Below are 70,484 nucleotides of genomic sequence, written 5' to 3'. Positions count from 1 at the left end.
AAGAAACAGAGGGCACAGAGGCCAGTTTCAGATGATGAGGAGGAAGCAGCTAAGGAAGGGGATCAAGAATCTCTGATCTCGCAAGACAAGGAATTTGCTCCAGTCACTTCTTCTCCGTCAACTCAATCTCAGGAACCTGTATCTGACAAGGCTAATTCACCTTCTATATCTCTTGTTGATCCAGGCACAAGTGCTGAAATTGATATTCAGAACTTGGTTGTGCCTGAAATACTTTTGTTAGAAGCTCCAACAACAAATAATCCTTCCACAACACCTGTTACTGATGCTGTTCAAACTCCTGAGTTATCACTATCACCTTCTCTGCATCAAGATGATGATCAGTTTTTAGGTGAGCATCAGGATATGGCTGTTGATCAGAACTTAGTATCCGATCAGCAATTAGAGGATGTTGAAGCCTCCATTGCTACTCACACAGTTGTCTTATCAGAAGATACTGATTCTTTAAGTTCTGATGCTGCAAATGTTGGAGATACTGGTGAAGCTGCTACAACTGTAGATGCTGATGCAGCAGGTCCTTCAGGACATACTCCTCCATTGACTCTTCCTAAGTCTGAACTGCTAAAGGAGTTTGTTATCAGGGATGCACCAGTACCTTGGAGTGAAACTCCTGCAGGTCAGGAGTGGACTAAGGAATGGAACTCAGTTTCATGTGTTCCAAATGCTTTACATCTTGCTGAGCACTTGACTAAAGCTGATGAAATGTTAAATTCTGATGATTGTAAAACCCAGCTTAGAGTCACTGCATTGAGTACTAAACATCTACAAGGTCTTCATTCCAATACTCATGCAGAGCTACACAAGATTCAGGAGAACTTTATTAAACAGGAACAAGTTTGGAAACTTGATAAGAAAAAGTTCTTCCAACCTACCATTGACAGGGTTGCTTATATTGAGAAAACTCAAGAGAAGCAACAAGCTCAGATTGATCAAATTCTGACAAATCAAGCTTCTCAGCAATCGCAACTTACTGAAATCCAGACCTCAGTGGAACTACTTATCTCTCTTTTATTACCTGCTGATGCCAAAAAGGGGGAGAAGGTAATTAAGTCCAAATGCAAAACCAACAAGTCACTGCAAGGAAAGGATGATGGAAAAGATGACCAAGGAAACTCTGGAATGGGTAGTGGTCATAGTCAAGGTAGAAGGTTTACATCAAGACAAGCTAGTCACAGAACAATTCTGATACTGGGAAAAGAATAAGTTCTGCTGCTGGTAAAAGGATAAGTTCTGATGAACTTCTAGATCTTGATGAGGAAATGTCAAGACAGTTATTTCTTCAAGAAAATCCAGGGATGGACTTGGAAAGTTTAAAGGAAGAAGAAGCCAGACTTAAATCAGAGAAAGTCACATCTAAATCTGAAGCTTCTGGTAAAAAGTTACTTCCAAAACCTAAAGGCATTGTGATCAAAGAAAGGATACATACTGAAGAAACTTTGGCTAGATCACAACCACAGATAGATCCAAGATCCAAGGGTAAAGAAAAGGTTGGTGAACCTATCAAGCCTTATGTACCTCCTGAGGAAGAAGAAATTACTGATGGAAAAGATAATCTTGCTCTGACTTCAAGAAAAGTTCTTAAAACAACCTCTGACATGGCTCAAGTTGTTCAGAGTCAAGAAATTGTAAGTTCTGATATTCAGAAGAAGCAAGTAACCTCTGACAGTGCTCAAGTTAACTTGATATCAGAAAATAAATCTAAAACACTCCTACCAGGATTCACTAAAGCAAAACAGACTCAATCTTTGAAGACTACTTCAAGTGGTTTTGAAGCAAGAGTAGTTACTGGAAAGGAAGCTAGAGATAAAACTGGATTGGGAAGTGCTGATGAAAGAAGAGTACACAACACTACTGATGATCCAACTTCCTTGTGTGAACCAGGTATTGGAGCAACTCCTGAAAGATTGAATCAACTAGAATCTGTACAGATGGTTTACCATACCTACTTGAAAGAATACATCATGTTGTATTTCATGACAGATGGTAGGGTTTATCATATAAGACAAAATGCCATTCCGTTGAAGTATTTTGAAGAATTGGAGCATGTATTGTTCTTACTTCAAGTGGATGACAGAATGACAGAGACTGCTGCAAACTACTTAAAGGAACAGATTCAGAGACAGAAAAGACTTTATTCTGTTAAGTCTGACAGCAGATATGTTCCAAAGTACAGAAATCACAATGGTGATATTGTTGATATGAAGCCTAATACTGCACAGATCAGAACATATCTTGGTATTAAGGGGCTTGAATTCAATCTAGAGTCTAATAAAGCTTATGTCATAAGACTAGATCGGGAGTTGAGAAAAGCAAAAATTAATGATCTCAGAGCTGCAATATTTCAAACTGGTGAAGATACTGCAGAGCTTAAAGATGTCAAACGGAGAATGATTGATGAACTCAGATATGCTGAGAAATGTTTGTTGAAGAATTATCTCAGAACAACTCCTGACATCAGAGAGATCAGAAAATGATGAAGCCAAGTCGAAGATCTACAACTGCTTAAATTCTGATATTTATACAGATTGAAGTTGTTATCAGAAGTTGAATTGGTAAAAACTTTAAGGACTGTAAGTTGTAGTTATCTTGTCTATTTCTCATGCATTTGTACTTAATGTTTTTGACATCATCAAATATCTGTTAAACTTGTATATTTTGTTAATTTACAAGTTGGGGGAGATTGTTAGATATATTTGATAATGTCATGGCTAATATGTTTTATGTTTAGATTTCAGATCTTATTTGAACAGAACAAATCAGTACTTAACTGATCAGTACTTATACTGGAAGTCAGAACTTAAGGGATATCAGTACTTATGTTATCAGGAGATAGATATCAGAACTTAAGTGCTGAAGGACGATCAGATAAGGACAGTAGCTGATTAAAGTTAAGAAGATCAAGATAAACATGAGAAGAGATATGCATGAAGAAGGAATTCCGTGAAGAATGGAATACTTGGAATAAAAGATATCTGATTGATATATTTTAGGAAGCAGAATTATATTCCATATCAATTAGCGAATATCTTGTAACTGTGTAGTATATAAACACAGAAATAGAGTTTACACTATATGTGTTATCATTATCGAGAATATTATTTAGTATAACTCTAGCAGCTCTCGTGATATTTTGTTCATCACTGAGAGATAACAGTTCCAGATTGTAACAGAGTTTATTGTTTAAATAAAGTTTGTTTTCTGTTACATAAGTTATTGAAGTTTGATTTGATTGTGATAAACACTGTATTCACCCCCTCTACAGTGAAAGTGTGACCTAACAGTGAGCTTGAAGAAGAGGTCTATGTGGAGCAACCCCCTGGTTTCATAGATCCCGAGTTTGAAGGTTTTGTCTATTTTCTCTTCAAGTCTCTTATGGTCTAAAGCAAGCACCAAGAACATGGTTGATGAGTATACTAGGTATACTTGGGTATACTTTTTACCTACAAAAAATGAGATTCCATCTATTCTTCTTGAACATGTGAGGAAACTAGAAAAAAGGATCAAAACACACTGTGAAGATCATCAGAAGTGATAATGAAACTGAGTTAAAGAACAACACTATGAAAGAATTTTATATATACAAGGGGATCAAACAGGAATTATCTGCCCCGGAAACTCCATAATAAAATGGAGCGGTTGAAAGGAAGAACATAACTTTTATAGAAGCTGCAAGGACCATGCTTGAGGAAGAAAAACTGCCAACCTACTTTTGGATTGAAGTTGTGCAAACTGAATGCTTTACACAGAATGCAACTCCGATAAACAAGCATGAAAAGACACCATTTGAGATGGTAAAGGGAAAGAAGCCAAACCTGAAGTTTTTTCACAGTTTTGGCTGCAAATATTTTTTTCTCAAAATTCATCATGAACAACTTAGAAAATTTAATTTAAAAGCTGATGAAGGCATTTTTGTTGGATATCCACTATCAACAAAAGTTTTTAGAGTTTACAATCTGAGAACAAGAGTGGTCATGGAATCTATTCATGTATCTTTTGATGACAAGAAGATCACAGGTCTAGAAGATATCAATGATCATGAACAAGTATGATTTGAAAATGAAGCACGATATGCTGATTAGTTATATCCTGATATACTCTCAAGTATTGATCCTGTAAATGCTGATATTATACTAAACTCTCATGAGCCATTTATTAATGGTGACACTACAAATACTAAAGCACATGTTGAGAGGGAGCAACATGATCAATATCAAGAGTCGATTTCAAGTGATACAACTGAAGAAACATCAGGAGACACTTCATCAGACTCTAATTCCTCAAATGCTGATGAAATAAATCCTGATAATTCTGAAAGCACTGATTCAGAGGGATGTTCAGGATATAATGATGGTACTTATAAAAATTAAAATAGAGACTTCATGAGTCATGGGGGAGGATCTACTTCAAGGAGCCAACTTCATTCTACAAGAAAATGGACTAAGTCACAAACTCTTAACTTAATCAAAGGAAATCTGGACAATGGTGTTAAGAGAAGAAAGGAAACTCAAAATGAATATCTTTATCATTTTTTTCTATCTCAGACTGAACCAAAGAAAGTGGATAAAACTCTTCAAGATGCAGAATGGGTTATAGTAATTAAGATGAGCTCAATGAATTTGAAAGGAACAAAGTTTAGACTCTAGTGCCAAGGCCAAAGAACTAGTCAATGGTTGGTAGAAAATGGATTTTCAGAAACAAAACTAACAGTGAGGACTTGAGGCCATAAGAATATTTTTGGCCTATGTTGCTCACATGAAGTTTAAAGTGTTCCAAATGGATGTGAAGAGTGCATTTTTAAATGGTAAACTTGAAGAGAAAGTTTATGTTGAACAACCTTTAGGGTTCATTGATCGAAAATATCCAATCATGTCAACGAACTGGATAAGACACTCTGTGGACTAAAGCAAGCTCCAAGAGCCTAATATAAAACACTTGCACAGTTTTTACTGGGCAGTGGTTTCAAAAAGGCACCATAGATAAAACTTAATTCTATAAGAATCATGGAAATGACTTGTTATTAGTTCAGATATATTTTGTTGATATCATTTTTGGCTTTATTAATGATAAACTCCGTGAGAGGTTTGCCAAGCTAATGCAGTCTAGATATCAAATGAGCATGATGAGAGAATTAACCTATTTTTTGAGTTTACAAGTTAAGCATACTGAAGAATGGATCTTCATCAATCAAGCTAAATATACCAGAAATTTACTAAAGAGGTTTGGAATGCAAGATAACTCCACTGCTACGACTCTCATGGCCAATGAAACCAAGTTAGACTTAAATATTGGTTCATCAGTAAATATAACTGATTATAAAGGTATGATTGGATCACTTCTATATTTGACTGCTTGTAGGCCTGATACCACGTATGCTACCCGTCTGTGTGCAAGGTTCCTAGATGAACCAAATGAACCACATCTTACAGCTGTGAAAAGAATTTTCAAATATCCCAAAGGAACCATGAATCTTGGTTTGTCGTATACTCAAAATTCAGACTTTAAGCTTATTGGAAATTCAAGTGCTAATTTTGCAAGATGCGAAATAAAGAGGAAAATCACTTCTGGAAGCTGCCAATTTCTAGGAGGCATATTGATTTCTTGGTTTAGAAAGAAATAAAAGTCAATTTCTACTTCAACTGCAGAAGCTGAATGCATTGCTGCAGGAGGCTGTTGTGCACATATTTTTTGGATGAAGAATCAGTTACTGGATTATGGGTAAATATTCTAAGATTTCTATATATTGTGATATTCAAATTGCTATTTCAATGACGGGAAATCCAGTTCAACACTCAATGAAAAAGCATATAAGTATAAGGGATCACTTTAATAGAGAACATGTTATGGAGGGTGTTAGATATAATTGATGATATCTGGACAAAAACTATCAGAAGTTCTTATCAGGACTTATATCAGTATTTACTAGAAGAGTGACGTCATCACTACTTATATCAGTACTTGATGATCAACAGATGATGTCATCATGATTTGTCACTTAAGTAGATATTCGAGAAGGAAAAGGAAAGCAGGAATTTAAGGCGGTGAAAGACTTTATCTTAGTATCAATCATACATGAATAGGTTTCCTTATTCTAATAGAACATGATTCCTTATTTGATTGTGTAACTGTTCTCTATATAAAGCACAAATTAGGTTCATACTATAAGCATTGCGAACATTGGTATATCATTCGTATAACTTAGCAACTCTCAAGTATATTTGTTCATCCTTTTGAGAGAGTACGTTTGTAATCAGTTTTATCTATTAATATAAAAATTGTTGATTTTATTGAGGCTTTGTCAAACTATTTGCATAAACTGTATTCACCCCCTACAGTTAATTATGGACCTAATAATTGTTATCAGAGCTTGCTGTTGACGTACAAACAGTTGATGATCTGAAAATCAATCTTTAATGGCAGACAAAGAAGCACCACATAATCCACAACCACCACCCCTAGCCACATCACAGATTAGCAGAAACATGAGTAGATATAAAGCTATCAAGGTCCCAATCCTGAAGATTCATGAATATCCAATCTGGAAAGTTAGGATGGCCATGTGCTTGGAAGCCACAGAACCTGAATATCTAAGCAGGATTTATGATGGTCCTCATAAACCAATGAAGCTAGTTATTTCTCTTACAGTAGAACCAGAAAAGATGGTTGACAAAGAAAGGAAGGACTACATTACTTGTTATGGATTAAAAACTAGGTCATATTAATTGCTAGGATTCGTGAGCTTCGAGGCTTGATTTGACTGCTCTTGTATTTCGTGACTCAATCTGCCTTAACAAGATGTCTACGTACCTTGTAGTATACCAAGGATTAAGTCAAAAACGTAGTTCTAATTTGCGGGGTGAGAGCCTTTATATAGGCATGGAATGCCTTTGAATTAGGTCCACCAAGTCTCGCATTTAGAGTGGACTTTGAAGCCCTATAATATAGGAGTCAATCTCCAAGGACTCAATCCCTATTTGGACTCCACTTGTCAGCTGATTTTTACTCATATTAATTAATTACAAAATTAATTAATATTAAGGGATTTGGGCCCTTTAAAATGGGCTTTATTGTCATCCCAATCCGGGCGTAATTAATGCGATATTAATACATAACCAGGGTTTATTCTTCTCCCTATCATTTGTCCCCCAACTTACAAGATTTCACAGAAGTTAAGTTCATTTAATCCCTTACAGGATATCGTTTTCTGGCGTAAAGTGTGGAGCGACCTACACATTTACAATGATTTTCCTTGTTCCTGGCTTCAGGGTATTTTTTGAAAATCCCTATTTTTCTTACCTTATTCCCATTTTTAGGAATTTTCTGGTATTTTCCATGAATTTTCCCTTAATTTCTGGAATTTTCCCTTTTTCTGAGATTTTTCCTTATTTTTCTGGTCAGAAATCACACTGGATCGACCAGGATTCCTGATCAAAATTGACCACGATTCCTGATCAAAATCGACCAGGACTCTGGTTGAACTATCTCTAAATCTGTCATCCTAGTCAACTGTGAAATCGACCAGGATTCCTAATCAAAATCGACCAGGATCCTAGTCGACTTATATTAAATTTTGACATTGTGGTCTAACTGGATTTTGACCAGGATTCCTAATCAAAATCGATCAGGATGTTGGTCGACTTCAACTGTATTTTTACACTACGGTCTAAGTGGATTTCAACCAGGATTCCTAATCAAAATTGATCAGGATGCTGGTCGACTTATCCTTTATTTTGACATTATTGTCTATGAGGATTTTGACCAGGATTCTTAATCAAAATCGATTAGGATGCTGGACGACTTATCCTTTATTTTGACACTATGGTCTAACTGGATTTCGACCAGGATTCCTAATCAAAATCGATCAGGATATTAGTCGACTTATCCTTTATTTTGACACCCAAGTCGAATGAAATTTCGATCAAAGCCACTTTTTCTTTGATCAGGACTCTAGTTGAACTAATTGATTTTTTACCACTCTAGTCGAATAAAACTTCGATCAAAGACACTTTTTAGTCGACCAAAGTTCTAGTCGATTATAGACCTTTCAGATTCCTCCCAACCTTCTACATTGTCTTAGAAACGTCCTTTTTATTGGGCTTTCATTTATTGGGCCATGCCTTATTGGGCTTTTATCAATTGACTTTCCCTTAATTCTGCTATATAATTATGGTGAGAGGCAGAGTTTCTCATTTCACCTCTCACTCACAAATCTCTCTCAAATTTCTCTCTAGTTCCTCTCTTAGAAAGGCGATTTCTAGCATTGTTCGCCACCGTTGCTCCACCACTTTCAGCCATTTTCTACCTTTCAAGCCTCCTTCTCAAGAACATCAATGGCGGATTGAGACCTTGCTAGGCTGGCGAAGATGAATACTTCTAAAATAGGTACCGCTATTCAAATACGCTCCCTTTATACTTCTCTTATAGATATGATTAATACTAGAGGGGATGAATATCCATCTCTTTCTGAATTAGATTCTTACAACCATGGTAATACCTTCCATGAGTTAGATGATAGGATAGAATCTTATAACACCCTGTACAAACTCCCTCCTAACCTTAGGATTACTCCGGCCACCCCTGGTGATAGGACCTGTAACTGGGAGGGGGATTACTATTTTCATTTATCGAGGAGCCCTAGTTGCAGGTCTTAGGTTCCTTTTCCATGAATTCATCATGCGTCTCGTTGCAGATGTGAAAATAAACCCTTGTCAACTCCTCCCTAATGCATAGAGGAACATTATTTGTTTTATGGTTTTATGTCTTAGGAATGAATTTCCCCTTTCCGTTTCCGTTTTTAGGAAGATATTCCAATTTTATTATAGTTCTTTAACTCAACCGGGAAGGGTTTTAATACATCAAAGGCCCAAAATTCCTCACATTTTTTATGGTAACTCCATTATTGAGAACAACCCAAAATGGAGAGATGGATTTGTTAGGCTGACTTGGGCCGGAGGTGATTGGGCCACTCTTTTTTGTAGGCCCTTTTGCAACGTAGTCGATGATGTCCCTTCTAGTATTAGACTAACTGATGAAGAGGAGGTCTCTTATCAAACCCTCATCGCGGATAACAGTCAAACAGACACTTGGACCCTTTTAGAGGAGTTTTCCCTGAAGAAAGTTGGTCTTCTCTCAGGCCACTGATAAGGGTAACTTTATCTGTTTTTTTATTTCTTTTTTATTACAATTTAATCATTTACAAACTTTTAATGTTTCTTTTTTTTTATTTCAGCTTGCGAAGGCATTAACAACATCAACAGGCCTAAAGAAGGAGAATCAGGCCGCTAAAAAAGGGCCAAGCTTAACAGGGATCCAAGGAGTAAGCCCGATGGCCCTTCTTTCCTTAAGCCTCATGTCCCATAGGTTACACTGGGGGATGATGTGGATTCTTCACTAAAGGCGCATTCTTTTAGGCCCACCTAGGGATTTAGAAGAAGTGACACAGTGGTAGGGTCCACCAAACATGCTAAGGATTGGTCCTATCACTCCATAACTCCTCAGGATTTTACTGACATTATGACGGGGAGTGACATAGAGACCATTGAGTTTTTGGGTTCTCAAGCTCAAGCTTCGGTAATGTTTCTCTCTTTTCCTTTAATTATAATCTCCATTTTATTTTAAATCCTTATTAAATCCTCCTTCCTTTGTGTAGAGCAATACATACTTCCAGGCGGCACTTCACCAAGCTAGGTCTTGGAAGGGGAACTCAGATGAGTTTGAAAGGGAGATGAAAAAATGGAAAGAGAGAGTCGGGGACCTTGAGAAGAAGCTGAAGAATAAAGATGAAGAGTTATCTAAGGCCCATACCGAGCTGGTTAAACTCCAAAGTGATAAGTAAACACTCATCGATGAGTATATGGACTCCCATAAGTTCAAGGATTTGATGAACATTCATGATGAGGGTCTCTTTCATATCCAGTTTACGTATGGTTGGGATGCTGTAGTGAAGGCTGTGGCTGAGAAGCACCCTGTCTTGATAGAAGCCAAGGACTTTATTAGTCCTGAGCAGCCAGAGACTGATGACAGCTTGGACGCTCTCTTTAACTCACCTATGCAAGAAGATCGCATCCTCGATCCTAGCACTACTTCTCCTCCTTCATCCTCAACAAAGGATGCAGAGACTTCTGCTAATACAGAGGAGGGGCACACTGAAGCTGGGAAGGATAAGGATGATCCTGCTAGGGATGAGTAGATTTTTATCTATTTCTAGATTTATGTATCACTTGTTGTATCTTAAACTTATTACCCTTCGGGGTTTATTTATGTCATTTTCCTTGCCTTATTTAGCTGCTTCCTTTTAATTTTTTAAGTACTTTTGGAGTTTGTACTTTTAAGGAAATAGATTAATAATCCGAACTACACAGTTCTAAGAGTCATGGATTGAATAATGGAAATAAGACTGAAAAACAGATGGATATGACAGACTTGCAAATGCTGCTCATGGCATTCCTATTCTATGGTCATCAAATCACGAATATTTCTATGTAATCAAAGCAATATTATAACTTGGCTCTTCAAAGTTTGAATTAATTTCAACTTAAGAAAATATAATCTATTTTTTCAAGACCTTATATAAAATGGGTTCAACCCTTGATAGTCACAAACTAGAATGTAAATCCTACTAAAACTGAGATATAAAATCATAAGCAAGCAAAGCGTCATGGTGCTTGTGAACCTTGTTAATACATTAATAAGTACGAACTATATATAGTAAATTCTTAGGTTTTGAGAATGCCAAGTCCGAGGTACTTCTTCCCCATCCATGGTCTCCAACTTCTAAGATACTCTTCCTTGAACACTCTTAACCTTGTATGATCCTTCCCAATTTGGGGCGAGCTTTCCTTTCTCCCCTACTCCAGAAGCTTCCACCTTCCTTAAGACCAAATCTCCTTGCTTGAAGAACCTCTCCTTCACCCTCATGTTGTAGTAAAAAAAGGCTTTTTTCTGATATTCCATGATCTTTGCATGCGGTACATCTCGTACTTCATCTATCAAGTCCAGGGCTAACCTTTTCCACTCTTCATTTTCTTCAGCATTATATGCTTGGATTCTTGGAGATGAGTGAGATATATCCGCTGGAATGACCGCTTCTGCCCCATATGCTAGCATGTGAATGATGTTGCTCCTGTAGTAACTCTACATATAGTTTTGTAAGACTAAACTATTGGCAGTATTTCATCCACCCAATTAATTCTGGACTTTTTAATCATCTTCTTTAAACCATCTAGAATGATCCGATTTGAAACCTCGGCTTGCCCATTAGCTTGAGGGTGAACAACAGAAGTAAATCTCAAATTAATTTCGTTTTATTCGCAATACTTCTTGAACTCTTTATTATTGAATTGTGTTCCATTGTCAGTCACCAAGATTCGGGGAATCCCGTATCTGCATATAATCTTCTCCCACGGGAACTGAGTGACTTGCTTAGTCGTAATCTTTGCTAGGGGCTTGGCTTAAACCCACTTGGTAAAATAATCAATCTCTACGATAAAGAACTTCCTTTGAGCGGTGGCCATGGGGAAGGGTCCGAGAATATCCATTCCTCACATAGCAAATGTGATTGAGGAGTTTATGGAAGTTAGTATTTCAGGAGGTTGTCTTACTACAGGGGCATATTTCTGACAACAATCATATTTCTTAACATATTCTTTGGCATCATCCATCATTTCTAGCCAATAGAAGCCTAAGAAAGTAATTTTATGGGCTAAGGCCCTGCCCCCAAGTGTTGGCCACATATACCCTCACGCATTTCCTCTAAAGCAAGTCGAGCCTCATACGGCCTTAGACATCTTAAGTAAGAAACTACAAAAGACCTTTTATAAAGAATCCCATCAATGAGAGAATATCTTGGGCTCGCACAGTCAACTTTCTTGCTTCCATAACATCACTAGGAAGCCATCCGATTTGCAGATGAGCCTTAATAAGATCTATCCATGACCCTTCAAGTCCTATGGGGGCAATTAACTTAACGTCTATGCGCAAAATGCGAAAGTACACGCTCCCAGAGCTTTCTTCTATTTCTAACGAGGCAAATTTGGATAACGCATCAGCCTTAGAATTTTCTTCCCTTGGAATATGTTCAATATGGCATTCATCAAACTGAGTCATTACGGCCCTTACTAGGAGTACATACTTTGCCATGGTTTCATCTTTTGCCTCAAATTCCCCCTTGACCTGGGATACCACTAGCTTTGAGTCCCCACAAACTTTCAAGTTTTTGACTCTCAACGTCCCTGCTAGGCCAAGGCCAGCTATCAGAGCTTCATACTCTGCTTCATTATTGGTGGTTGGGAAATCTAGCTCCATAGCATATTCAATCAAGAATCCATCAGGGCTTTGCAAAACTAACCATGCTCCACTCGAATTTTTTTTATGCTCCATCAAAAAAGAGAACCCATTATTCTTTATCCTTGTCCTTTCTACCTTCCTTATCTTCTTTTTCCTCCATACCCTGAGGTTCTATATCTCCCTGCCCCCCGACTTCTTGGTTAGGGATGGTACATTCAACCACAAAGTCATCCAAGGCCTGGGCTTTTATCAGTGTTCGTGGCTTATACTTTATGTCAAATTCTCCTAGCTCAATGGCCCATTTAATCAACCTTCCACTGGCTTTAGGATTGTGGATAATGTTTCTTAAAGGCTCAATTCATTAGCACCTTAATCTTATGAACCTGGAAGTAAGGACGCAACTTTCTTGAGGCCATCACGGGGGCTAAAGCAAACTTTTCAATAATCGAATAATTCAACTCAACTCCATGCGAGATAGTATATGGGTTTCTCGATTCTAAGTTCCTCCTTAACCAATACAACGCTCAATGCATTTTCTGAAATGGCCAAATATAAGTACAAAGTCTTGTTCAGGTCAAAGTCTTGTTCAGGTCTGGTTCGGCCAACAACAGGGCTTGGACCATGTATTTCTTCAACCCTTCGAACGCTTCTTGACTTTCCTCATTCCATATGAAATCTTTTACTTTCTTCAAGGATTTGAAGAATGGCAAGCACTAGTCTCCAGATTTGAAGATAAATCGCCCTAAGGCAGCAACCCTTATGGTGAGCTTATGAACATCTTTGATAGTCTTTGGAGGTTCCATGTTCAAAATGGCCTTTATCTTATCAGGATTTGCCTCGATTCCCCTTTTTGAGACCATCAATCCCAAGAACTTTCCTGATCTCACTCCGAAAGCACACTTTACGGGATTTAACATCATTTTGTGGTATCTCAGGACCTCATAGGCTTCCCTCAAATAGGTTATGTGGTTAGTCTTCACAAGACTCTTGCCTAACATGTCATCTACATATACTTCCATTGTTTTCCCAATAAGATCTTTAAAAATTTTATTTACCAACCTTTGATAGGTAGCTCTTGCATTCTTGAGACCAAATGCCATAATGAGATAACATAAAATACCAAAATGAGTGATGAATGATACCTTTGGGATGTCATCCTTATGCATCTTGATCTGATTGTATCCACTGAATCCATCCATAAAACTCAGCATCTCATGACCATCGGTCGCATCCATCAACGTATCTATCCTTGGCAGCGGGAAACAATCCCTTGGGCATGTGTCATTCAGATTGGTGAAATCACGCACATTCTCCACTATCCATTAGCCTTCTTTACCATTACATGGTTTGCTCACCATTCCAGAAATTGTATCTCTTCAATGAAACTAGCCTCTAAGAGCTTCTATACTTCTTGCTTGATTGTCTCCTGCCTCTCAGGGAAAACTCATTTTCTTTTGCTTCACGGTCTTTCGATTCAGATCTATATTCAATTTGTGAGTGATTAATTCTGGGTCTATGCCAGGCATATCAGCTGTTGACCATGCAAATACGTCACTATTTTCTTGTAATAATCTCACTAACTTCCCTCTAAAGGGCTCCTCTAGTGATGCTCCAATGAAAGTTACTTTCTCAGGATCCTCGGGAGCCAAAGGGATTGGAATCAAATCTTCTGCTGGCTTCCCTCTTTTCTCATCATTCTCGCGAATATCCAGATCTTCAATAGGCAAAACCTTCCCTTCAACTCCATCAGCCCTAAGGGAGGCTACATTACAACTCCTTGCTATCTTTTGATCTCCTCTCTCTTTTCCAATCCCGTTCCGGGTGGGAAACTTCATCGTTGAATGGGAAGAAGAGGGGACTGCCTTGAAAGCATGTATTCCCGTTCTTCCCATGATTGCATTATAAATTGATCCATCTTTTACCACTACAAAGTCCAACATTTGTGTTGCTTGTCTTGGTTTCTGACCTATAGTCAGAGGCAACTTAATTATCCCTTTCACAGGGCACTCGACTCCATCGAAACCATATATTGGCATATCAGTTGGGGTTAATTGAGAATCATTATAACCCATCCTTATAAAGTATCATGAAGTAAGATGTCCATTGAGGCTCCATTTTCTACAAGGACCCTCTTTACCAGGTTGTTCCCTATTATCGGTGTTATGACCAGAGGATCTTCATGAGGAAATTTGACACCCTCTAAGTCAAAATCATCGAATGTCATTGTTACTTCTGTCCTAGCCCTCTTTGGGGCTTCTCCGACAATATGCATGACTTCTCTAGTATATGCCTTCCTCGAGTTTTTAGATGAACCAGCAGCAGTCGGTCCTCCAAAGATTGTATTTATTACTTGTCCTCTGGGTTGGGGTCCCCCAAAGATTGTGTTTATCACCGGTCCTCGGGGTTGGGGGTTTCGCCCCTGGTCATCTTGATCCTTTCTACGATCATCAAAATTCCGTCTTCCACTATTATTCCTTTCTCCTCCATCTCCAGTATACTTGCTCAGCCTTCCTTTTCGAATGAGGAATTCAATTTCATACTTCAGTTGTCTACATTCATCGGTGGCATGACCAGCATCCTTGTGAAAACTACAATATTTGCTCATATCTAGCTTAGTAGGATCAGCCTTCAGGGGTTTAGGCCAATGAACATCCCTATCTCTTTCGATTTCCATTAAGATCTGACTTCTAGGAGCATTCAGTTTAGCATATTCAGTGAACTTTTGTCCAGGTCCTCCCTTCTTCGGGGTTAAATCAACATTTTGCTCAGTTCTAGGATACTTTTCCTTGGCATTATATTCTAGATCAGTCTTTCGCTTCTTGCCACTAGTGGGCTCGTTATTCACCACCGCCTTCCTCATGCTTTCCTCCACTTTGATATACTTCCCTGCCCTATCTTGGAGCTGTAACATGCTTTCAGGGGGCGCTTGGCCAATGACATCTTGAAGAATTCATCCCTAGTTTCCTGCTGCAGTGCTATCATAGCTACCTTGTCCTCAAGGTCTGGGACCTTCAAAGCTTCTTTGGTGAAACGGTTCAGATAGTCTCTCAAGGACTCCTTTGCTCCCTGCACAATGCTCATGAGGGATGGTAAACTTTTCTTATGCACTCTCCCACTGATGAATTGCTTGATAAAAGCTTGACTTAGATCTCTGAAGAACCCAATAGAATTCAGAGATAAACGGCTGTACCACCTTCAAGCCATTCCTGACAGGGTTTGAGAAAAGGCTCGACACTTAATAGCGTCGTTTATGGGATGTAGCAATAGTGGATTGGAGAATGTTCTGACATTATTAGCGGGATCCCAAGTGCTATCATAAGCTTTGATGGTGGGCATCTTAAACTTTCTTGAGATGTGGGCATTTATTATCTCTTCAGTGAATGGTGGAGTGGATCATCAGGATCTCCCAGGGGTATAAGATCACTTGGACCAGCCCTTGGGACAACAGCATTTCTTGGTATTGGACCATCCAAGTCTATGATTGGAGGAAGATCTCTCCTCCTCGGAGGTAGTGAGGATATCAGGGTCAGGTGCACCTCCAAATCGCGCTTCAGCCTTTGGATCTCAGCTTCATGAGCTCTGATCCTCTCCTGTACTTCTTAGGTATTCATCCCTCGTGTGCTTCTGGGGCATTGGTTAGCATCAGGAATTGGTTCTTTACAGCATGTCTTCTTCTTGGGGCTACATCATCATCCGAAGATTCGGAGTCGCTTTCAGTGTAAGGTCCAGAGAATTCCCGGTCCTCAAGAATAGGAGCCAAACCGTGTATGAAATGGGATGTCTGCCCTTGTGCTTCACTCTAATTAGCATGTCCACTTCCTCCAACCTCGGGATATAAGGGCATCCCGTAAGGGGGGTTAGTGGTTATAATAGTTAAATACTTATATCGAACAGGTTGAGGATGCACATGTACATGTACCTGCTGAAATTGGGAATTCGTCCCTTGAGGAGCCGGGGGATTCGTCCCTTGTCACTGAGGCTCGCTTTCCCTTATCAAGGTTCCTCCTTGGGTGGAGGTGTAGGTTGAGTATAGTGGTATCTCCACCATTGACGAAATTGTTTGGGTCGTCCCAGCCGGTGCCCCTTCAGGGGCGTTATTTCTGCTCCGTGTTCTCACCATGGTTGTTGTTATGCTTTCCCACAAACGGCGCCAAATGTTATGGATTAAAAACTAGGTCGTATTAATTGCTAGGGTTCGTGAGCTTCGAGGCTCGAGTTGACAGCTCTTGTATTTCGTGACTCAATCTGCCTTAACAAGATGCCTATATATGTACCTTGCAGTATACTAAGGATCAAGTCAAAAATGCATTTCTGATTTGCGGGGTGAGACCCCTTATATAGGCATGAAATACCTTTGAATTAGGTTAGGGTTAGGAGACTTGGTGGACAAGTCTCGGATTTAGAGTGGACTTTGGAGTCCTATAATGCAGGAATCAATCTCCAAGGAGTCGTATCCCTATTTAGACTCCACTTGTCAACTGATTTTTACCCATATTAATTAATTATGAAATTAATTAATATTCAGGGATTTGGGCCCTTTAAAATGGGCTTTATTGTCATCCCAATCCGGGCATAATTAAAGTGATATTAATTACGCAACCAGGGTTTATTCCTCTCCCTATCACTCCTGAAGATCCTTCATCTATTATGAAGGATGCAAAAGTTAGACACATCTTACACAGCAGTCTTGATAGTGTTATGTCCAATAGGGTTATTGGATGTAAAACAGCAAAAGAGATATGGGATGCTTTAGAAGTAAAGTGTCAAGGCATAACTGCTATCAAGAAGAATAGGAGGACAGTACTTACTCAAAAATATGAGCACTTTGACTCAATAGATAACGAGTCCTTAACTGAGATCTATGACATATTTAAGAAGCTGTTGACTGACTAGTCTCTTGTCGACAAGGAATATAATTTAGAGGACTGAAACTTGAAGTATTAACTTGCTCTCCCTGAAAGTGGGACTTTAAGGTCACATCAATAAGGGATAATGAAAAGTAGATTTTATATCCATTTAGAACGCTTCATATCGGCTTAAGTTGATGATTTGACCTCAAGTATGTGGTTTTTAAGGCATTTTGTGTTGAGTATGTGCAGGGCTTTAGTTGGAGGTAGGAATGGACTTCTATATGCTTTTATATTGATAAGAGATCAGGAATTAAAGTGTGAGCGCTTGCGAGAAGATCAGAATGAGAAACAAGAAATCTGCATAAATTTTCCAGAAGCCAAGGCGCCCACGCTTGACTTAGGCGTGCCCACACCCTATTTTCTAGAAGCAGAGCATGCCCATGCTAGGCCGAGCAGGCAGAATCCTGATTTTAGTATGTTTTGGATATTCTGAGCGACCATGTCAACCTGGAGCATATAAATAAAGAAAAAGAGACGAATTAAACAATAAGGAAAAAAGAGGAGAACTCTGGGAAACCTAAAGCACACAAGACGGCTAAGAAGAAGAAGATTTAGTTTTACATCATTCTTTTGTATTCTTCTCATTAGGCGATACTTTGGATGCTTGTTTCAGATTTATTTTCTAACCCTTAGTACTTTTATATTCTCTTGTAGTATTCTGAACCTTTTTACTATCATTGTTTCATTGGAACCCATGATGACGAGACGTTCGATTATGAACTAATCATTATCGTGGGATTTTAACGGATTTATTAATGGAGTTTAGTAGTTGATTGACATAAAGTTTTCAGTGTGTGATAAATTATTGATTTCCTAGTATGGTTGTGCTTAGTCTTCTTGGATGCGTATCTAACATCTAAGTTGTATTGTTAATCTCTATTTATTGCGAACGAAAGTGGATATAGGGGTTTAGAACTTGCCATGCTAGCATAGGTTTATGGATGTTTTGTCATGCATGATTCGTAGTGTAATTTTAACCATCTTACGCTGCTCTATGTAATCTCAATGGATAACTTGCTCTTAAACCGTTATGTTTTCAAATCTTATAAACATATAGGGTCTAAGCATAATTGGTTTATGCCCATCTTCTATCTAATTTGTGGATGCTAAGTAGTAGGGTACACGTCTATTGAAAGATAGTGTGTACTATTCTCGTGTTATCTGATTAGTTATCATAACCATCACATACTATAATCAAAGGAATAAACTCTGAACGAAGTATTTAATGAAGTTATAATCCCATATTTTGTTTCATATAAGTAAACTGATTTATAATCTCGTAGTTAATTCATTCTAGCATAATTACTTTAGATAATCACACTCAATTTGATACTTGTCTTAGAAGTGAATAATAATCATACATTATTGCATTAGTGCACATTCTTAATTAAACCAATCTATGTGAGAACGAACTTAACTTAATCTTATACTACTTGTAACCGTGTACGCTTGCGTGATTTTGTGCAAACAAGTTTTTGGCGCCGCTGTCGGGGATCGCTGTTAAATTTAGTTTATGTCCTTGTCATCAGTGGTCTTTAAAGTTTACTGACTCGGATTATTTCTCTTACCAATTTTACTTTGTTTGTGTATTTCAGGTATTCGATCGAGCGAGTATGTGAACACGTTCTCAATCTCGTAAGGACAAACTAGAAGAAGTAGAAAAGGAAGTGATCATTGAAATGGGAGAACCAACAGTAGAAACGGAAGCATTGGAGGATTATTCTCAACTGAAAATTAATGCCATTCATTCTAATTGTCAGACCAGCCATTGCATCTAATACCTTTGAAATCAAGCCTGGCACGATTCAAATGGTACATAATTCAGTCCAGTTTGAGGGTGCTCCAACGACAGATCCCAATATGCACATTAGGGATTTCATCGAGATTTACGACACCTTCAAGTTCAATGGTGTTTCTGAAGATGCTATAAAACTGAGACTTTTCCTATTTTCTCTGAAGGATAAAGCTAAGAGTTGGTTGTACTCTCTACCAGCAGGTTCTATTGCGACATGGGACGATCTAGCGCAAAAATTTCTTACTAAATTTTTCCTTGTGGAAAAAATAGCTTCAATCAGGAATGCTCTTAATCAATTTGCACAGAATCCGGGAGAATCTTTATGTGAAGCTTGGGAGCGCTACAAGGAGATGCTTAGGAAGTGTCTTCATCATGGAATGCCTGATTGGATGGTAATCAATTGCTTCTATAATGGTTTGGGAGCACAGTCAAGACCCACGCTAGATGCAGCATCAATTGAGCTTTATGGGCTAAGAGCTATGAGGAAGCTTATGAGCTAATTGAAATAATGACTGCTAATGAATATCAAAACCCAACTCAGAGACTACCACAAGGCAAGGTAGCAGGAATTCTGAAGGTGGATACAGCTACGGCTATAGCGACTCAGCTAAAGGCGTTGACTATATAAGTTGATTCTCTGGCTAACTATGGAGTTCATCAGATATCAAATGTTTGTGAGCTGTGTGTAGGTACACATGCGACGGATCAATGTGCTATATCTAGTGAGTCGACACAGTTTGTAAGAAATTATCAGAGACCACAGCAACCAGTTCCTGCCACTTATCATCCTAACGACAGAAACCGTCCTAATTTCAGTTTGAGCAATAATCAGAGTGGTATGCAACATCCACAACTGCCTTATCAGCAGTTTGGAGCCAAGCCATTCAACCCTCCTGGTTTTTAACAACAATATGCACCAAGGCAACAATTTCAGCCACCGGTAATGCAACAACAATCTCATAAAAGTGTCGGTCAATCTGTTAATGAAAAAATCTGAATTGGAGGAATTGAGGCTAATGTGTAAAAGCCAAGTGGTTTCGATTAAAACTCTAGAGAGTCAAATAGGACAAATTGTTAATGTGCTGCTAAACAGACCACGAGGAACTCTTCCGACTGATACGGAAGCAAACCCAGGCAAGAGGGAAGTTAAAGAACAGTTAAAAGCAATCACTTTGAGGTCTGGAAAGGTCGCTAACCATCAAAAATTTGAATCTGAAATTTTTTGGAAAGGTCGCCCTATCCAAGCGCGCCCACGCCTGCTCCTATTCCAGAAATTATAAATGTGGATGATACAGCTGATCAGAAAGAAGGAAAAGCGGAAACAAAGAAAAAATCTGCTAAACACACTATGTCTAAGCAGGATACAGGAGATAAACAGGTCTATTCGCCTCCTCCATATCCTAAAAGACTTCAGAAGCAGAAGTTCGACAAGTAATTTCCCAAGTTTCTGGAGGTTTTCAAGAAATTGCATATTAACATACCTTTTGCGGAAGCTCTAGAGCAGATGCCGAGCCATGCTAAGTTCATGAAGGATATTCTATCTCGGAAGTTGAAGCTTGAGGAGTTGGAAATCGTTGCTCTAACGGAAGAGTGCAATGCAGTGCTGCAACAGAAACTGCCTCCTAAACTTAAAGATCCAGGAAGCTTCACGATACCATGCACCATTGGCGAGTTATCTTTTGACAAGTGTTTGTGTGACTTGTATAACACCCTCCAAATCCGGGGTAAAGATTTGGGGCATTATTAACAACAACTACAAACAAAACCCGCACAAGCGGAATATAAATATAATAATTACCCCGAACTAATACTACTCAGGATCTTTTAAGGATCGAGTTGAAAACAAGAACCACTTACTACACTTTATTACAAACCCAGATAAAACAATCTGTCTCAAGAACTCTCTTTGTTACAAAACTTTATTCTATCTACATTCTCACCACACAACTTTTATTCAAACTACACAAAACTTTTATTCAATCCAACAGCACTACTTATCCTGTTACACCTGATCTGGCAATTCAAAGCTCTCTTCGGGAATAGGAAGGAACACTCTTGGCATAAGAGGGTCCCGCTGCTTGACTCGCTTCTTGACTACGCGGGTCCTGATGGGTTTCATTCTCTACCTTAACTGTAAAACAATAGGAATAACAATAAAAAGGGGATGAGCCAAAATTGCTCAACAAGCCTGCAACAATATATATGGTATAAATAGAGAGAAATAAGTGAACCAATAAGCTACTGGTTTGATCAACCATCTGAGTCTGTATAGGATAATAATTTGCCAAATACTGGCGAGTGCCAAATGAACAAGACTGGAAACAAGAACCAACATATGCACTATAACCTGCTGATCAGTCAGGATACAGTGCGGATCTATACCCAACTGCATAGACCCAACCAACATAAAGAGTACTCAGGCAACTATGGCCTATTAAATAATGGTCTGGGTAAAACCCAGCCCGTATAGTAACGATCCAGTCCAAGGTATAGCATCCGGAACAATCAGAATGCTTTTGATATATCCCAACACCAGGATATACCAGAGTATATGTAACAAGGGTAAAAGTATTGGAATATGAATAGGGAATTCAATAAATTGGGAGAAATCAAGAATCGAAATGAAATTGAAACAAGCATTAATAAATGGGTAACAGTGTATATGAACAATGATTATCAAAGGTAACTGATATGATAAAAGGAAATATAATTCACTATTCTGAATTTAGAATAGGGAAAAAACTTGCCTTGCGCGTACTTAACCTGGTTCAACTCACCGCCTTATGTCCCTAGCTTGCTCTGCCTTGATAACACTGAACCAATCATAGAAAGATAGTTGTTTGGATAACTTACTATATACGTGTATCTCAATTGATATCACGTAACCTTATCAGTTTACCCATGCGTTTCTATCTGACTCGCATATATCCACATATAATGATATAGCACGTAAGGTTCACATAATCACGTAAAGCACATAGCCCATAAAGCACATACTTAATTTTTAGACTTATAATTATTTTTAGAATCGATACTAGACTCATATTTATAATAATTAACCCTATCTAATTTTATTACAATTTTTCGGGATTTATTCGACTCGATTCTACCCCTAACAGAGCCTATGAACCATTAATTATCACAAAACCAGTCTCTTCCAAAAGAAATTATAACTTACAACTATTTTTATTGGATTCGTTTCATTTTTCTGAGTCTAGGGGTCTTCGTTTCACTCAAATCGGACTAACGGTTTAATTATTATAAATTAAACAAGATTTAATTAATTAATAATTAATTATAAATAATTAATTATAATTAAATAATCCTTAATTACACTTTTAAATAATTAATTAATAATTATTGTATTTTAAAATAATTAATCCCTAATTATTAGGATTTATTACTATTTATTACACTTATTTATAAATTAATAATACTTACATGATCAGATCGATTATTTACGAATAATCAATCGATTTAATTAACTGATACGCTATTTATTGAATAACTACTAATTACTCGAATTATAATCCAACTCAACGATTAATCACTCGCATAACTACGAGCTACTCGCAATCCTCACATAATTATCGAATCATTACATTATTATTGAAACTTATACGATTCGCTAATCAATTAATTATCGGTATTTAATTATACGATACGAACAATTATTACAACATTCTTCGAATAAGTAACGCTCGAATAATAATTCTCATTATCGAATCATTACTCGTAATATTAACAAATTATTAGATTATTAATCATATTATTTAATGATTTTTAATCCTTATTTATTAATTAATTACCTAATTATTAATTAATTACCTAATTATTAATTAATTAGATAACTAATAAATAATTAGATAAATAATTAAATAATTAATTAAATAATTAAATTCGAATTTATAAATTTATAAAATAATTCAGAATTTATTTACAAAATATTTTAGATTTTTAAATCTAATTTTTATTGGATTTTTAGAATTACTAAAAACTGATTTTAATATACTAAAATATAAATAATTAATTAATTAATCAAAAACACAAAAACAGTAACAGGGTTTGGGTTTTTAGGATCAAACCCGGGTCGTTTCCGGGTTGCAAACCGGGTCGACCTCGGGTCGAGGATGAACAGCCGTCGCCGTCCCAGAATCCGGCGACGGTGACGGTTTCCGGCGAGGCGAAAACATGACCAAATCGTGTGATTCAAGTTCGTTTCTTCCCCGTTTCGGATGCACAGCAACACAGACGATGTCTCCTTCGTGCCCAGGCCTCCCTTCGTCCTCCATCCTCGTCGAACATCACCCGCTTTTCCGACGACCACGAAACTGAAGCCAAACACTACGAAACCGATGTCGTTCGACTCCAAAATCGACGATCTAAACGTCTATACTAACAGAATCATCAAACAACGAAATCACAAAACCCGAATTCAGAAATTAAACCCGAAAATACAATTTTCAATTCAATCAATCAAACATTAAAAACAATTACGTAATCGAAAACTACAGATCATAAGCTTCAAAACGAGTACTCACACGTTCGATTCGGACTCCAGAATCACGATCAAAAGTGGCTTTGATTCTCCTGCTCTGTTCTTCACCAAACCTTAATTCCTTTTCTTTTTCTGAATTTTCTGATTATTTTCTGATTTTTAATTAAAATTAACTGAAAAATTAACAATAAATCAGGTATTTATATTTATCAAAATAATACCCCTAAATAAAATTAAGGGTCTAATAACACTCCTAATAAAAATATTTGGCCCCAATTTTTATAATTTTTGGGTATTAATATTGTATCTTCAAATATTTAATAAATACAAAATAAATGCTAAAAATTCCCAAAAATTGTGAATATTACAAAAATGCAAAGAAAAATGATATATGATAATTTCATGATCATATAAAAATAAAAATGTGATTTTTGTGGGGTTTTTGATACCCGAAGGGATCCGGAAAAGTCGTTTTTCGCGAAAAAGGTAAATTTGTAAAACGTCTAGGGGTTCATAATAGCGATATAGTATTGGGCATTTTTAACAAAATAGGGCCAATGATTTTGTTTGAAATACGGGCTTTTAAAACATAGTTTTGAGCTGTACGGGTTTTGATATAAAATATATAACTTACGATTAAACACTCAATAAATATCCAAAACTCGTTTGGATCAAAACAGACAACACTTAACACATAGCAGTTAGGGTTTAATGACTTAACACATTTAATCACATAATAACACACATAATTTATCTTTATTATAATATAATACAAGCGTAATTTCTCGGTCGTTACAACTTGGGAGCTAGCATCAATCTGATGCCATTGTATGTCTTTTGGAAACTTGGTCTGCCTGATCCAAAACCTACAAACATGTCCTTATAACTGGATGATTGGTCCATCACTTATCCGCGAGGCACAGTGGAGGATGTCTTGGTTAAGGTGGATAAACTCATCTTCCCTGCTGATTTTGTCATCCTAGACTTTGAGGAGGATAAAAAGATTCCTATTATCTTGGGAAGACCATTCTTAACTACAGGCTGAACTTTGATCGATGTGCAAAAGGGAGAACTTACTATGAAGGTTCAGGATCATGATGTCACTTTTAATGTCTTCAACGCAATGAAATTCCCCACAGATGAAGAGGAGTGCTATAAAGTAGAGTTGGTCGACTCTGTAGTGAATTCGGAGCTTGATCAATTGCTAAGGTCAGATACCTTAGAGAGAGCCATAACCGGGGAATCTGATAGTGAAGACAAAGGAGCAGAGCAACTACAGTTTTTGAATGCATCTCCATGGAATAGGAAGTTGGATTTGCCATTCGAGTCTCTTGGATTAGCATAGCTGAAAAATTCTCAAGAGCGTCTTAAACCATCTATTGAAGAAGCTCCCACACTTGAGCTCAAACCACTGTCGGATCACTTAAGGTATGCCTTTTTAGGTGATGCATATAATTTACCTGTTATTATTGCATCTGACCTTTCAGGTAGTGATAAAAACAAGCTCTTGCGAATTCTGAGAGAGTTTAAATTAGCAATCAGGTGGACTATAGCAGATATCAAGGCAATCAACCCTTCCTATTGTATGCATAAAATTCTGCTTGAGGAAGGAAGTAAACCTACCGGTGAACATCAGAGAAGACCCAATCCTATCATGAAAGAAGTGGTAAAGAAAGAAATTCTTAAATAGATGGATGCAGGGATCATTTATCCTATTTCAGACTATTCATGGGTGAGCTCGGTGTAGTGTGTGCCCAAGAAAGGAGGCATTATGGTTGTGGCTAATCAGAAGAATGAGCTCATCCCTACCCGGACGGTCACAGGATGGAGAGTATGCATGGATTATCCGAAGCTAAATAAAGCCATCAGGAAGGATCATTTTCCGCTTCCATTTATCGATTAAATGCTTGACAGGTTGGCTGGTCATGAGTATTATTTTCTTTGGGATGGGTACTCAGGCTATAATCAGATTTTTATTGCCCTAGAAGATCAGGAGAATACCACTTTTACTTGTCCTTTTGGCACTTTCGCTTTCCGTCGAGTTTCTTTCGGGCTTTGTGGAGCACCTACTACTTTTCAGAGATGCATGATGACCATATTCTTTGACATGATTGGTATTAATGTGGAGGTGTTCATGGATTACTTTTCTATTTTTGGGTCTTCTTATGATGAGTGTTTGCATAATCTGAGCTTGGTATTGAAAAGGTGTGTTGAGACCAATCTGGTACTTAACTGGGAAAAATGTCATTTTATGGTGCAACAAGATATCATTCTTGGGCATAAGGTATCTAGCAAGGGGCTGGAAGTGGATAAGGTGAAAGTGGGGGTTACTAAAAATCTTCCTCCACCAATCTCAGTTAAAGGAATCCGCAGTTTTATTGGTCATGCGGGTTTTTATCGGTGATTCACTAAAGACTTCTTTAAAATATCTAAACCCTTGTGCAATTTGTTGGAAAAGGATGTTCCCTTCAAATTTGATGAAAAATGTTTAGCCGCTTTTGAGAGTTTTAAAAGGAGTTTGACTACAACACCTGGTATTACTACACCTGATTGGGATGAGCCCTTTGAGATGATGTGTGATGCTTGCGACTTTGCAGTTGGAGCTGTTCTTGGTCAGAGAAAGAAGAACATTTTCCATGTGGTTTACTATGCCAGTAAAACTCTTAATGGTGCTCATCTGAATTACACTACTACGGAGAAGGAGCTTTTGGAAATTGTCTACGGGTTCGAGAAATTCAGAGATTACTTGTTTGGGACAAAAGTGACGTTTTACACTGATCATGTTGTTATTAGATATATGGTCTCGAAGAAATATTCAAGACCTCGATTGATTCGGTGGATTCTCTTGCTTTCGGAATTTGAGTTAGAAATCAAAGACATGAAAGGTACATAAAACTAGGTAGCGGATCATCTATCATGTTTGGAAGATCAAGGTAAAGCTTCACAAGATAACACGTTAATCAACGAATCTTTTCTTGATGAGCAACTTTTTGGGGTACAAGAAGAAGAACCATAGTTTGCAGATAGTATGAACTATCTTGTGAGTAATGTTATTCCCTCGAAATTTTCTTATGCTCAAAGGAAGAAGTTTTTACATAAAGTGAAGTGGTATCGATGGGACGAGCCATTCTTGTTTGGACAGGGGGCAGATCAGATAATCAGGAGGTGCATTCCTTATAGTAAAACGGAGGGTATTTTGCGAGATTGTCATGCCACTGCGTATGGTGGTCATTATAGAGGAGAGAAGACAGTTGCCCGTATTCTTCAGGCGGGATTTTTCTGGCCAACTTTGTTTAAAGATGCTCATTACTTCGTGTTAAGATGTGATCGCTGTCAATGGGTTGGAAATATGTCCAAGAGAGATGAGATGCCTCTTAATGTGCTTTTGGAAGTTGAGATTTTCGATGTGTGGGGAATAGACTTCATGATACCATTTATCTCGTCCTGTAACAATCAATATACTCTTTTAGCAGTGGATTATGTGTCTAAATGGGTTGAGGTTAAAGCTTTGCCAACTAATAATGCTAAGGTGGTAATAAATTTTCTTCATAAGCATATAGTCACATATTTTGGTACTTCAAGGGTAATAATCAGTGACGAGGGATCGTTTTTCTGCAATCGCATATCTACTGCATTAATGGAAAGGTATCGAGTGTATCATCGTGTTGCCACAGCTTATCATCTTCAAACTAATGGACAGGCTCAAGTCTATAATCGAGAAATCAAGCAAATCTTGGAGAAGGTTGTGAGTCCGTCAAGGATGGATTGGTCATTGAAGCTAGATGAAGTTGTGCGGGCCTATAGAACAACATTCAAGACTTCTCTAGGAATGTCGCCTTTCCAATTGGTGTATGGCAAGGCGTGTCATCTGCCTGCTGAGTTAGAATATAAAGTGTATTAGGCTTTGAAGAAGCTAAATCTTGACATATCAGCGGCTGGAGAAAAGAGAATGCTTCAAATTAATGAACTTGATGAAGCTGTGCGGGCCCTCGCTTGCTCTCTGGAAAAAAAAATTTGTACAGACGGTTGACTCGGCATATGGATGCCATACAAGACATTCACCACCATTTTGCAAAGGACTTGACACAGGATTGACACAGGATCTAGGTACTACTTTTCCAGCCACTGGTGTCGAGGTTGATTGGCCAATTTTTGGAGCTAGCTCAGTGTATCCGCCTCCTGATTCTCCACCCGAAGAGGGAGATCCTATCGACAGTTAGGTATGCCTTTGCAATCTTTATTATTGCCTTCAATGGGGTCATTAAATATTTTAAGTTTGGGGGTGGTAATTTAAGGATTAGTAGTAGTAGAGTCGTGTTCATATAGGAATCATATTGCATGTATAGTGGTAATTCATTCATAATTGTTCATATAGGCCATAATTGTATGTATAATTGTTCATGCTTATTATGTGTGTCCATTTAGTTGCATTTGCATAGCATATAGCATGATCCCGTAGGATAAGCTATTTCTAGTTGGTAGGTTGGTGTTGATTTGGGTGTAGTGATGATGAATAGAGGGATGATTAAGTTCTTATAAATTGACTTGCCTGTCCAGAAGCAAAACCTATTCACAAGTCTCATCGGGTGCTTTTGGGCTAGATCAGGGCCATACTTGTTTGGTTGTTGAAATTTTATCATTTGTTTATATTTAGAATATTTACTATTACCTTGATGATTAAGGAGAATATAAAGTGGGGAATCCAGGGATTTCATTGCTAGTTGTTAATGAAAGTTAGGCGTCAAAGGGCTAGTAGCCGCTCATATTTATGAGTAGTCTAGGGTTGGATGAGATGGAGCGAAACGTACTCATTCCAGAAATGAAAAAAAAAAAGAAAAAAAAGAGAGAGAAAAAAAAGAAGAAAAAAATTGTGTAGTATGTGATTATGCAGAATTGACCACGGGTGAGCTCTTTAATACTCGAGCAATTAAGTTTTAGGGGACTTTGTGCCTAGTGACCTAAGGCTTGTTCAGTCTGGGATCCGCTAACCTAACGCTCACTACATGGGTATTATTGCATAAGTCTTTCGGGCCCTCATCTATTGCATGGTCAAATAAGCATTTGTGTTGATGTGTTCAGTGTTGTAGCATGAATCCTTGTCTAACTTCAGTGATGATGGAGGTGTTTTGGAGTCGTAATGTGTTTAGCATTCATTCTGCTTATAAACTTGTGATTGTTTTGGCGAAGAATAAGATATGGTTTTGATCTAGTGTTGTGAGTATTTCTTATAAGCAAAGCACACACTCACGCTTCTGTGCTTGTAAGTTAGTGCATGGGATTTAGTCGAGCTCTGTTTAGAGTTATTGCATTCTTAGAGACATGGACTTATTGATTTGGTTATGGTTATTCCGGGTGAATCTTTGCATTGTCATTTATATGTATTCATTCATTTAGTTGCATTCATGCATTATTATTAGTAGTTGTTGAGTCCGTTTATGCTCGAGGATAAGCATCGATTTAAGTTTGGGGGTGTGATAAGCGGATTTTATATCCATTTAGAACGCTTCATATCGAATTAAGTTGATGATTTGACCTCAAGTATATGGTGTTTTTAATGCATTTTGTGTTGAGTATGTGCAGGGCTTTAGTTGGAGGTAGGAATGGACTTCTATATGCTTTTATGTTGATAAGAGATCAGGAATTGAAGTGTGAGCACTTGCGAGAAGATCAAAATGAGAAACAAGAAATCTGCAGAAATTTTCCAGAAGCCAAGCACGCCCGCGCTTGACTTAGGCACGCCGGTGCCCTATTGTCCAGAAGCAGAGTGCGTCCGCGCTTCATACAGGCACGCCCGTGCTAAGTCGGGCAGGTAGAATCTTGATTTTAGTATGTTTTGGATAATCTGAGCGTCCAAGTCAACCTGGAGCATATAAATAAAGAAAAGGAGACGAATTAAACAACAAGGAAAAAAGGAGAACTCTGGGAAACCTAAAGCACACAAGATGGCTAAGAAGAAGAAGATTTAGTTTTACATCGTTCTTTTGTATTCTTCTCATTAGGCGATACTTTGGATGCTTGTTTTGGATTTGTTTTCTAATCCTTAGAACTTTTATATTCTCTTATAGTATTCAGAACCTTTTTACTATCATGTTTTCATTGGAACCCATGATGACGAGACGTTCGATTATGAACTAATCGTTATCATGGGATTCTAACTGATTTATTTATGGAGTTCAGTAGTTGATTGTCGTAAAGTTTTCATTGTGTGATGAATTATTGATTTCCAAGTATGGTTGTGCTTAGTCGTTTTAGATGCGTAGCTAACATCTAAGTTGTATTGTTAATCTCTATTGATTGCTAAAGTGGATATAGGGGTTTAGAACTTGCCATACTAGCATCGGTTTATGGATGTTTTGTCATGCATGATTTGTAGTGTAATTTTAACCATCTTACGCTGCCCTATGTAATCTCAATGGATAAATTAATCTAAAACCGTTATGTTTTTAAATCTTATTAGACATATAGGGTCTAAGCATAATTAGTGTCTGCCCAGCTTCTATCTAATTTGTGGATGCTAAGTAGTAGGGTACACGTATATTGAAATATAGCTTGTACTAGTCTCGTGTTATCTGATTAGTTATCATAACCATCACATACTATGATTAAAGGCATAAACTCTGAATGAAGTATTTAAAGAAGTTAGAATCCCATGTTTTATTTCATATAAGTAAATTGATTTATAATCTCGTAGTTAATTCATTCTAGCATAATTACTTTAGATAATCACACTAAATTTGATACTTGTCTTAGTAGTGAATAATAATCTTACATTGTTGCATAAGTCCACATTCTGAATTAAACCAATCTTTGGGGGAACGAACTTAACTTAATCTTATACTACTTGTAATCGCGTATGCTTGCGTGTTTTTGTGCGAACTGATAACTGTCAACTTGATGACACACCTCTAGATGAGATCTATGGAATACTGAAAACTCATGAACTAGAGATGGAGCAAAGAAGCAAGAGAAAAGGATCCAAGTCTAGACCAGTTGCACTCGAATACTGATAATGAATCAGATATTGATAGTGATCATGACAATAATGAAGACATGGAACAAATAGCTTCTCTACCTGGTTAAAAGCTTCAAGAAAATGGTCTACAAGAACTGCAGGAAAGGGAGAAGATTTTCCAGAAAAGGTTCCAGTTCCTCAAACTCTGATAAGAGGAACAAAAGAAGAAGTACTGATTCGAAGGAATCAAAATCTGGAAAACTTGACAAGTCAAAGGAAAGATGCTACAACTGTGATGGAATTGGAAACTTTGCAGCTGACTACAGAAGACCCAAAGCTGAAAAGAAACAAGCCTTGATCTCAAAGAAGAAAAACCGGGATGATTCATCAGATTTAGATGATGAGGTCAATTATGCTCTCATGGAAAATGATGATACTGAGGTTGACAATGTTAAAGGTACCTCAGACTGTCCTTGCTTTTGATACTGATGATATCTGTGAATTAAGATTGTTTCTTAAATCTCTGCATGTTAGTTATAGGGATCAAACCTTATAAAATAATAAAATCAAGAGTGAAAACTCTGAGTTAAATAAAAGGAATGATCACCTAGAAATTGAGTTTCTTTTCATGCTAGAATTTCAAAAAGAAAGAGATAATGATGTTTATGTTAAAGAAAAATTGTTATAAAAGCATGTTTATCTATAAAAGGAGTTAGCTAAAGAAAGAGAGGTTATTAAACTTTGGACTAACTCAGGAAATTTTAGAGAATGGCTGTTGGGGATCAGGATTAAGATATGCTAATAGATCTAATTCTGATAAGAAAATTGAAAAAGAAATTGAGAAAAATAAACTAGTAAATACGGATACTAAGGTCAAAATGGACAAGGTTCAGTTGAAGACCATTAAGTTTAATCCAAGTGTTGATGTTGTTAAATCTGTTAATGAGGTCGGTTCAACCTCAACACGTAGATCAAACTTATTTACTGATAAGAGTGAACAGGTTCACACAAAATCAGTAAATATTGGTATAATGACTCAGAAACAGCTCAAGCAAAAGCTGAAGGATTTACACATGAAAGACAAGGAGAAAAGGCCTAGGAAAAATAGAAATGGAAAGGTAGGTGTTAATAAGAATTAGTAACTCCTCCCAATGCACCTAGAAAGGCTTGTTTGAACTGTGGTAGTACTAATCATCTTGTTAATTCTTGCAGAAAGAATAAAGAGATAAATATTGTTCTTCCCAAATCAGAGTTTAGGAATAGAACAGTTAGATATAAACCACAGAGTCATTGTTTTCATTGTGGTAGTGTTTGGCACTCTATTTATAAGTGTAAAGAGTATCACGGTTTGTATTATAATTATTATGAACTGAAACCCTCTTTAAATAAAGAAAAATCTATTTTTGCATGTATAAATACTGATAATAAGGATGTTAACATAAATTTTGATAAGAAGTCATTTGCTGTATACGTCTACAAACTTAAGAAGGCGAAAGGATCGAAGCAAGTATGGGTCCTTAAAAACACTAACTGATTTAAATTACTGATTGCTGGGTGACAGGAGGAATGCTCTAGCCTTGGACAGTGGGTGCTCAGGACACATGACTGGTTATAAATCCTTGCTATCAGAATTTGTGGAGAAGACTGGCCCAAGTGTTTCTTATGAAGATGAAAACTTAGGAAAAATCTTAGGATATGGAAAAATCAAAATTGGAAATATCATCATTGAAAATGTAGCTCTGGTTGCAGGACTCACGCATAATCTGATCAGTGTGAGTCAAATCTGTGACAGAGGTTACCATGTGAACTTCTCTGAGGAGCATTGTGAAATTGTTAGTAAGACTGATGGCAAGATTGCAATGACTTGTGTAAGACATGGTAGTTTATATGAAGCCAGGGTCTTCACAAAAACTGATGAATCAGAAGTTTGTCTACTTAGTAGAGCATCTGTGGAATACAGCTGGAACTGGCATAAAAGACTTTCTCACCTCAATTTCAATAACATCAATGAACTTGTGAGGAAAGATCTTGTGAGAGGATTTCCCAATACAGTGTTTACTTCTAATGGATTTTGTGACTTATGCTAGAAAGCCAAGCAAAGGAAAATATCTTTCAAGAGTAAAACTGAATCCTCCATTCTTGAACCATATCATCTACTTCATATTGATCTCTTCAGTCCAGTAAATATTATGTCAATTGCCAAGAAGAGGTATGCACTCGTAATTGTTGATGAATATACAAGATACACATGGGTGTATTTTATGCACACCAAGGATGAATCTCCATCCATTCTTCTTGATCATGTAAGAGAGCTGGAAAAAGGATCAACATACAAAGTAAAGATCATCAGAAGTGATAATGGAACTGAATTCTACAATAGTTCTATGGAAGAGTTCTACAAACTCAAGGGGATAAAACAAGAATTTTCTGCTCCTGGAACTCCACAACAAAATGGAGTTGTTGAAAGAAAGAATAGGACTCTCATAGAAGCTGCAAGAACCATGCTAGAGGAAGCAAGATTGCCTACCTACTTCTGGGCTGAGGTTGTGCAAACTGCTTTCTTTACACAAAATGCAACATTGATCAACAGGAATGGAAAAACACCATTTGAGATGGTGAAGGGAAAGAAGCCAAATTTGAAGTACTTTCACATTTTTGGTTGCAAGTGTTTTATTCTCAAAACTCATCTAGAGCAGCTTACCAAGTTTGATCTAAAAGCTGATGAAGGCATTTTTGTGGGATATCCATTGTCTACAAAATCCTTCAGAGTTTATAATTTGAGAACAAGAACAACCATGGAAACCATACATGTATCTTTTAATAACAAGAAGATTATAGGTCTAGAAGATGTAGATGATCATGAAAAGTTGAGATTTGAAAATGAAGTACCATATGCTGAACTCTTAAATCCTGATCCTGATATAGTAAGTCCCGATATCACTCAAACCTCTGATGATCCACATGACAGTGGAAATTCTTCAAAAACTGAAGCATATATTGAGGGGGAGCAACATGATTCAAATCCAGAGACTTCCACAAGTGAATTCAACTCAAGAAACATCAGTAGATAAGTCAAAGACTCTCACTCCTCAAATACTGATGAGTCAAATACTGATAACAATGGAAACACTGATTCAGGGGAGCATCAAGACATGATAATGGTACTCGTCAAAGAGATGACAGAGAATTCATGGATCAAGGGGGAGGTTCTTCTTCAAGAAGTCAACTTCCATCTACAAATAAATGGTCTAAGTCACACACACCTGACTTAATCTTTAGAAATCCGGATAGTGGTGTAAGAACCAGAAAAGCCACTCAAAATAAATGTCTCTGCCATTCTTTTCTATCTCAAACTGAACCCAAGAAGGTGGAAAAAGCTCTTCAAGATGTTGACTGGGTTACAGCAATGCAAGATAAGATTAATGAATTTGAAAGGAACAAAGTCTGGACTCTTGTGCCAAGACCAAAGAACAGATCAGTAGTTGGCACAAAGTGGGTGTTCAGAAACAAAACTGATAGTGAGGGCATTATTACAACAAACAAAGAAAGACTGGTTGCAAAGGTCTATTCAGAGCAAGAAGGCATTGATTATGATGAGACTTTTGCTCCGGTTATAAGGCTTGAGGTAATAAGAATTTTTCTAATCTATGTTGCTCACAAGAAGTTTAAAGTGTTCCAAATGGATGTAAAGAATGCATTTCTAAATGGAGAATTGAAGAGGAACTTTATGTTGAACAACCTCTAGGGTTCATTGATCTAAAGTATCCAGATCATGTCTACTTACTGGATAAAGCACTCTATAGACTAAAGCAAGCTCCAAGGGCCTGGTATAAAATACTTGCTCTATTTCTGTTAGAAAGTGGTTTCACAAGAAGTACAATTGACAAAACTCTCTGTTATAAATACCATGGTAAGGACTTGTTATTAGTACATATATATTTGATGATATCATTTTTGGATCTACTAATGATAAACTTTATGAAAGATTTGAAAAGTTAATGCAGTCTAAGTATTAAATGAGTATGGTGGGAGAACTGAGTTATTTTCCGAGGTTACAAGTTCAACAAACTGATGAAGCGATCTTCATAAATCAATCCAAATACATCAGAAATTTGCTCAAAAGATTTGGAATGCAAGACAGCTCAACTGCATCAACTCCCATGGCCACTGCAACCAAGTTAGATTAAATACTATTTCTTCAATAGATATAACTAACTACAGAAGTATGATTGGATCATTCCTATATTTGACTGCTAGTAGACCTTATATCATATATGCTACATGTCTCTGTGCAAGGTTCCAAGCTGATCCAAGGGAACCTCATCTATTAGCTGTGAAAAGAATTTTTAAATATCTCAAAGGCACCATGAATCTTGGATTATGTTATCCTAGAGATTCAGACTTTAAGCTAACTGGATATTCAGATGTTAATGTTGCAGGATCCAAAATAGACAGGAAAAGCACATCTGGAAGCTGCCAATTTCTTGGTGGCAGATTGGTTTCTTGGTATAGCAAGAAACAAAAGTCAATTTCCATATCAACTGTAGAAGCTGAATATATTGCTGCAAGAAGTTGTTGTGCTCAGATTTTATGGATGAAGAATCAGTTACTGGATTATGTTTTAGACTATTTTGCTATTCCTATATATTATGATAATCAAAGTGTTATTGCAATGACAAAAAATCCAGTGCAGCATTCAATGACTAAACACATCAGCATTAGGTACCATTTCATAAGGGAACATGTGGAAGAAGGTACAGTGGAATTGGTCTTTGTTCTAACCGATCAGCAATTATCAGATATATTCACCAAGGCTTTCTGTGAAGCTACTTTCACAAGATTGGTGAATGAATTGGGAATGATATCAAAATAATTCTCAAACTCTGATAATTAAGAAATAACTACTGATAGTTAGAGTCTGGTATCTTATCATTATGTGTCAATACTTGCTAGTTATTGATAATATCATTTAAAATCTGATGCCATACAAGCATGCAATTGAATTCATTCAGTATCTGCATGTTAAACTCTGATTTTGTGTTTAACCTCTGATATTGGTCAAACATATTTTGACTAATGGATCTTGACAGTAGTTGTTAAATTCTGATATTGGTCAAACTAGTATTGACTGATAAATCCTGATAGTCGTGATTAAATACTGATAATGGTCAAATCTTAATTGACTATTATATTTCATTGATTATTTTGAATTAATTCAAAATAAATGGTTATTTAGTATTTTTCATTAACAGTGAGTTAGTGGAATATCTTTTAATTACTTGCATGGGTTAACTATTGTTGTAAGTAACTATCAACACTTGAGTACTTACATTAGGAATAGGAATCTGAAGAGAGAGATTACTTTTTGTTTACCTAGATACGCGTAATCGTGTATATTTGCTATGTTTAATTATTACATGGTTAATCAAAGTGTCTTTTCAGTTTCTATCTCCTCTTCTATAAATACATACCCTCCACTTCCAAAAACTTCTCACTGCTTTTTCATACACAACTCCTCATTCTCTCAAAACTTTTGTCTGAAACTCCAGCACTCAAAATGTTAGATATATTTGATAATGTCATGTGTAATATGATTTGTGTTTAGTTTTTAAATCTTACCTTACAGGACAAATCAATACTTAACTGGAAATCAGCACTTATACTGAAGACAGAACTTAAGATATCAGAACTTAAGGTTTAGAAGATATTTATTAGGAGATAATATCAGGATTTAAGATGACTTTCAGATTAGGTAGGCGGCTGATTGAAAGGAAAGGAGATCGAGACTAAGACAGAAAGAATTGTGCATGAAGAAGGAATTCTATGAAGAATAGAAAACTTGGAAGAAAAGATAACTAGTTGATATATTTTAGGAAGCAGAATTATATTCCATATCAATTAGAAGATTATCTTGTAACTATGTAGTATATAAACACATGCATAGAGTTTACACTATAAGTGTTACGATTATCGAAGTTATTATTCTTTGTAACTCTAGTAGCTCTCGTGATAATTTGTTCATCACTGAGAGAGGACAGTTCCATATTATAACAGAGTTTATTGTGTTGAATAAAATCTGTTTTTTGTTACTTGAGTTCTGATATTCGATTTGATTATGCTAAACACTGTATTCAACCCCCTTCTACAGTGTGTGTGACCTAACAAGTGGTATCAGAGCCTTCTGTTAACACACAAACAGTTTAAGATACAAAATCAATCATGTCTGAAGAAGAAACTCCAACCAAGCCCACCAAAACTGAAGAACCTCCAAAAACTGTAACTCATAATCGATATGAGACTATAAGAGTTCCCATGTTGAAACCTTCTGAGTATTCCATATAGAAAGTGAAGATGGCTATGTTTCTGGAAGCTACAGACCCAGAATATCTCGACAGGATTTATGAAGGACCACATATGCCAACCAAACTCTCTGTGGAAGTTACAGGTCAGCCAGCAAAGTCTGTACCAAAGGAGAAAAGTGATTACACTGCTGAAGATATCTCATCAATTGCAAAGGATGCAAAGGTAAGACACTTGCTGTATAGTGCCATAGATAATGTCATGTCAAACAGGGTAATTAACTGCAAGACTACAAAAGAGATATGGGATGCTTTGGAAACAAGGTGTCAGGGAACTGATTCAATCAAGAAGAACAGGAAGACAATACTCACTCAAGAGTATGAGCACTTTGACTCAAAGCCTGATGAGTCATTGACTGATTTATATGACAGATTTGTCAAACTCTTGAATGATTTGTCAGTAGTTGACAAAGAGTATGATATTGAAGATTCAAATCTTAAGTTCTTGTTAGCTCTTCCTGAAAGATGGGATTTGAAGGCCACAATAATAAGAGACAACTATAATCTTGATGAAATTTATGGGATGCTCAAGACTTATGAACTTGAGATGGAACAAAGAAGCAAGAGGAATGGAAGAAAGTCACGAACAGTTGCCTTTGTGGCTGAGGAGGAAAGTCCCAAAGTAGTTGCCTCAAGAAAAGGCAAGGAAAAAGCTCTCATCACAAAGTCTGATACTGAGTCATCAAGTTCTAATAGTGATGATGACTCAGAAACTGAAAGTATACCTGAGATGGACCATGATGAGAAGATGATGAAGCTGTGTGCTCTTATGGTGAAAGGAATCACAAAGATTGCATACAGGAAATTCAGAAGAGGAAAGAAGTTTTCCAGGAAAGGTGCAAGTTCTGAAAAGAAAGGTTTCAGAAAATTTGAAGGCAAAGGAGGAAAGTCTGACAGAGGAGATTATTCAAATGTTAAATGCTACAACTGTGGTGAGAAAGGCCACATATCTCCAGATTGCAGAAAAGGGAAAAGTGACAAAGGAAAGGCTCTTGTCACAAAGAAGAAAAGCTGGTCAGATGCTTCAGATTCTGAGGATGAGGAAAACTATGCCTTGATGGCAAATGCTGATAGCAGTTCTGATACTGCTGACTTAAAGGTACCTCAAACTACTTATGCCATTCATATTGATGATATTACTGAGTTGAGAAGATATCTTAAAACCATGTTCATTAGTTATAAAGATCAAACTTTAACATGTGAAAGATTAACTTCTGAAAATCTTGCTTATAAAAAGAGGAATGATTATTTAGAAAAAGAGTTAGTCATGTTCCATCAAACTCGAAAAGATAGAGATGATGCCTTTTGTGTTAGGGATGAAGTGCTAAAAATGAATGAATCTCTAAAAACTGAGTTAGAAAAGGAAAGAGAGATTATCAGGACTTGGACTAACTCTGGTAAAGCAACTCAGGATATTCTTAGTAGTGGAAACTGGAAAGAGGGCCTAGGTTATGGAGATGATAAGAACAGTAAGGGAACTGTAGAAACTGAGCCTATAGTTGTTAAACAAAAACCAAAGGTAAATCCTGTTAAGTTTATAACTACAAAGTCTGATATTGATAAATCAGAAGTTAAGGAGAAAATAACTTCTGACTAACCTAAACAATATAAGCCAACCGAAGTTAACATAGGCTTAATGACTAAGAAGTAGCTTAAGCATAATCTGAAAGATGTTAAGAATGTAAACAAGGTAAAGCCACCTAGGAAAAATAGGAATGGAAAGGAAGGTGTGAACAAAAGTAACAATTATAAGCCTACTCCTAATGCTCCTAGAAAAACATGTCATAACTGTGGAAATTCTAACCATCTGGCTTCTTTTTGTAGGAAGGATAAGAATATAAACTCCTTACCTTCAAAATCAGGAGTTAAGAGTCAGTCTGTTAGATATAAGCCACAAAATCCTTGTTTTCATTGTGGTAGTTTATGGCATTCTATTTATCCTTGTAAGGAATATCATAGTTTGTACTATGATTATTATCAAATAAAACCTTCTGTAAAGAAAGTTAGCATTATTCCTTCTAGTGTAAGTTCTGATGCAAAGTCTGATATTACAAATTCTGATAAGAAAACTGTTAACATAAACTCTGATGCTAAATCTGCTGTAAATGTTAAAAAACTTAAAAAGGCCAAAGGATCCAAGCAAGTCTGGGTCCTTAAAACTAATCATTAGTGGTCTTTTTGATTGCAGGGCAACAGGAAGAACATCCTAGTTCTGGACAGTGGATGTTCAGGACATATGACTGGAAATAAAGCCCTGCTATCAGACTTTGTAGAGAAAGCTGGCCCAGGTGTTTCTTGTGGAGATGGCAACATTGGAAAAACTCGGGGATATGGCAATATCAATATTGGGAATGTCATCATTGAAAAAGTAGCTCTGGTCTCAGGACTTAAACACAATCTGCTGAGTGTGAGTCAAATCGTTGACAGAGGTTATCATGTGGATTTCTTTGAAGAACACTGTGAAGTTGTAAGAAAATCTACAGGCAAAGTTGTTCTGAAAGGATACAGGCATGGTAACATTTATGAAGCCAAGATTTTAACAAGTACTGATGGTTCTGCAATCTGTCTGTTGAGTAGAGCAGCAATTGAAGAAAGCTGGGATTGGCACAAGAAACTCTCTAATTTAAATTTCAACAATATAAATGAACTAGTCAAGAAAGATCTTGTGAGAGGACTACCAAAATCAGTATTTGCTCCTAATGGCCTTTGTGATTCATGTCAGAAGGCAAAACAAAGAAAATCTTCATTCAAGAGCAAGACTGAATCATCAATTCTTGAGCCTTATCACCTACTACATGTTGATCTATTTGGTCCAGTTAATGTCATGTCTATTGCAAAGAAGAAATATGCTATTGTCATAGTGGATGAGTTCACCAGATACACATGGGTGTATTTCTTGCACACAAAAAGTGAAACTGCATCTATCTTGATTGATCATGTCAAGCAACTGGATAAATTGGTCAAAGATTCTGTGAAGATCATAAGGAGTGTTAATGGCACTGAGTTCAAGAATTTGATTATGGAAGAGTTCTGCAAAGACCATGGAATAAAGCAGGAATTTTCTTCTCCTGGAACTCCACAACAAAATGGAGTTGTTGAAAGAAAGAATAGAACTCTAATTGAAGCGGCATGAACTAAGCTTGATGAAGCAATGTTGCCAACCTACTTTTGGGCTGAAGCTGTGTAGACTGCTTGTTTTACTCAGAATGCAACACTCATTAACAAGCATGGAAAAAAACCATATGAGATGGTGAAGAAAAAGAAGCCAAATCTGAAGTATTTTCATGTATTTGGATGCAAGTGTTTTGTTCTTAAGACTCATCCTGAACAGCTATCCAAATTTGATCTAAAAGCTGATGAAGGAATTTTTGTTGGATATCCACTTTCTACAAAAGCCTTCAGAGTCTACAATTTAAGAATAAGGGTTGTCATGGAATCTATCAATGTCTCTTTTGATGATAAGAAGATTACTGGACTTGAAGATTTCAATGATCATGATCAGCTGAGATTCGAAAATGAAGTTTTAAATTCTGTTCTGTAAATCCTGATACTGCAATCTCTGATGGATTAAACTCTGATGTTATTAAAACTGTGGTGACTACGCCTAAGAAAAATGCACCTGTGCAGGGGGAGCATACTGAAGATCCAACCACATCTCAAGAAGCATCAAAATCTACAATAGGCTCTTCAAGTTCTGATGGGCGAAGTTCTGATAATTCTGGAAACTCATGTTCTGATATTTCTGGAAACTCAAATAATGAAGGATCCAACTCAGAGAGCATAATTTCAGGGGAAGCATCAGAAAATGTTGATGGAGACAGCATGGATCATGGGGGAGCATCCAGTTCTAGAGAAAACCTTCCATCTGCAAGGAAGTAGACTAAAGCACACACACCTGACCTAATTATTGGAAATCCTGATGCATGTGTCAGAATAGAACATCTACATCAAATTAATGTCTTTATCATTCTTTTCTCTCTCAGACTGAACCAAAGAAAGTGGAAGAAGCTCTTCGAGATGCTGATTGGGTGCAAGCAATGCAGGAAGAGTTAAATGATTTTGAAAGAAATAAAGTCTGGACCCTAGTGCCAAGACCAAGGAATAGATCAGTTGTTGGTACAAAATGGGTGTTTAGAAACAAAACTGACAGTGATGACATAATTACAAGGAACAAAGCAAGGCTGATTGTAAAAGGATACTCTCAACAGGAGGGAATTGATTATGATGAAACATTTGCACCAGTTGCTAGATTGGAAGCCATAAGAATATTTTTGGTTTATGCTGCTCACAAGAAGTTTAAAGTCTTTCAAATGGATGTGAAAAGTGCTTTTCTTAATGGAGAATTGGGAGAGGAAGTATATATTGAATAACCTCCAGGCTTTGTAGATCCCAAATTTCCCAATCATGTCTACAGGCTTGATAAAGTACTTTATGGCCTTAAGCAAGCTCCAAGAGCATGGTATGAGACATTAGCTCAGTTTCTTCTGGAAAGTGGATTTAACAGAGGAACTATTGATAAAACAGTGTTCTACCTCAACCATGGAAAGGACTTACTTCGGGTGTAAATATATGTTGATGATATCATTTTTGGTTCTGCAAATGACAGACTTTGTAAGAAATTTGCCAAACTGATGCAGTCAAGATATCAAATGAGTATGATGGGAGAACTTAACTATTTTCTGGGCCTTCAAGTCAAGCAGAATGAAGAAGGAACTTTTATTTGTCAATCTAAGTACACCAGAAATTTGTTGAAGAAATTTGGAATGCAGGATTGTTCAAGTGCATCCACTCCTATGGCCACTACAACTAAGTTGGATAAGGATACTGGTAAATCAGTAGATATTACTGATTACAGAGATACGATTGGCTCTCTACTCTATCTAACTGCAAGTAGACCTGATATCATGTATGCTACCTGTCTTTGTGCAAGATTTCAAGCAGATCTAAGAGAACCTCACTTAACAGCTATGAAAAGAATTTTCAAGTACCTTAAGGGTACAGCTGATCTGGGATTGTGGTATCCTAGAGAATCAGACTTGAAGCTAATAGGTTACTCAGATGCAGATTTTGCAGGATGCAAAATTGACAGGAAAAGCACAACTGGAAGCTGCCAATTTCTTGGAGGCAAATTAGTTTCTTGGTTTAGCAAGAAATAGAAGTCAATTTTCACATCAACTGCAGAAGCAGAATACATTGCTGCAGGAAGATGTTGTGCACAGATTCTTTGGATGAAGAATCAGTTACTGGATTATGGGTTAGAATTTTCTAAAATCCTTATTTACTGTGATAATAAAAGTGTTATTGCTATGACAGGTAATCCAGTTTAGCACTCAATGACAAAGCACATCAGGGTTAGGTACCACTTCATAAGGGAACATGTGGATGAAGGTACAGTGGAATTGCATTTTGTTCCCACAAATCAACAACTAGCAGATATCTTCGCAAAACCACTGTGTGAAGCTACTTTTACAAGATTGGTAAATGAACTTGGAATGGTTTCAGGTTCTTTCTCTAAATCTGCTTAGTTTATGTTCTGATACATCAGACTTTATGATCAGTATTTACAGATATTACTATCTTTGTGTATTATGTGCTTAAATTGAAAATTACTTAAGTGCTGATTGTTGTCTGATGTGAATTTCTAAACTCTGATAGTGATATGAGTATTTCTGTGACTATTCAATCCAATGAGGATAACTGTGTTAGATGCTGACCTAGTAATATTTAATATACTAAAGATCCCATGTTTGAAGTAATTATTTATGTGGAAATCTATTAACACAAGCAAATTCTGATATTGAGCTTAGTTAAGTTTACTTTGTGTATCTTATTACTAAGTCAAAAACTAGAATACTGCTTCTTATCTGTTAAATTCTGATGTTAGTAAATTTGGTGAATGTTCTAAGTGCTGATAAGCCTCACTTATCAAAAGAAAAAGAAAAGAAAAGAAATAAAAATCAGGTACTCCTTTGAGATCTAGAGTAAAAAAAATGGAAGGGAAGACCCAAGTGCATTGCTGGTATTAAGTAATATGCATTAGAAAAGCAAGATAAAATTTTCTTGGTGACTTTTCACACTCTATGATTACTGGAGAAATACTCTGATAACAGCATAAATTCTGATAAGTAGTCGTGACTCACTTACACTGAGAAGCCACTGTAAAATAGAATTTCAAAAGATGCATAAAATGAGCACAAAACAGTTGAGGTGGACTCATACATGAACTCATTCTAAAGTAGACTTCAGAATAATGACAGATTTTAAGTAAAGTTCTTAGTTATGCCTTATTTCTAAGATGTACTGAAATGAATCAGACTTTACTCTTTGTCTGATATTTAGCTTAATGCACACACTTACACTCCATATGAATGATGAAAATTACTGTGGTGATAAATGTTATTATAGATGAACAGTTTATGTGTCAGATTGCATAAATTCTGAGGACAAGTTCTGATGGAAGTTCTGATGATTAAGTTCTGATGAAACCATATCAGTATTTGTGTGAAGAATTACAGGAATACACATTCACTTTTCAAGTTAAGGAGCCATATTCTGATGAATTTTTAATCCTGATAATAATCAAGTTTTGATGCTTACGTGACAGTATTTATTTACTTGGTTTATTTTTGGTCATTACTTGAACGATAATATTTTTACAGAATATTGGTTAATGTGAGATAAACCAGTCATAATCATTATGGGTTAGTGGTTAGCGTGTATGTCTTGAAAATCTGCATGCGCACAGTAATTATTATCATATCCCGTGCCCATTAACTCTAATTCTAACCGTTTACTGACTGTTCAAATGGTGCCAGGTGTAAAGTGTATCACATGCTTCAAAAATATGACTGTTGAGTGGAGAGAGTATATATATGAGAGATAAAAGATTTTCTAATCTTTTACTTACCTTTCTATTCTAAATCTCTTTTTCTTTCACTCTCTCTCTCTCTCTCTTTTATTTTCTGAAGTTGTTTTTCTCTCAGGACTTTTTACAAATACTTTGCGAACATTCTCTTATTCACTGAATTTCTTACAGAGATGGCACCAAAAGATGTAATTTTTGATGGAGCTAAGTTTGTTCCTAATAACTTCTCCGCTATTCTTAGCAAGTCAGAAGCCCCATCAGAAGTTCACTTCATTCAGGACTTTCTTGCTAGTTCTGATATTGGGTACGCTCTGACCGAACCTGAAGCAGTCTCTAGTACTCAAGTACTAGAGTTCTGGAGAAGCGGAGTATATGATGATGGTGGTGCTCAAGGGTCCCTAAGTATTTTTTTTCATCAGGGGATGATGAGTATGTTGTGACATTGGCTACGGTCCGACAAGCACTGCAGCTGCCTGAGAACTGTGTTTATTCTACTGTTGAAGATCCAGTTCTTCAAAACATGATGGCTAGTCTGGGGTATGAGAGGAAATTGGAAAAGCTGGGTCAGTTGAAGAGATCTTTCATAAGGAGGGAATGGAGTTTCTACTTTGACTGCATAACCAAGGCTTTTGCAAACAAATGCTCTAATTTTGATGCAATCCCCATATTCAGCCAAAAAATCGGGTATGCTCTCATTAATCAAACTGATTTTGATTATGCAAGTGATGTCTTAGGTTTTATTGGGGATAGAATGACAGAAGATAGAAATACTATTTATTTTGCTAGATTATGTCAGCCTATCTATAGTTTTTGTTGTGATAATAAACCCCAATCTGCTAGTGAATTAATTTCATCATTCAGACTAGCTAAAAGAGCTTTTAATGACTTATTATCTACTGATAATAAGAAGGCTGTGTTAAGACCCCTCCTAGTTCCTTTATCTGTCAAACAAGCCTTAATAACCTACGATCCAGTTAAATATACTGAATTATATCCTGATGTCCAACCATCAGAACCTCATCCATCAGCGCCTACCACCTCTACACAAACACCTCAAACTTCTCAACCTTCAGATCCTACAGTGCAGCCTTCATCTTCAAACCCAACAGGACTAAGAAAGTACCTCAGACTCAATAGAAGAGAAGGAGAATTATTCTGCGAGATGAATCAGATGCTGAGGAACAGGTTCCTATATCAGAACCTGTTATTATAGAAACTGAGAAGGTTTCTTCTCATAAAGATACTGTAACTGGGAGTTCTAGGTCCCTCAAAAGGCTTAGAAAATTAAATTTTGATGATAAAACTCCTACAGTGTCTCCACCTTTAAGGAAATTAAAGAAATAGAGAGCTCATAGGACATAGTTGAGTCAGATTCAGATGTAGTGGAAGCAGCTAAGGAAGGGGATCAGGAATCTATGATCTCAACAGAACCAGTTGTTATTGAATTACTTCCTTCTGCATAAATAGAAACTTCACAACCAGAAACTGCTCAAGCTAAGATACCTACACCTTTTATGTCATCTATAGTTGATCCAGTACATACTGAAGAACCAGGTACAAGTGCTGAAATTGATATTCATAACCTGATTGTACCTGAGGTTTTGTACTTGGAAGCTCCACCAATTCAACTCACTCCACCAACAACATCACTTTTGAATGTTGATCAGAACCTGGCTGCAGATCAGAATTTATAGGAAAATGTTGAAGCCTCTATAGCCTCACATACTTCTATTTTATCAGAGGATGCTGATACTGCAGGATCTACAAGTTCTGATGCTGCTAATAAAGAAACTACTGGTGAAGCTGCTGGTAATTTAAAAGCTGATGCAGCTGGTCCATCAGGACATGCACCTCACCAAACTGTTCATAAAGCTGATTTAGTCAAGAAGTTTGTTACAGGGGAAGCACCAGTACCTTGGAGTGAAACTCCTAGAGGAAATGAGTGGATTAAAGAATGGAACTCAGTTAGTTTTGTTCCTTCTGAAAAGATTCTTGCCGAGCATCTTGCAAAAGCTGATGAAATGTTGATAAATGATTATTTCAAGGCACAGCTGAGAGTTACTGCATTGAGTACAAGGCACCTTCAAGGTCAACACTCAATAACTCATGACAAGGTGAACAAAATTCAGGAAGCTCTAATCCAGCAAGATATGAATGTGAAACTTGAAAAGAACAGATTTTTCAAGTTAGCCTTTGACAGAATTGCCTACATTGTGAAAACTCAGGAAAAGCAACAAGCTCAAATTGAAGAAATTCTGCAGAATCAAGCTTCTCACCAAAGTCAACTCAATGAGATCCAATCCTCAGTGGAATTGCTTGTCTCTCTTCTATTACCTGTTGATGCGAAAAAGGGGAGAAAGTGATTAAGTCCAGATGCAAATCTATTCAGACACTGAAAGGAAAGGATGATGGAAATGATGACCAGGGTAACTCTAATAAGGGTAGAGGTCAAGGTCAAGGCAAAGAACTTTCATCAAGTAAAGCTAGAATTACAAGTCAAGGAACAAGTTCTGATACTGGGAGAAGAATAAGTTCTGATACTGGTAAAAGGATAAGTTCTGGTGGATATCTAGAACTTGATGAAGAAATTTCAAAGCAGTTATTTCTTAAAGAAAATCCAGTAATGGACTTTAAGAGTCTTAAGGAAGAAGAAGCTAGACTCAAAGCAGAAGGTGTCAAGACAAAATCTGAAGCTTCTATTGTTGAAAAGAAATTTCCAAAGCCTAAGGGTATTGTGATAAAGGAAAGAACAAGTTCTGAGGCAACCAAGGCCAAATCACAAATGGAAATTGATCCAAGGTCCAAGGGCAAAGAAAAAGTTGATGAACCTGTAAAGGTTTATATGTCAGTTATGGATGAAGAAAAAAATGATGAAGAAGCAGATGGTAATCTTACTCTGATGCATAAGAAGATTTTTCAAACAACCTCTGACATGGATCATGTTGTTCAGAGTCAAGATTTAGTAAGTTCTGATATGACAGTGAAGCAAGCAACCTCTGATATAGCTCAAGTTGGCTTGATATCAGAAGATAAGAAAAAGGAAACCTCTGACATTGCTCATGTTAAACTTTCAAAGATACTCCTACCAGGATTCACCAAAGCTAAACAAGCTCAACCTTTGAAGACTGCAACAAGTGGTTTTGAAGCAAGAGTTGTTACAGGAAAGGAAGCAAGAGATAAATCTGAGTTGGGTAGTTCTGATGAAAGAAGAGTATATAACACTACCAATGATCCAACTTCCTTAAGTGAACCAGGTGTTGGAGCAACTCCTGAAAGATTGAATCGACTTGAATCTGTACAAATGGTTTACCATACCTTCTTGAAAGAACATATCTTGTTATATTTTATGACAGATGGAAGGGTATACCAAATTAAGAAAAATGCTATACCACTGAAGTATTTTGAAGAACTGGAACATGTTCTATTCCTACTTCAAGTGAAAGACAGATTAACAGATAGTGCTGCAGGATATTTAAAGTCTCAAATTCAAAGACAGAATAAGCTTTATTCTGTAAAGTCTGACAGCACATACTGTCCCAAGTACAGAGATCACAAGGGTGATATTTTCGATATGAAGCCTAACTCTGCTAGGATTATAACTACTTTTCTGGGTTATAAGGCTGTGGAATTCAATCTAGAGTCTGACAAGGCATATCTGATTAGACTAGATCAGGAGATAAGAAAAGCTAAGATAAATGATCTCAAAGCAGCTATTTTTCAAACTGGAGAAGATACAGCAGAATTGATAAATTCTAAAAGGAGGATGGTCAATGAACTTGAATATGCAGAGAGATGTTTGTTGAAGAACTATCTCAGGACAACTCCTGATATCAAAGAGATCAGAAGAAATTGAAGTTGAAGCCAAGTCAAAGATCTAAAACTACTTAAATTCTGAAGTTTATACAGACTGAAGCGGTTATCAAAAGTTAAAGATGGTAAAGCTGAAAGGACTATAAGTTATTGTTATCTAGTCAAATTCTCATGCATTTGTACTTAATGTTTTTGACATCATCAAATATCTGTTGAACTCGTATATTATGCTAATTTATAAGTTGGGGGAGATTGTTAGATATATTTGGTAATGTCATGTGTAATATGATTTGTGTTTAGTTTTCAGATCTTACCTTACAGGACAAATCAATACTTAACTGGAAATCAGCACTTATACTGAAGACAGAACTTAAGATATCAGAACTTAAGTTATCAGAACTTAAGGTTCAGAAGATATTTATCAGGAGATAATATCAGGACTTAAGATGACTTTCAGATAAGGTAGGCGGCTAATTGAAAGGAAAGAAGATCGAGACTAAGACAGAAAGAATTATGCATGAAGAAGGAATTATATGAAGAATAGAAAACTTGGAAGAAAAGATAAATAGTTGATATATTTTAGGAAGCAGAATTATATTCCATATCAATTAAAAGATTATCTTGTAACTGTGTAGTATATAAACACGGGCATAGAGTTTACACTATATGTATTACGATTATTGAAGTTATTATTCTTTGTAACTCTAGCAGCTCTCGTGATAATTTGTTCATCATTGAGAGAGGACAGTTCCATATTGTAACAGAGTTTATTGTGTTGAATAAAATCTGTTTTCTGTTACTTGAGTTCTTATATTCGATTTGATTGTGCTAAACACTGGATTCAACCCCCTTCTACAGTGTGTGTGACCTAACACAAAAATTCTATGGCTACTATCTGTTCTCTCAAACATGGAGTTTATCGACCAGTTCCCAATCCTGAAACAGGAAGGTTATACTTTAATCCCTTCCGTCTCAGGGTCATATTTGACGGTCAAGATTATCCTTCGACTAGACTTCCACAGTTGATTTTTGATCATCTCAACGGGGATGATACCATATCACTGCATCTTTTCGGAATGGATGTCCACTTCGAGTAGATGCGAAGGGCTGAGGAGGCCAAGCGGCGTCGCCTCGAACGCTTGGCACTGCAAGAGAACATAATCTCTCTTGCAAGTACCATGTCTCATATCTTCCATCGCAAGGCGATGAAGAAGGAAGAGGATGAGAAGAAGAAGAAGAAGACGAATGTATAATTTAGATTAAGTTAGTTTTTTTTGTTTAAAATCTAAATCTTGTACTCATCTTCTTAATATTAATGAAATGTCTTTTGCCTTCTTTGATTTCTTAGTTGAATGAATGTTTATTGTTTTGTTTGTGTTTATCTTATTATGACTGTTCATATTCAAATTAGTATTGCATGTTTAATTACAGCAAATATTCAATAATGCATGTGTACCAGTAATCTCTGGTTGAGTTACATATGTTCATTACACTACAGATTGAGCACAACATTAAAGGAAGCAACTGATATCATAGAAGAAATTGATAAAAGGTTTAAATCTGATCTTATGAGAATTATGATCTTTGAGTGTTCTTGTTTATCAAAATGTCTAAACATATCTATGTTTCAAAAGTCTAATATTATGAAACAGGACATACTATTTGAAACATTCTTTTTCTTTCAAGGAAGTTATTAACACTCAATCTCAAAATCATATATCTTTTATCTCAAATTTCTTCTCTAAAATGAAACACTTGAATCCATTTCTCAAATGTTGCCAAAATCAAGTGACATAGTTCTTGAAACTATGCTCACCGCTCAGAAAAAATATTAAGTTGGTAAGAGACTACATGCTGAGGTAGATCTTTATGACACCAATAGAGACACAGGGGTTTCATCAGTTTTTACTGAAGACCCTGTGGAAAATTTCAATAACACATTCAAGTGTCAGTTCTTTGCAAGAAGAACAAGGTTTGAGATCATGGTACATGACAGTAACCTGATCAAATCCTCTCTAATTCAAATGGAGGTTCCCATAATTGATGAACAACAACTGTCATAACCACAATATTAACTCTGAGTTCAATTGTAATCTTCAGATTCATAAGGTATAAATACTGTTTGTTACTTTAAAATAATTTACTTTAAATACTGATTTGATATTTTCAGCATTTATTATGCATGTTATAAATCCTGTTGGTATGATTATTTCTAGACCTTATTCAAGGAATGCCTCTAGTTGTATGACCACAAACCACCCTTTTTTAGCCACCTCTTATTTTTGTAGGACAAATTATCTGAGATTTTCTATGAGTTACGTGAAAAGATTTAGAAAAAGATAGAATTAAAGAGAGGCAGGATCCTTCCTAGAAAAAGGAGAGGTAGATGAGAGGTAGGATTTAGTAATCCTTGTGAGGAAATTCTTACTATTATAAGTCATGAGCTGTGTGATGTGAGGAGTAGTGAGACAACTTTAAAAAAATATAGAGATTAAGTGATAATTGTTATATTTTGCAGGTGCACAGAGTACACATGAAACAACTGCTGAACAACAGTCTGTTGACACTTTGACAAACTCTGATGTACCAAGTACTACTAATCTCCCTGCAGGTATAAGTACTAATACTTTCTTGCAGTCCATTCACTCAACTATTCAACCACTTGTAGCAATCCCAGTTTTTGCTGAAAAATAGTCCATTCACTCTACTATTCCACCATCTGAAATAATCCATGTTGTTGATGAAGAAGTAGTAGCACAATAGTCCATTCATAAAGTTTCATCCATTACAGGGTCACCACTGAACTCTATAGGAGCTGAGGTTCTGGAAGTAAATTTAGAAGCTCTAGTTCATTTATCTATAATTCTTGAAGATGTGGAGTTTACTGATGCTGGTATTGAAGCTTCTGAAGCTGCTGGATCATATACTACACCAACTTTTGATTCTATCTTACATGCTGAAGCCGATGAGGAAGTTCAGTAGATAGTTCTAAATCCAGTTGTAAAGGGAGAATCTAATGATGGTGAAGAATCTACTATTTCTAATATTCTTATAGATCCTGCGAATGATCTTTTCTTCCTTGAAGATATGCCTAAACATGTAAGGCAATAGAAAATGAAGGAGTTAGATGCCAAGAAGAAGCAAGATTATTTTGATGCAATCTGGAATGCTAAATGGAAAGATGATACACATCTTATTTCCAGAACAAATGTTTTTCAACATCTGGAAACAGCTGAACAAAGAATTCAAAATCCTGATATGCTGACTCATCTGAAAGCATCTATTCTGATTGTCAGATCCTTATATACAGCTCAAGAAACAACTAATTCTCAAATCAATCAGATCAAAGAATCATTGATTGCTTCAAGGCTGACTACTCATCAGGAAATTCAGAAGCAAATTGTACCAATTGTTGCCAAACAAACTACATTTGAAATCAATCAAGCTAGATTGGAATCTAAACAAGTTAAAATATCTGATCAACTTACAAAGGTACAGAACTGAATGTAGCTGATTCTTTCGCTACTGCTTGGTGATGATGCCAAAAAGGGGAGAAAATTATTCAATCTAAATGCAAGCAGCTGACATTGACAAATACTGATGATCAAAATTCTGATGGAGGTAATAAGGGGGGACATAAGGATAGTGAAAGGAGAAGAGGTGAAGAGCTAGTTGGAAATAGTGTTTCATCAAAAGAAATTACTAGGTCTAAATCTAGACAAGGTGGAGAAAGTAAAAGAAGTGGGAGAGGAGTTAGAGAACTAACTGTGACTAAAATAACCCAACAAAATTTACAAGTCACAACTGCTGATGAAGACCAAGGTATTCTAGAGATAGAAACTGGTGCAGAAGCAAGTCAGTATCTTCAAACTCTGAAAGTAAAAGGAAGAAATACAACTCTATTCTACAAGGATCCAAAGATTCGAGCATTTGACTCTGAGGTGAGTAGAAGAATCTTTGAAAGAGAAAATCTTGGATTTGATCTAAAGCAACTAAGGCAAATGGAGGAAGACTTCAAGAAATCCATGAAGACAGTAAATACTGATATTGTTGTTATCTCTCAAGATCCATATGAAGATGATCCTTCTAACAGACCAACCAAAGGTGTAGTCATAAGAGATGTAAGTCAGGAAGGGGGTAAAAGATCTCTCAGATCACAAGCTATCTAAACTGCTGATAGGAAGCATAAAAGGAAAGAGAAGATAGGAGAGAAGTCAAAGCTTTCAAAGCCTAAAGCCAAAGCTGTTGCAAAGAAGAAATCAGTATCTAAGGCAACTAAATCACAAATACTGATAGATCTAGTCTATAAATCAGTTCAAGCATTTGATACTGAAGAATGATTTGAAGAAGAAGAAGTCAGTCAAGCTCACCAAAGAAGGAAGATTCGTGGAGCTGACTGGGCTGAAAAATGTAAATTAACCTCTGACATTGCTCAAGTTAATGAAAAAGAAGCTGTTATTCAACCAATCACAACCTCTGATTCTACTTATGTTGTTAATTTCTAAAACCCAATTCAAGCTAAGTTATCAATCCTGATTCTGAAGACATAGTCTCTGATAAACCAGAAATTACTTTTGAAGAAAAGAAGAAGCTACTATGGGGAAACAAGACACCAACACCTAGAAGAGATTCATCTAAAACATTAAAGAAGATTTACAGTGGAAGTTCTCACTCTAGAGAACCTGGAATCACAAGTGGTCTTGGAAGATTAAATGTTGATCCATTTATAGGAGATGCTTTGACTTTAAGAAAGCATTCTAATTTGACAAAAATTGGAGACAATGTGATGCTTGAAGACTTACAGAAGATCATATCAGTACAAATTGTTATTGATCGTGTTGAAGAGAAAATAATTTATTTTCTGGAATCTGGGAGAAACTTAAGGTTGAATCAAGAACAGTTAAGAGACAAACCATGGCAGTAATAGGAACTTATTGCTACAATTCTCAAGGTAACTAATTCTGAGACTGGTAGATGGTCTGCATTCATAAAGAACCTGATACAGTTAAAGCAGAGAGGAATGCCTTATAAATTTAACTACATTCCAAAGTACATTGATCAAACTGAATATGTTGTTGATATGCCTATTGGAGGAGCCAAGATAGAAATGAGTCTAGGGATTAAAGTTTTAACCTTTAATCCCGATGAAAAGAAAATTGGGTTTCTGGAGCTGGATGAGCTTTCTCTTGAAAATTCAAAGTTACATAATCTCAGGGCTGCTATCTATCAGAATGATGAATCAATGGATGAACTGAAAGAACATAAACAGAGGATGCAATGGTATTTAGATGTAATGGAAGAAAATCTGCTGAGGAAGTTTCTTGAAGATTTTCCAGACTGTGTTAGAGTTCAGAATGAAGAGTAAAGTCTGATATTCACTAAAGTAAGAATGAATATGTTTACTTGATTACTGTATTTAGATAGTTTTGACATCATCAATTGAAACTTGTACATATTTCCATAATGCACAAGTTGGGGGAGATTGTTAGATATAATTGATGATATCTGGACAGAAACTATCAGAAGTTCTTATCAGGACTTATATCAGTATTTACTAAAGAGTGACGTCATCAGTACTTATATCAGTACTTGATGATCAGCAGATGTTGTCATCAAGATTTGTCACTTCAGTAGATATTCGAGAAGGAAAAGGAAAGCAGGAATTCAAGGTGGTGAAGGACTTTATCTCAGAAGAAATCATACATGGATAGGTTTCCTTATTGTAATAGAATGGGATTCATTATTTGATTGTGTAATTATGCTCTATATAAAGCACAGATTAGGTTCATGCTATAGGCATTGCGAACATTGTTATATCATGCATAACCTAGCAGCTCTCAAGGATATTTGTTCATCCTTTTGAGAGAGTACGTTTGTAATCAGTTTTTATCTGTTAATATAAAAACTGTTGATTATGTTGAAGCTTCGTCGAATTATTTGCATAAACTGTATTCATCCCCCCAACAGCTGATTATGGACTTAACAGAGGGTATAGTAAAATTGCATTATGTGCCTACAGATCAGCAGTTAACAGATATATTTAGCATGCCACATTATGAAGCTAATTTTACAAGAATGGTGAATGAATTGGGAATGATTTCTGGATTTTTCTCCAATACTAATGAATAAGTTATTGTCTGCTACAGGTATAAGGGATCAGAGTTTGGTATCTGCTACTAGAAATTACTATTGATTAAATTCCGATAATATATTAAACACTGATATCATGTAGTTATGCTACTTGCTTACATGATAATTAATTAAAGTGTTAAATTGTGGTAATTTAATCTTTACAGTACTTTGCATGAATAAACTATGATAGTTGAATAAATACTGATATCCGTCAAAAGTATGTTGACTGACAAACTCTGATGATTTTTGAATTTATTAAAAATCTTCTAAATCAATATTTTATTTGAATAAGTGGGTTGTGTATATTCCAATAATTATTTTTAATGATTATAGTTGTGTGATTAAGAGGCGTGTAGAAAGGAGAAACTATTCAGTGGTTATATATATTACATTGTATAACTGTGCACGTAATTACTGCTCCATTTTATCCGTTCCGTTATTATTAGTTGCACCACATGATTATGCCACGTGTCCCACTAAATTGAACCATTTATCAGTAAAAGAGTATAGAGTTATACAAAATTAATTTTTTATTTTAATATTTCATTTTAGCTTTTCTAACATCTATCTTTTCTCTTTTACTCTCTCTTCTAAACTCCGAAACCCTTATCAATTTTTGAGCTTTTTCGTACAAACAATTATAATGACTTTTTCAGTTGCAATAAAGGACTTTATCTAAAGTGAAGCAAAGTTTATTCCAAACAACTATGTTGGAGATTGCTGATGAAGGTGCCCAATCAGGGTTTAAAGTTGCAGCCACTCAATCAAGATTAAGGAGTACTAAGGATGGAAAAGCTATAGCTTCACCTATCACTATTTCAGAATCAACAGTAAAGTCTGGTAAAAGGTGAAAAAGATTTTTACTACCTCTGAGCAAGTACAGAGAATAATGGTTGATATCCAGCAAAGAACAACTTAGGAAACTGCTGTTGAAAGATGTAATAACTCGAATTTTTGTGACTTTGTAAAAATGCTTCATGAATAGTAACCCTGACAGACGGGGAAAACTTTTTAGCCCACACTATGTTGTGCATGAGAAATTGAGTTTCGGAGTTGATAACATGATTATACGTACCAAATGAGTGTATGTAAACGCTATTCGTTTTCGAAGAAAATGAACTTTGAAAAATGACCGTATTTATAAACCATTGAGGATTACGGGAATCACAATATAATTACGAATTTAAAACCCTACGGATTTATATCCAAGAACGATACTTCAAAACATAAAGAATGAATATGAAAGGATTTACGCCGCGAACCGTTTATGAGAAATTATTACGAAAACGATTAAGCGACCGAACAAACGCGTAAACGAATAAATAAATGTATCACGCTAACCATCTATGGTATAAAATTAACCATGGTTACTTTATTAAATAGTAACCTAAGTCATGTAGGAATGATAACCTAAAGCTAGAAATAGTAAGCTAAAACCTAAAACCAAGTAGATTAGCTTATAACCTAGGAAGCTATAGGAAGCTAGCAAGATTTGTTCAAAGATATGCCAACATAATCTAGTTCTTGGACATATACTAGGAGATATACAAATCAAATACAATCTTATGCAAGAAGCATTCAAGAAACACAACACAAAATTCTCTCTCCCCCACCTTCTTCTTCTTCATTCGGCTTCATCAAAAAGGAGCAAGAAATCAATTTCAAAAACCTCTCTTCTAGTCATGGATAAAATCCCTCATTAATTCCTAAGCTTCATACATCCTAAACTAAGGTAAGATAAATTTTTTAAGCTTATTTTATCAAGATTTGATGGGTGAAATAAATTCAAGAAAGATGAGAATGAATAGTATGAATAGTAACTTTTCTTTGGTGTCTTTATTTTAATGGTTGATTTAGGTTCCAAAAACCCTACCAAGCACTCCCAAGACTTTACCATCATCAAGAACACATCTCAAGATTTCAAGAAAGGTATAAATCTTTGACCCATCTTTATTTAAGGTTTAAGTTCAAGAATCTTTTGGAACATAGTTGTAAACATAGTTTTGGTGAATGATTTATTGTAATCTTGATGTTTAGTTAAGTAGATTTAAGGTTGATGATTGTTACCTCAAAAACATGATTTTCTTGAGAGGATTTAGTGTGGTGATTATGATTTGATGATTATTGGTGGCAGTATAGAGATTTAAGGCGTAAACGAAACTCAGATCGAAATCGTAATTTCGCTAAAATGAACAAAACATAACATTAAGTTTCTGCAGAAAGTTTCGAATATATAACTGTAGTTTCTTGAAAAATAACACTTTATTATGATATAAAATGTTATAAGGATCATTTAGGTGCTTGAATCGCTTGATTCTGATTTACGGATCAAAAGTTATGACCATTTTACTAAAAGTAATTTACGCGACAAAAACTGCTACGAATTATGAATTTTGGAAATAGAAATGATCAACTTAAAAATGTTCATTATTAGGTCACACACACACTATAGAGGGGGTGAATACAGTGTATAGTACACTTAAATCGAACTTTAAGAACTTAAGTAACAGAAAACAAACTTTATTGAAACAATAAACTCTGTTACAGTATGGAACTGTTACCTCTCAGTGATGAACAAATATCACGAGAGCTGCTAGGGTTACAATGAATAATCTTTTCTAATAATGATAACACTTATAGTGTAAACCCTATGTCTGTGTTTATATACTACACAGTTACAAGATAATTGCTAATTGATATGGAATATAATTCTGCTTCCTAAAATATATCAATCAGATATCTTTTCTTCCAAGTATTCCATTCTTCACGAAATTCCTTCTTCATGCATACCTCTTCTTATGTTTATCTCGATCTTCTTTCCTTTAATCAGCTACTGTCCTTATCTGATTGTCCTTCAGCACTTAAGTTCTGATATCTATCTTCTGATGATTATCTCCTGATAATATAAGTACTGATATCCTTAAGTCCTGACTTCCAGTATAAGTACTGATCAACAGTTAAGTACTGATTTATCCTGTTCACGTAAGATCTGAAAGCTAAAAATAAAACATATTAGCCATGACATTATCAAATATATCTAACAATCTCCCCCAACATGTAAATTAACAAAATATACAAGTTTAACAGATATTTGATGATGTCAAAAACATTAAGTACAAATGCATGAGAAATAGACTAGATAACTACAACTTACAGTCCTTAAAGTTTTTACCAATTTCAACTTCTGATAACAACTTCAATCTGTATAAATATCAGAATTTAAGCAGTTGTAGATCTTCGACTTGGCTTCTTCATTTTCTGATCTCTCTGATGTCAGGAGTTGTTCTGAGATAGTTCTTCAACAAACATTTCTCAGCATATCTTAGTTCATCAATCATTCTCCTTTTAACACCTTTAAGCTCTGCAGTATCTTCACCAGTTTGAAAGATTGCAGCTCTGAGATCATTAATCTTTGCTTTTCTCAACTCCTGATCTAGTCTTATGACATAAGCTTTGTCAGACTCAAGATTGAATTCAAGTCCCTTAATACCAAGATACATTCTGATCTGTGCAGTATTAGGCTTCATATCAACAATATCACCATTGTGATCTCTGTACTTTGGAACATATATGCTGTCAGACTTAACAGAATAAAGCCTTTTCTGTCTCTGAATCTGTTAAGTAGTTTGCAGCAGTCTCTGTTATTCTGTCATCCACTTGAAGTAAGAAAAGTACATGCTCCAATTCTTCAAAATACTTCAAAGGAATGGCATTTTATCTTATATGATAAACCCTACCATCTGTCATGAAATATAACATGATGTATTCTTTCAAGTAGGTATGGTAAACCATCTGTACATATTCCAGTTGATTCAATCTCTCAGGAGTTGCTCCAATACCTGGTTCACTCAAGGAAGTTGGATCATTGGTAGTGTTGTGTACTCTTCTTTCATCAGCACTTCCCAATCCAGTTTTATCTCTAGCTTCCTTTCCAGTAACTACTCTTGCTTCAAAACCACTTGCAGTAGTCTTCAAAGATTGAGTCTGTTTTGCTTTAGTGAATCCTGGTAGGAGTGTCTTTGATCTATTTTCTGATATCAAGTTAACTTGAGCTCTGTCAGAGGTTACTTGCTTCTTCTGAATATCAGAACTTACAATTTCTTGACTCTAAACAACTTGAGCCATGTCAGAGGTTGTTTTAAGAACTTTTCTTGAAGTCAGGGCAAGATCATCTTTTCCATCAGTAATTTCTTCTTCCTCAGGAGGTACATAAGCCTTGATAGGTTCACCAACCTTTTCTTTACCCTTGGATCTTGGATCTATCTGTGGTTGTGATCTAGCCAATGTTACTTCAGTATGTGTCCTTTCTTTGATCACAATGCCTTTAAGTTTTAGAAGTAACTTTTTACCAGAAGCTTCAGATTTAGATGTGACTTTCTCTGATTTAAGTCTGGCTTCTTCTTCCTTTAAACTTTCCAAGTCCATCCCTGGATTTTCTTGAAGAAATAACTGTCTTGACATTTCCTCATCAAGATCTAGAAGTTCATCAGAACTTATCCTTTTACCAGCAGCAGAACTTATTCTTTTCCCAGTATCAGAACTTGTTCTGTGACTAGCTTGTCTTGATGTAAACCTTCTACCTTGACTATGACCACTACCCATTCCAGAGTTTCCTTGGTCATCTTTTCCATCATCCTTTCCTTGCAGTGTCTTGTTGGTTTTGCATTTGGACTTAATTACCTTCTCCCCCTTTTTGGCATCAGCAGGTAATAAAAGAGAGATAAGTAGTTCCACTGAGGTCTGGATTTCAGTAAGTTGCGATTGCTGAGAAGCTTGATTTGTCAGAATTTGATCAATCTGAGCTTGTTGTTTCTCTTGAGTTTTCTCAATATAAGCAATCATGTCAATGGTAGGTTGAAAGAACTTTTTCTTATCAATTTTCCAAACTTGTTCCTGTTTGATAAAGTTCTCCTGAATCTTATGTAGCTCTGCATGAGTATTGGAATGAAGACCTTGTAGATGTTTAGTACTCAATGCAGTGACTCTAAGCTGGGTTTTAAAATCATCAGAATTTAACATTTCATCAGCTTTAGTCAATTGCTCAGCAAGATGTAAAGCATTTGGAACACATGAAACTGAGTTCCATTCCTTAGTCCACTCCTGACCTGCAGGAGTTTCACTCCAGGCACTGGTGCATCCCTGATAACAAACTCCTTTACCAGTTCAAACTTAGGAAGAGTCGGTGGAGGAGTATGTCCTGAAGGACCTGCTTCATCAGCATCTACAGTTGTAGCAGCTTTACCAGTATCTCCAACATTTGCAGCATCAGAACTTAAAGAATCAGTATCTTCTGATAAGACAACAGTGTGAGTAGCAATGGAGGCTTCAGCATCCTCTAATTGCTGATCTTATACTAAGTTCTGATCAACAACCATATCCTGATGCTCACCTACAATCTGATCATCAGCATCTTGATGCAGAGAAGGTGTTGTTGATAACTCTGGAGTTTGAATAGCATCAGTAACAGGTGTTGTGGAAGGATTATTTGCTGTTGGAGCTTCTAAGAAAAGTATTTCAGGCACAATCAGGTTCTGAATATCAATTTCAGCACTTGTGCCTGGATTAACAAGAGACACAGATGGTGAGTTAGCCTTGTCAGATACAGCTTCCTTAGATAGAGTTGATGGAGAAGAAGTGACTGGAGCAAATTCCCTGTCTTGTGAGATCAGAGATTCCTGATCCCCTTCCTTAGCTGCTTCCTCCTCATCATCTGAAACTGGCCTTTGTGCCCTCTGTTTCTTGTACTTCCTTGTTGATTTAGATTCCTTGGGAGTTTCAGGAACTATCATACGTCTAAGCCTCTTGAGAAGCCTAGAACCCCCAATTTCAGAATCCTTCTGAGAAGTTATTTTCTCAGCTTCATTCACCACAGGTTCTGAAGAAGGAATCTGTTCCTCAGAATCTGATTCATCTCTCAAAGTAATTCTCCTCCTTTTTTGAGGTGTTTGAGGAACAGTCTTTGTTCTTTTTGGCTTAGAGGATGTAGGCTTCACAGTAGGTGCTGAAGAAGAAGGTTGAGCAGTCTGTGAAGTGGAGAGATAGGATTTGAGATAAGTTCTGAGGGTAGGTTGAGTAGAATGAGAGGTAGGTACTGAGGTTGATGGATGTTGGGTGGTTGGACATCAGAGTAAACAGATCTATAAGTATCAGGATCAGCATTTACAAGGATCTGTTTTACAGACTTAGGAATCTGTAATGGTCTAACCACTTTCTTCTTAGTATCAGCATTTACTAGGTCATTAAAGTATCGTTTTGCAACCTTAAAAGGTGGGGTTTGAGTGCTGACTAAATGAGGTTCATCAGTACAGTAAGTGTAAATAAGTTGACATAATCTAGCAAAATAAACAACATCTCGATCCTCTGTCATCCTATCCCCAATAAAACCAATTATTCCAGTTGCAAAATCAAAATGAGTTTGATGGATAATAGCATACCCTATGTGCTGACTCAGAATTGGGATAGCATCAAAATTTGAACATTTGTTCCCAAAAGCTTTGGTGATGCAATCAAAGAAGAAACTCCATTCTCTTCTGATATTAGCCCATTTCAACTGTCCAAGTTTCATCAGACTCTTTTCATATCCCAATTCAGCCATTAACTCCCGAAGGGCTGAGTCCTCTGGAATTGAGAAAGTACAATCTTCTGGAAGATGTAAAGCCCTGCGTACTGTACCAGGAGTGACTACAAAGGATAAATCACCCACTTGGAAGATAATACTGGGAGTTCCACGGTTACCACCATCATCAAAAACTCCAGTCCTCCAGAACCTCAGAACTTGTTGACTTGAAAATAATTCAGGCTGAGTTAAGGCGTACCCAACCTCACTATATGCAAGAAGATCTTGCACAAAGTGCAATTCAGATGGAGCTTCAGCATGATCAAGAATTGCAGCATAGTTGTTTGGAACAAACTTTGCTCCATCAATGATTAAATCCTTTGGTGCCATGTGAAAAAATATTGAAATTCAAGTATGCCTGTTAGGTGTTTGAGATAATGTCTGTATGAAAAACCAACGTGAGAAAGAAGAAAAGGAGAGTAAAAGTAAGGAGAGAGATAAAGTATAAAGAAAATAAAAGATTAAAGAAATCTTCTCTCTGTTGTACTTATACTCTGAACAAAAATGTTACCGTTGGACACCTGTCAGACATACAGTAATAACGGACAGTTACTGGGCTCGAGAAAACAGGAATCATTACTTACCCAGTTGCCTAGTTTCAAGGAAAAACCGTTCCATTTATCAAGAGAAATAGTTTTAATTCAAAATTTAAACCGTTAGCACTGATTGAATTATTTTTCACTGCATCATTGAAATTCTGAAAATACATCACATGAAAATGACCAAGATAAATTAGATATATAAGTGCTGAAAATGAATCAGAACTTAATATAAAACAAAAGTTATATGGTCATCAGAATATCAATCAGGATTTATCAACACAAGATAAAATAACTCAGAGACAAAATCTTGAAGTAAAAACAATTTTCATTAATATATCAAGACAATACATTTATGAAATGGAAATTACATCAATACTTATACAAGATTTTCCCTAAGCTCCTAATCCTAACATCAACAACTTTAGTCCTAGCTAAGAAGCCTGACAAAGCTGAGGATGAAGAAGAACAGGAAGAAGACAAGATTAAGTCATCTTCCTCTTCCTATCTTCCACGAACAAGATGGTGAGTCGTATGATTCGCTCTTGCAGACGGATAGCTTCCCGCCTTTCCTCCTCCAATCGCTCCAGATGGCGATAGTAATACATATAGAAGAATATAAGGTGAATCAGCACCTCCTGTGGGACAGAATCCCAGATCTCCTCAGGAATGGCTGTTACATGCCACTCCTGCTGCCACTCGGCACAACTTAGCTCCATAGTGAAGGTTTGGTTGTTCAAAAACATGTTGTATCGAACCATTGTGTTTTTGACAGAAGAAGGAGGATAAGTGTGTGAGAAGAATGTGATGGAAAGACTGATGTGAAGTGGTTGCTTATATAGGCAAGAGAATGCCAAGAGACGCAAAGATATTTAATGCTGACAGGTAGAATTAATTCTACCTCGTCTCCCTAGACGTTGAAAAAGAATAACAGTCATTGGAAGGAGGAATCATGGTCTAGACCGCACAAGACACAAGAAACAGTGGACTGTTCAAGTATAAATACCATTAATCCTAATCATAGTGACTATTAATCTTCCACTTTAACATATTCTAGTTCGAACTGAGACTGTTACCAAATTTTATTCACAGATAAGCCAAGTAAAGGATTAGACTGAGAAATCAGAACTTAGACCTATACCAGAACTTAACAGTCATCAGAACATAATTTCTTAACTCGAAAAAGGAATGCCCATCTTAGTAAATACTCATACAAGTTCTGAGTTATGGACGTCAGAACTTAATCATCAGAACATGTAACTTAGAACTTATCCTCAGAATTTGTGCAATAATGACACTATAACTATTTATCTAAAATAACATAGACCACCACAGAAATTTTCATCATTCAGATAGAGTGATTAGTGTGTGCATTAAGCTAAAAACAGACAAAGAGTAAAGTCTGATTCACTTCAGTATATCTTAGAAATAAGGCATAACTAAAATTTTGCTAAAGATCTGTCATTGTCCTGAAACCTACTGATGAATGAGTTCATGCTTGAGTCCATCTCAACTGTTTTGTGCTAATTTTATGCATCTTTTACAATTCTATTTTACAGTGGCTTCTCAGTGTAAGTGAGTCACGACTGTTTATCAGAATTTATGCTATTTTCAGAGTATTTCTCCAGTAATCATAGAGTGTGAAAAGTCACCAAGAAAATATTTTGCTTTTCTAATGCATATTTACTTAATACCAGCAATGCACTTGGGTCGTCCCTTCCACATTTTTACTCTAGATCTCAAAGGAGTACCTGATTTTATTCTTTGATCTTTTTGCTTTTTCTTTTGATAAGAGAGATTCATCAGCACTTAGTACATTCAGCAGTTTTACTAGTATCAGAACTGAACAGATGAGTAGCATTATTCTAATTTGTGACTTAGTAATAAGATATACAAAGTAAACTTAACTAAGCTCAATTATCAGAATTTGCTAGTGTCATAAGATTTCCACCGAAATAATTACTTCTTACATGGAAGCATTTATTTATTGAAGACTACTAGGTCAGTTATCTAGCACAGTTATCCTCATAGGATTGAATAGGTACTAGAACAAACATATCACTTATCAGAGTTTAGAAACATATATCAGACAACAGTCAGTACTTAAAGACATTTATCAATTAAGCACAGAATATATAATGAGATTAATTCTGTAAATACTGAGCATAAAGTCTGATAACATAGAACAAGTCTAAGCAGATTTAGAGAAAGAACCTGAAACCATTCCAAGTTCATTTACCAATCTTGTAAAAGTAGCTTCACATAATGGTTTTGTGAAGATATCTGCCAATTGTTGATCTGTGGGAACAAAATGCAATTCCACTGTACCTTCATCCACATGTTCCCTGATGAAGTGGTACCTGATGCTGATGTGCTTTGTCATTGAGTGTTGAACTGGATTACCTGTCATAGCAATAGCACTTTGATTATCACAGTAAATAGGGATTTTGAAATATGTTAACCCATAATCCAGTAACTGATTCTTCATCCAAAGAATCTGTGCACAACAGCTTCCTGCAGCAATATACTCTGCTTCTGCAGTTGATGTGGAAATTGACTTTTGTTTCTTGCTGTACCAAGAAACCAATCTGCCTCCAAGAAATTGGCAGCTTCCACTTGTGCTTTTTCTGTCAATTTTGCAACCTGCAAAATCTGTATCTGAGTAACCTATTAGTTTAAAATCTGATTCTCTAGGATACCATAATCCCAAAGCAGTTGTTCCTTTAAGATACTTAAAGATTCTTTTTACAGCTGTTAAGTGAGGTTCTCTTGGATCTGCTTGAAATCTTGCACAAAGACAGGTAGCATACATGATATCAGGTCTACTAGCAGTTAGATAGAGTAGAGAGCCAATCATACCTCTGTAGTCAGTAATATCTACTGATTTACCGGTATCCTTATCCAGTTTTGTTGCAGTGGCCATTGGAGTGGATGCACTTGAACAATCTTGCATTCCAAATTTCTTTAGCAAGTTTCTAGTGTACTTGGTTTGACAAATAAAAGTGCCTTCCTCATTCTGCTTGACTTGAAGGCCCAGAAAATAGCTAAGTTCCCCCATCATACTCATCTGATATCTTGACTGCATTAGTTTGGCAAACTTCTTGCAAAGTTTGTCATTTGTAGATCCAAAAATGATATCATCAACATAAATCTGGACCAGAAGTAAGTCCTTTCCATGGTTGAGGTAGAACAGTGTTTTGCCTATTGTCCCTCTGTTGAATCCACTTTCCAGAAGAAACTGAGCTAAGGTCTCATACCATGCTCTAGGAGCTTGCTTAAGTCCATAAAGTGCTTTGTCAAGTCTGTAGACATAATCTGGATGTTTGGTATCTACAAAACCTGGAGGTTGTTCAACATATACCTCTTCCTCCAATTCTCCATTAAGAAAAGCACTTTTCACATCCATTTGAAAGACAGTAAACTGTTTATGAGCAGCATAAGCCAAAAATATCCTTATGGCTTCTAACCTAGCAACTGGTGCAAATGTTTCATCATAATCAATTCCCTCCTGTTGAGAATATCCTTTTGCAACCAGCCTTGCCTTATTCCTTGTAATTATGCCATCACTGTCAGTTTTGTTTCTGAATTCCCACTTTGTACCAACAACAGATCTATTCTTTGGTCTTGGTACTAGGGTCCAGACTTTGTTTCTTTCAAATTCATTCAACTCTTCCTGCATTGCTTGCACCCAATCAGCATCTTGAAGAGCTTCTTCCACTTTCTTTGGCTCAATCCGAGAGAGAAAAGAATTGTAAAGACACTCATTTGAAGTACCTGTTCTAGTTCTGACACCTGCATCAGGATTTCCAATTATCAAATCAGGTGTATGTGATTTTGTCCACTTCCTTGCAGATGGAAGGTTTTCTCTAGAACTGGATGCTCCCCCATGATCCATGTTATCTTCATTTTCATTTTCTGATGCTCCCCCTGAAACTATGCTCTCTGAGTTGGATTCTTCAGTATTTAGATTTTCAGCACTATCAGAACTTGGCTTATCAGAACTTGACGAATCAGAACTTGAAGAGCCAGATGCATGTTTGGATGTTTCTTGAGATGTGGTAGGATCTTGAGTATGCTCCCCCTGCATAGGTGTAATAACCCCAATTTTTGAGAAATTTTGAAACCCTTATGAATAGTGTTTTTGCTGAACGAGAAAACTTTTCATGCCACACTATGTAGGGGTTCTGATATGGATATTCTGAGATTTTATTAGTAATTTATATGGGATATAAGTGTATGTAAAGATCGTCAGAATCCAATTCCGAACACTTTGATTTTTCCCGGAAATCCACAAGATACGGAGATAATTGAGTATAAGGTAACAGGATAAAAAGAATTTAAATTAAAGGATTATAGGAGAGGATCATAAAAGGAATATAATATATTGAGAAAGGTTAAGGGAACCTAAGTAATAAGATCCCGGGTATGATCCCTCAAACGATAAATGAAAACGAAAGTTAAGCGAACCGTATAACAGATCAGCGGTCATTAGGCAAACAATTAGGAAGTTAAGCAAAGGGATTAGAGGAAGTGATGTCACCCAACCAATGAGAAGAGGACAAGGAAGGGAGGATGACATAGCAAAGTGATGCAAGCATGACATAGAAGGGAAGGAAATGTGGTGGATTGTTAACCACACAAAATCAAGGGTAAATGGGTAATTGGCCTAAAACAAAACAAAAATCTAGCAACCAAGCAAAACAAATCACAAAACACAAAAAAATCTCTCTTCTTCTCCTTGAAGCTCTCGGGTGCTTTTCTTAGAAAATGGAAGTCCAAGCTCCTCCACTTACTATTTAGCAAGGTAATTATCTAAGCTTCCCCATGGATAGTTACATACTTCCTATAAGTTTAAGCTTCTAATTCCAAGCCAATCTTTTTCTATAAATCATGAAAGAAGATGGTGAATAGTGTTTTCAAGAACTAAAATTTGTGTTCTTGAAGTTTTGTTTAGATTAAGCTTGGATAAGGACTTTAAGGGTGATTCCAAGCCATTCTCTTGATTCTCCACTCTCCAAGGAAGGTATAAACTACAAACCCTAGCTTTAGTTTTGAGTAATTAGGATTGAATGTGTTTGATATAGCATATGTGAGGCATGATGCTTGATTGGTTGAAGTTTGGTTGAGTTTGTAGAGATTAGTTGGTTTTGTTGTATTGTTGGAGTTGTAAATCTTGGTAATTAGTTAAAGAACCTAAGTAAAGCTTTTAGTTCATGTGAGGAATAAGTATAAATGGTTAATATGGATTTGTTGGGGTTGTTATGATGTGATAAGTATGGATATTGGTTGTATGATTGATTTGGGGATTGATTTATGGTTGGTATCGAGTGGTTTAAATTTGGAAAATCGCGTAAACATAGCCGTCGTAATGTCCGATTTACCGTAGACTGTTTTTGTTCTTAACATCAGAACCCTTGAACTCACTGCTAGGTTTTGACCATTGTCATGTTTAGATAGTTCATGTTACAAGCTTCGTTTTGATATGTAGTTCGTTCGATTCCGATGCACGGTTTAGGAGAAACGACCGTTTCAAGTAACGGCGTTTCGCGAACGAAACTTTTTCCCTCGCCTTACTTCGAAACATAGGTTAAAGACCAAAAAGGGTTAATTAATGTATGAAACATTTATGGTAAGTGTGTTAGGCAGTTGGTAAGACACTCGCGAAGGAATCGCTTTAAAACTCGTAAAGGTTAAATTATTAAAAATGGTGGAGCCGAGGGTACCCGAGTGGCTTAAGCGAATCAGTGAGCGCAAAACGAGCGTTAGAGTCTAAGTTAGTTAAAGTATAGATTTACAAGTGACTTTGGTTTAATTCCAACTTACTTGTTGCTTATAGGTTACCAGACTCGTCCCGAGCCATTCGTAACCCCCAGTCGCTCAGGCAAGTATTCTATCCGTTATACTGTTGTTGTGATGTATACACTTGTATATGCATTATCTTGCGATAGATGCATGTTGGTTATTCAGCAAATTCTTGCGATATATTGTAGCATGTGATATGGTATATATGCATGCCGGTTTCATATTCTTGAAATATATATCTGTTGGTTCAAATGCTTATTCGTTGCATAATACCTATGCTAGAGATAAGCGGTATTTGCGTATACCCTTAGTATAGGGACCCAAAGGTGAAAATATTTTCTAAAACCGGGAGTCGAGGATCCCGAGTAGATTTTGTATATATATGGATATGGATATATATATATATATATATGGTTATAGTTTTCCAAACTATTAATCGAATAAGGTTTATTCGATAACTTTAAACTTTATTTTATTATTGAATATTATTTGAATATTCATTCGAGGGCTTATAACTCTTTTATATTATTTATTGAATATTATTTGAATATTCATTTGAGGATGTATGACTCCTTTATTTTATTTAATGAATATTATTTATAATATTCATTCGAGGTATTATGACTCAGCTTATTTTATTTATTGAATATTATTTGAATATTCATTTGAGGATCTATGACTCCGATTATTTGCTGAGATATATTCTTTATTTTATTAAAGAATAAGATGTCAATAATCAAACTTATTTTCGATTATTCAAATAAAGATAATACTTTCATATAAGTATATCTTTGGTTATTTAATACTCGTTTCAAGTATAAATTTTAATACTTCTACTTCAATTATTTTTATAAAGATTATTCTTTATGGGAATATTATTTAATTAATAATATTCAGATATTTTCTAATATTCTGGGGACTGATTTACTTCATTAAATCAGCCTTACTCCAAACACTCTTTAAAGTGTTTTCGAGTCTTCAAAATGATTTTTAAAAGTCAGAGCGGATCCCAAAACTCATTTTTATATTTAAGATCTTCCTTTTAAAGGGGATTTAAATACTCGCTCAAAACCTGGGGAATCCGGCTCTGTGGTGTATTTTATATTCGCAACGAGGTTGCAGATTTGGTAAATGAATTGATTACTTGCCCAACGTTCGGGAAGTAAGCCCATCTCATTGAGTCGGCATAAGCGACAGGCCGGGGTACGGTCTATTATTGTGTAAGTGGCTGGGTGGCAGTCCATCAACGCGTGAGGGACCGGGGTACGGTCGAGCGCGAGGTCCTAATGCGGCCAGGGTGATGACCGGTGAGGAATTCATCCATCTACAGTAGAAAAGGTTACTTATTGGTATCTTTGCCTGATCAGCGGGATATCGGGTTTATGCCAAAATTCTTTTCCTTTCCAAAATTCATTGGATGTTTCAAACTCTGTTCATACTTTGCATAACAGAGGTTCCAGGAAATGTTTAAAGGGATATATATATGTGGATATATATATATATCGGGGCTAAATAAAGTATCTCATAACTTTTTCATTCAATAATATTTCAAAGATTGAATCTATTCAAGTCTTATCTTGTGGTCTCATCAGTGGGATGAACTTTTGAAACTGATTATAACTTGAATGGTGGTAGTTCAAGTAGTATTGGGAAAGATATAAGTATATTGGGGTATTTGGTAACCTCATCTTTTAAACTTATATCTAATTAATAATTGTCTTATGAATGACAAAGATTTTCAGAAAAACGTTGAGACAAGGTTAGATATATGAGATCACCTTGCAACGATATTTTTATACAGTTATACACTGGGATTTTGTGTATATTATGCATGGAAGAGGACTTCCAATATTTTGAAAAGTATATATGTATATATACTGAATATTTTGCGACTTCATCGCATTAAGATATCAAACTTGGTTCATTTCTTTTGACCAAGACTTTCATGAGTACTATGAGAAGGCTTATATACTAGTAAGTATATACTAGTAATTATCTTACACACGATAAAAGATTCTAGTAAGTATCCATTTAGATACTTATATTATTGTTATCACTATATATTATCTTGCGAGCTGTAAGGCTCACTCTTGCTTTATTTCTTCATCACACAACAACAGTTAGGAAAGATGGCCAGACTCCAGTAGACCCAGCGCAAGCGCGTGGGAAGCGTCCCGCATCTTCCCGATGATGTTGTGGCTGCTATAGCTGCAGAGGTAGATCTATTGGTAGATCAGGCATTCTATTTTTGAGAATCAATTATGTATAATTATAACTTGTGGCAGATAATGGCAATTAACTGTAAATTTATCAAGTAATCATTTTGGGTTGTAATAATTTTAAATTGTGGATTCAAAGACTTGTACTTATTTCAATTTCATCTCTGAGACTATAACGGGTTGTGGTGTGTGTTAGTGTGGGGTCACAGCATAAGGTTATTATTATTAATTAAGTGAAGTGATATTGTGGAAAGAAAGACCGTGACGACCCGGATCCCCGACCCCGGATCTGGGGGTGTTACAGAAATGGTATCAGAGCTAAGCGTTATAAACCTCAGAGATGATGCGACGATATAATAATAAATTCACAAAGATAATAAGAACTCTTGCCAAGTTCATAGTCGGGCTACCTAACGTAGTACCGACAGTTAAAACCCTTATGGGAACCCTTATAAATATCGTAATAGAAGCGTAGTTCGTTATCGTATATGGTAGCGGGACTCCGAACCCTGAAGTTGAGGAACATCAACGCGATGATGTTTTATTATTTATTGGGGATCAGATTATGGATCCGATAGAGCATCCTAACGCGGGACCGGATGATGTTGATATTGAGGATGTAGCGGTTGAGGATGTTGTCCTAGAAGGGATAGTTGCTGAGGAGGATCCTATGGAGGATCCTGACAAGAATGAATAAAGGACCACTGAGGAATTGATGACCATGGTTAGGGCAACTACCAGAGGTAGGATTGGCCGGTCATTACCGGAGGTTCGTTCAAGTTGTAAAGATAGTAGCCCCTTTAACGCGGCTTACTCGTAAGACTGAGAAGTTTGAATGGACAGAGAAATACGAGAACAACTTTCAAGAACTGAAGCAAAGATTGGTGACGACCCCTATGATGGCGTTGCCGGATGGAAAAGGAGATTTTGTGATTTGTAAGTGACGCTTCGCATAAGGAATTAGGGTGCTTCTTAGCACAGCAAGATAATCGCGTCTGCGTCAAGACAATTAAGGTAATATGAAATTCAATATCCCCGCCCATGAGCTTAGGCTCGTGGCAATAGTTTTACCCTAAAGATTGGAGGCACTACTTGTATGGAGAGAAGTGCGAGGATTACCTAAGCCATAAGTGCTCTAGTACATTTTTCACGTAGAAAGAGCTCAACATATGCCAGAGGAGGCAGTTAGAGCTAATTAAGAATAATGATTGGGAGATTCTTTATCATTCGGGGAAAGCCAATATGGTGGCTGATGCCCTTAGTAAAAAGGAGAGACTCAAGATGATAATGTCTTTTGGAGAGTTTATAAGAGATTTTGAGAAAATGGAAATAGAAGTGAAGGTAACCGGAGCCGGTACCGAAAAGCTGTTTGAGATTGCAATACAATCCGAATTATTGGAAAAGATCATATTGTGCCAGAAAAAGTTATGAATGAAGGCAGGGAGCCAACAATTAGATAAAAGATTAATATCGAGAAAGATGATAAGGGAATAATGAGGTATTCCTATAGAATTTGGGTTCCAAAAGTTCAAGAGCGTAAGGATGAGAACTTAGATGAGAGCCATAGTTTGAGGAATAAGATTTAGAGCAAACCCTGAACGTGATAGTCAGGGAGGTCGCCATCAAGATAGAAGGAACCCATGACATAATGGAATGGAAAATGAGGATTTTAAATTAAAAGATGACC

At 36.4% G+C, this 70,484-nt stretch overlaps 1 protein-coding gene and 1 non-coding gene across 2 annotated transcripts; one reads left to right on the top strand and one right to left on the bottom strand.

Moving 5' to 3' along the window:
• Positions 1-19,279: 19,279 nt before the first annotated feature.
• On the bottom strand, positions 19,280-19,384 carry LOC141683022 (small nucleolar RNA R71). Its single transcript, XR_012560065.1, has one exon. It is a non-coding gene; the product is annotated as a small nucleolar RNA R71 (small nucleolar RNA).
• Positions 19,385-24,581: 5,197 nt separating this feature from the next.
• Positions 24,582-27,404, top strand: LOC141720046 (uncharacterized). The gene is made up of 4 exons (XM_074522606.1): positions 24,582-24,829; positions 25,418-25,697; positions 25,962-26,144; positions 26,646-27,404. The coding sequence occupies exons 1-4, from the start codon at positions 24,582-24,584 to the stop codon at positions 27,402-27,404; spliced, it is 1,470 nt and encodes a 489-aa protein (XP_074378707.1).
• The last annotated feature ends 43,080 nt before the right edge of the window (positions 27,405-70,484 follow it).

Source organism: Apium graveolens, chromosome 1 (assembly GCF_009905375.1).
Source record: "Apium graveolens cultivar Ventura chromosome 1, ASM990537v1, whole genome shotgun sequence".
In the NCBI taxonomy this organism is placed as follows: domain Eukaryota; kingdom Viridiplantae; phylum Streptophyta; class Magnoliopsida; order Apiales; family Apiaceae; genus Apium; species Apium graveolens.
This window is presented reverse-complemented; position numbering and strand designations above follow the sequence as displayed.

Bases quoted from the DNA above. Each gene is read 5' to 3' on its own strand.
- LOC141720046 (XM_074522606.1), top strand. From the start codon at position 24,582: ATGAAGGTTCAGGATCATGATGTCACTTTTAATGTCTTCAACGCAATG. The intron at 24,830-25,417 runs GTCTCTTGGATT...AATGCTTGACAG, and splicing joins AAGTTGGATTTGCCATTCGA to GTTGGCTGGTCATGAGTATT. The intron at 25,698-25,961 runs GTATTGAAAAGG...TTGTTGGAAAAG, and splicing joins GTTTGCATAATCTGAGCTTG to GATGTTCCCTTCAAATTTGA.